At 39.0% G+C, this 72,089-nt stretch overlaps 1 pseudogene; it reads right to left on the reverse strand.

The window, feature by feature from the left end:
• Positions 1-32,313: 32,313 nt before the first annotated feature.
• On the reverse strand, positions 32,314-33,660 carry LOC132229645 (ran-binding protein 3-like; annotated as a pseudogene).
• Between the last annotated feature and the right edge of the window lie 38,429 nt (positions 33,661-72,089).

The raw sequence follows: 72,089 nt of genomic DNA on the forward strand, positions 1-72,089 counted from the left end.
CTATTATTGAAGCTAACTTTAGAAACAGTATATCTATAGATAATATTAAAAATATATCTAGATGTGCAATTCCTTGTCCTAAAAATGAGCATGTACATAAATTAAATGAAGAAATTTTGAATATTCTTGATGGAGATTTTCACACCTATTTGAGTGATGATTCCATCAATTCAACGGATGATGCCAAAAAGGAAAATTTTCCCATCAAATTTCTTAATAGTATTATACCTTTGGAAATGCCATGTCATAAATTAAAATTGAAAGTATATGCAATCATGCTACTGAGAAATCTTAATAGCAAATAGGGTCTTTGTAAAAGTACTAGATTTATTATCCAAAGATTGTGACCTAACATAATCAAAGCTGAAGTATTAACAGGATTTGCAGAAGGAGAGGTTGTTCTGATTCCAAGAATTGATTTGTCCTGTCTGACACTGGCCTCCCATTTAAATTAATCCAAAGACAGTTTCCCGTGATGTCAGCATTTGTGATGACAATAAATCACAAGGACAAACTCTAGACAGAGTAGGAATATTTCTACCTGAACCTGTTTTCAGACATGGTCAGTTATATGTTGCTTTTTCTAGAGTTCCAAGAGCATGTGATGTTAAAGTTGAAGTTGTAAACACTTCATCACAAGGGAAACTAGTTAAGCACTCTGAAAGTGTTTTTACTCTTCATGTGGTATACAGGGACATATTAGAATAATTTTAATCAATTTATCAGTCATTGTTTGTATCAATGTTATTTTTATATCTTGTTTTTATATCATGTTTTTATTGTTTTTATATCATATCTTTGTTGTTATATCATGTTGTTACTGTTTATTTATTAATAAATTTATATATTATTTTCATATATGTTTTACTACTTTTCTTTAATATCTGACACTACTATTATAGAGAAAGGGTGAATAGCGATATTAAAAAAAAATTCTTCTAATTAATTCTCTTTCAATGTGTATGAATTTGTGCACCAGTCCACTAGTCTATACTAATAAAAGGGTAATATGCAAATTGGTCAGGATGCCGTCACAGTAATGACTGGCTGGGTGGGTGGGAACTTGCTGTTGGGGATGGGGGCGGGGGCTTGCAGTGTTGGGGCAAGCCCTGGGCAAGCGGCAGTGGGGACGGGGTTGGGGGAGGTAGACCTGGTGGAGGGCGGCCTGTGCTCCCTACATGGTGGAAACAGCAGTTGTGAGTGCTCCCAATGGCAGCTGCAGCTTTCTCAGGGCCGGCCCTGGGCAAGTGGCATCAGGGATGAGGGCGGGGAAGGCAGGCCTGGACTCCCGCATGGCAGTGGCGTCTGTGAGCGCTCATGATGGCCACTGCTGCTTCCCCAGAAGGACCACTGGTTCCTTCTGCCAAGTGGCAGCAGAGCCACTCTGCCGGGAAACCTCCACATTGGCAGCAAAGGCAGGTGAGTCAGGGACAGCCCAGAAGCAAACACAGGTGAGAGAAAGTCCGAGCTCCATAGCTAACAGCTCCCGGCCCAGCCACGCCCCACCTTGGCCTCTGGCACGGTGGGTCAGGATTTCTGAGAAAGGCAGCTCTGGACAAAGCCACAACGGCTGGGGCTGCGAGGCCAGGGCTCAAGGCAGCTGCGAGGTCCTTCCTGACAAAGCGGGCCAGCCGGGGCGAAGCTGCCCCGCGGTTGTTTATTCGCCACCTGCAGTTGTTGGACGATGCACATAGGTGTTATTTTTAAATGGAATGTAGTGCTGGCTGCGTGGGAGAATGATGGGAGCTTGGAGCCGCCCCTCTAGCTGGGGGACGTGGGGGGGCCCACAATGCATCCTGAGGGTGCTGTTTGCTGGCCATCCAGGCTGTCCCCACTGCGGGCTCCCGGCTCCGTCTGGAGGCTGGGCCAGGAAGCTGGACGGTGAGTTTCATGCTGTCCAAGCCTTGGTGTAGATTACGAGTTCCCACTAGGGAACATTGTCTTCTCTACGCCCGGGCTCCACTCCTTCATTCACATTCCGGAAACAAAGCCACCTGCTTCTCTTTGACCTAGAAGCCATGCCAGGCCAGACTGCATGGCCAATGGTTCCGGAGCAGATTTCACATGCCCACACACTCACTAGCACACAACACCCTGGCCGCAGGTGGTCTCTCATCACCCTGCACGGTTTGTGCCCTCACTCCCTTGCTCTAAATGTCCCCAGTCCGTATGTGCCTGTTTTCTCTCCGGCTTACAGTTCTGTCCATGTACAAATGTGCTTCTGTTACCTCCGCTTATCTTCAAAAGTGGAACGCTGGAAAAGTGGCGTCTGACTGCTTTTTGGGGTTGCTTCCCTGTGTGAGGCTCCACTCCTCTCGTTGTAGGCCTGTCCGCTGAAAAGCCCTGAGTTTGCATTTGGTTTATAACCTGGTGGTGCGGACCCTGATGCAAAACAACTGGCAGCTTCAAGTATCCATGCGGTGGGGTGGGGGGAGGGAGAGCCGTATTACCTGGAATCTGTTGTTCAGCTCTGAGGATAATAGGGAGGCCTGGGCTTTGCACCATGATACCGCATAAAATCCAAAGAACTCTCAGTGGATTCATTTCCAATACTTTAATACACTGTAAAATAAATCCACTCTTTTTCTTCTCTAAATCTAAATCTCTTGTCATTAAAGTGAAGACGTAAAAATAATGTGTTTACACTGGCTGGGCTCTTGGCCATTAGATTTTCACTAAAAACATGTTGTGTCCATTTTCAGAATGCAAATCCCAAGGGTGTTCCAAAAAAATGAAAGAGTTCAAGGTTCAGTTCAAGGTTGACCCTCTTGGTAAGGAATGGGGGTAAGGGACATAATACAGGCATTTCTCTCCAAGAGCTTACAGTCTTAGTCGGAGGGAATAAGACATGAAGTGTTAAAAAGTTCAGTATTTCAAGAGTTAAAAACAGTACAAGACAAATACAAGAGGACATATAGTATTAGGCAAGTTTCAAATGAATGGAGGTTCAATACTTCAATGGCAGTGGCTATAAATGTTCAACCTGGTAAATGTGCGTTTTACCCAAAGAACCTTTGAAAACTCAGAGGTTGAATCTTAGTAATTGTACTCTTTTTTTTTAAATTAAATCTTCATTGTTCAGATTATTACAGTTGTTCCTCTTTTTTCCCCCCATAGCTCCCCTCCACCCCATTCCCACCTCACCCTCTGCCCTCACTCCCCACCCACTGTCATCATCCATAGGTGCACGATTTTTGTCCAGTCTCTTCCCCCATCCCCCACACCCTTCCCCCCCCAAGAATAGTCAGTCCACTCCCTTTCTATCTCCCTGATTCTATTATAGTCACCAGTTTATTCTGTTCATCAGATTATTTATTCACTTGATTTTTAGATTCACTTGTTGATAGATGTGTATTTGTTGTTCATAATATGTATCTTTACCTTTTTCTTCTTACTCTTCTTAAAGGATACCTTTCAGCATTTCATATAATACTGGTTTGGTGGTGATGAACTCCTTTAGCTTTTTCTTATCTGTGAAGCTCTTTATCTGACCTTCAATTCTGAATGATAGCTTTGCTGGATAAAGTAGTCTTGGTTGTAGGTTCTTGGCATTCATCACTTTGAATATTTCTTGCCACTCCCTTCTGGCCTGCAAAATTTCTGTTGAGAAATCAGCTGACAGTCATATGGGTACTCCCTTGTAGGTAACTGAGTTTCTTTCTCTTGCTGCTTTTAAGATTCTCTCTTTGTATTTTGCTCTTGGCATTTTAATTATGATGTGTCTTGGTGTGGTCCTCTTTGGATTCCTTTTGTTTGGGGTTCTTTGCACTTCCTGGACTTGTAAGTCTATTTCTTTCACCAGGTAGGGGAAGTTTTCTGTCATTATTTCTTCTAATAGGTTTTCAATATCTTGCTCTCTCTCTTCTTCTGACACCCCTATATTTCAGATGTTGGTACACTTGAAGCTGTCCCAGAGGCTCCTTACGCTATCTTCATATTTTTGGATTCTTTTTTCATTTTGCTTTTCTGGTTGGGTATTTTTTGCTTCTTCGTATTTCAAATCTTTGACTTGATTCTTGCGGTCATCTAGTCTGCTGTTGGAACTCTGCATAATATCCTTTATTTCTGTCAGTGTATGCTTAATTTCTAGTTGGTCCTTTTTCATAACCTTGAGGGTCTCACTAGATTTCTTGAGGGTCTCACTACATTTATTGGCGGTCTCAACAGACTTTTTGAGGGTCTTACTAAATTTATCTGTGGTTTCTAGAAAGTTCTTGAAACACCTTATAACCGTGGTTTTTAACTCTATATCCAGTCATTTGCTTTCCTCCATTTCTGTCATTTGTGTCCTGTTTCTTTGTCTCCACATTTTTTATGCTTCCCTGTGTTGGTAGAGTGGCTTTGTGTGCTAGGTGTCCTATAGGGCCCAGTGGCTCAGCCTCCCCAATTTCCTGAGGTAGACACTCTTGGTGCACCCCTTTGTGAGCTTTGTGCACAGTCTTGTCATAGTTAAGCCTTGATTGTTGTAGGTATCACTGGGAGGAATTGACCTCCAGGCCAATTGGCTGTGAGAATCAGCTGTGTCTGCAGTGGGAGAACTTCTGTGCTGAAGACACCCTTCTGGGGCAAGACTTGCTTCAGTGGGGCTTTGGTGCTCACTGAGTCTGCCCCCTGAGTGTGTCCCTTATGGATCTGAGGAGTTGTAATCTGGCTTTTGGATCTAAGGAGGAGCTAATTTAGCCTCTGCCTGAGGCTACCCAACAGGAGCTACGAAGAGATCTGCAGATTCCCCTTCCTTTTTTGGGGTTTGGAGGTGCCCAGATGAGGCCAGCTGTGAAGCAATGCAAACTGCTGTGGGGCCTTGGGCCTTCTCTTGGAGGTTCTGGTTCTGTCTGGCCCAGCTGCAGTTTGTTAGGTAATTTTCAGATTGCAAAGGGCCAGGGCATTCATATGTAAAAGCCTCTGCTCCAGCTTGGGTGGGGTGGGGTCTCAGGGGATCAACAGGGCGGAGCAAGTAGCTATGGCTGATCCTCAGCCCTGCCCTAAGAGGCCCTGTGTCTCAGTGTCCCGCAGTAATCGCTGCAAACACCTCTGAGAGGAAGCCGCCCTCGAGTTCTGAGTTCTGCCCCCTGCCAGACAGTCCAGTTTCTCCCCATATGAGTCTGGGTCCCCAGAGACTTCCTAGAACTGGAGTTCAGAACAGTTGGGGGTTTGAAACTCCCTCCCAATTGAAAAAGACAACCGTGTCCTCAGTTGCCAGCCCTTTTCATGTGTGCCTCCGTACCTCTGCACTTTACTTCCGCACCTCCTCTGAGTCTCAGTGTGCTTTTCTCTTTCCTTCTAGTTGCAGTATTTCCACTCAGCCTGCCTTCCTGTGGTTCTGGATGATGTCCGTTTTGTCTTTTAGTTGTATTTTTGAAGTTGGTGTGGGAGGCAGCAATTTCCGGTGTTTACCTATGCTGCCATCTTGGTTTCTCGGCCTAATTGTTCTCTTTTATCCTAAAATTGCTTTGATTTTAAAGGCCTCCTTGGTCCTTTTCCAAACCCCTAAACATTTACCATTCCCCAGTCCCCTCCCCCCAAATTTTTAGTATATGAAAGCTGAGTAAGTTAAGGTTGTTGGTCAAGAAGTGATGCCATCATGACCTTTGAGGTAGAATTTTTGGTCAAACTCCCCCCACTTTCTTTTTATACCCTGTTTATTTCTACAAATTAAGGTGGTAATTGTCCACTCTGTTTTATAAATTCAGTTACTGGAGGAACACAATTTTTTTTAATATTTCACCTAAACGAGCCGAGTAGATTCCAGAGCCCAAATACTAGGGACTGAGCATGCTGCTTGTCAGCAAAGTGTTCATTTAACCTCTTGGGTTGGCTTTTATGTCTGTCTCAGCAATGAAGACAGGAAACGCAAATGCTATATACACCTCCAGACAAATATAGTGTCGGACAAAAGTAGACATACAGTTGTTTATATGTAAAGTAATACAGTAATTAATCTATATATGTAAAAAAGGCTAAAATGCAAAGTGTCCCCTCAGGAATTCGACCAGGAAACTGGGAAGTTTGGTCGCTCGCTATGACGTGAGCTGACCACCCGGGGGTGGCACGGAACAAAGGAAGGCTCCAGCTCTCAGCCAGAAGGCCCAAATCAGCCCTGATCACTGGCCAGGCCTAGGGACCCTACCTGTGCACGAATTTTGTGCACTAGGCCTCTAGTATATATATAATACCCTAAGCGACCTTTATGGTGGAATAACCTGAATGACCAGTTGCTATCATGCGCACTGACCACCAGGGGGGAGACGCTCAGTGCAGGAACTGCCCCCTGGTGGTCAGTGTGCTCCCATGGAGGGAGCACTGCTCAGCCAGAAGCCAGGCTCATGGCTGGTGAGCACAGCTGCAGCGGTGGGAGCCTCTCCTGACTCCATGGCAGCACTACTGAGTGACAGCAGCAGGCACAGTGGGCTGGGATGAGTATGAGCGGTGTGGCACTCGGCCCCAGTTTGGGTTCCTCCCTGGCTGCCTGCCACTTGGTGCACTGCTACACCCCCCGAGAGATCCTGCATTGCAAGATGGTGCAGGCTAGGCTGAGGGACCCTCCCCCAGTGTGCAAATTTCATGCACGGGGCCTCTAGTTATATTATATACTTTAATCTATATATCTCTATTTTTACTCAGCAACAACTGCTGTAATCATTTAGTTCAACTGTGATTGTTACTCTTTTTGATGAATTCATAATATTACATGTCTGAAGTGCACTATTATTTACTTAGTCATTATCTTACTGAAAGACATTTACTTTTTAATTTTTATTACTATGAAAAATGCTATCATATACCTTTATACATATATCCTAAGTACCACTGTTTTTATATGTATAAGATATAGTCTCTGGATTGCATTGTCATTAAAGTTTTGGTAAACAGTGTACTTATATATTGCTTATGTTTTTATTACTCATATCTTCAGCAAATCAAGTGTCAGTTTGACATGATTAGTGTCAGCATATATTTAATTTTTTTAATTTTTGATGAAATGAAGCTACTGATACATTGCCTACAATTATAATACTCAAATTTTTGTGATTAACTGCGTGGGGCAGTCAAAATTCTCCCTTAATAATAACAATTCTGAGTAACATAAAACCACTTCTAAATGGTTTGAAGAGAAAATTAATTTATTGTAGTATCATGGCAATTCAGTACATAGTATCTCAAGTATAGTTTAGAGCTTTTCAGATTGAAAATTGCACACATCTCATCGACAAACTGCTGACAGGTATAAGTTCAGTACAGCTAAGAACAGATGCAGAAGAAAAAGAACAATATTCTGATGACACTGAATAAAAGAACTTACTATTGGGACTTCATCCACTTTAGACTGAATCTATAATATCTCTCCCATCCTCCCCCAGAGCAGAATAGCCTCCTCTTTGCAATCAAACCCTCCTACAGGTGGAAGCAAGAAAGGCTGGTAAGTTCTGCTTCCTAAGTGGAGATTTGAGAGATGTAATGTATTGTTATATTAATTTTTCTACTGAAATTTGAATCATTGCCTAGATGAACATGTTAAACTTTAGAAACCAGTGTAATCAATTAATTACATTATACCTTCCTATTGAATAGTGAAATTGGAGTTACGTACATAGAATATAAAAAACAAATAATGGAACCAGTTTGTGTGGAGAGTTTGAACAGGCTCAAGCCTCAGACTGATGAGAGGGCATGGTCCTCTTGTGGCAAAGCCAAATACAAGTCCCAGCTTAGAGGGAAAAGCCCTCCCAGCACAATTATAGCCAAAGGCTATGGTTGTATGTAAGCTTGACTTTATAGTCCAACCTTGTTGTCCTAGGCAGCTGATGAATGTGGGCTGTGGGAGGTGCAGCAAGTGCTGCCAAAACAAAGCCAGATAGAGTTCAAGAAAATTGCAACAACAGGAAAGAAGTAGATTTGAAACTCGCAAGAACATTGTAAACATCTTGACCACTCCTTTGTTTTGCTTTGTGTGATCTGACTATAAAATAAAGATTCGGCTTACAGGCTGTGTCACTGTGTCCTAATCCAGGTGCAGTGATCCACCTGGCCCCAACTATATTCTCTTGTCTGTTTTCTTTAGTCCTTCACCACCCCTCCTCAGGTTCACCACTGGCCATGCTGGATGCAGTTCAGTTTGTGAGGAAGAAGAGGAAGAATAAGGAAGAAGAGTAGAAGGGGTGGGAAAAGAAATAAGACAAATCAGAAGGTCATGGTGAAATTCACCAACAGATTGTATGCCAAGTTATTTAACTGATAATACTTACTTTCAACTCATGATATCAGCATTGTGTCAAGAAAGCCAAAATCAGTTTCTATTAAATCATCTGCATTGCTTCTTAGCCAATCTTAGTAATTACTTATATATTTTTAAATATATTATTTGTTCATTTGTAATTCAATACAAAATGTTGAAAAATCTCATTCCTCAGATATTAATACATAGCAAGTTCAATGAATTAACAATTGGTATAGAAACATATAGCTCTCAGTGATAAAATGCATATATTGGAATATATTTTTCAAAGGTCTGTCCTTTGAAATTGTACTTTTCTAAACATTCATGATCTGAGTGTAATCATGATCATATACCACATTTTTATATACTTTAACTTGTGCAGGACTAATAATACTAAACTTGGTCATAATATAGAGTTTAAAAAATCTTAACATGAATTAAGTTAGTTATAACAAAAATATATTTCAACCTACATAAGACTAACTCTATTAACTTTAAGGAAAACTAGAAGAATATTAACTTGAGTTAATATAGGTTCCTACATTTAAAATATTAAAACTTTATATTATTCCAAGTGACTATAAAATAATAACTACAATAAAATGCACTAGCACAACAAAACTCACAGAAGGAAAGTTATACACTAACAGTTTCCTTATGAGCATCCTGCAGGACTTGGCAGTTCCAGTTCCCATATGAACATGAAATGGCCTAACTGCAGGAATTTGACCAACACTAACCAGTTCCAGAATGCTGACAGTAAAGTTCTATATTGTCACTACCAAGAAGGTGGCCTGCATGTCTGCAGTTTCTCTGCATATCCACAATGTGTCCTTCCCATTCCTTGTACCCTGTAAGAATCACTGGCTTGATGAAGATATTAAGATGTTTTTGTTTTTTTTTTAGGATGGGAGTCTGCCATCTCCTCACGTAGCTGGCACTTGAATAAACCACTTTTCTTCACATCAGCACCTATCTCATAAGTTTGGCTTTCTCTGCAGCAGGCACCCAAACACACATTTGGTTTCATGAGGAGTGGATCTATATTAAGTACTTAACATATGATAGATCTTACATACTTAACAACTTATTTTTCTATTTAATACCTAAGAATGAATTCAGTTGTTTGTGCATTTCCTTAGGTTACTAGGTATTTGAAACTTCATTGCAATGATGTGAAAATATATCCAATTAAAATAATAAGTGAACATATGTAAACCCATAGAACAATGATTGACAGATAGAGTTGTGATTTGTCCAAATGCCTTATGCTGTTTCTTGTGAATCTTAGAGATTCTCTATCAAACATAGAAATAACATCAGAAACTCAGCATTCACTGATTAAATGACTTTTTAAAAAATTTATATTCAAATATTTATCTTGTTTTCTTGTCCTATTGCAACTTTTTTATAAAAATATGTTTTTCTTGATTTCAGAGAAATGGAGGAAGAGGGAGAGAGCCAGAAACATCAATGATGAGAGAAAATCATTGACCGGCTGCTTTCTGCACACCCCACACTGGGGATCGAGCCACCAACACAGGCATTTGCCTTGACCAGGAATTGAACTATGACCTCCTGGTTCATAGGTCAATGCTCAACCACTGAGTCACACCAGCCCAGCCTATTGCAACTATTGTATCAATGTAATGAAGTTATTAATCGTGTGGTAGTCTAAATGGTGGCCTCCAAAGATGTCAAATTGGGGTTCTTTGAATATGTAAAAACATATGGCAAAAGGAACTTTGCAAATGTAATTAAGTTAAAGATAATGTGGAGATTGTTCTGGATTATTTGGGTGGGTTCAATATGATCATAAGGATAGTTATAAGAAGAAAATAGAAGTACAAAAGACAGAATAAAGGAAAATGATGTTTAAATCAGAGATTGGTGTGATGCACTTTCAGGATATAGGGAGGGGTCATAAGCCAAGGGATTCAGGTAACCTTTAGAAGCTGGAAGACGCAAAGAAATGGATTCTCTCCTGAATGCTCTAGAGCAGGGGTGGGGAACCTTTTTTTCTGCCAAGGGCTGTTTGGATATTTGTAACATCATTATCCAACCATACAAGATTATCAACTTAAAAATTAGCTTGCTATATTTGGTCAAACATTTAATCAACTCTCCCCTAATGTCTTGGCAGGGCCAAACCAAATGATTTTTCAGGCCGGACATTCCCCACCCTTCCTCTAGAGCAGTGGTTCTCAACCTTCCTAATGCTGTGACCCTTTAATACAGTTCCTCATGTTGTGGTGACCCCCAACCATAAAATTATTGTCGTTGCTACTTCATAACTGTAATTTTACTACTGTTATGAATTGTAATATATCTGATATGCAGGATGTATTTTCATTGTTACAAATTGAACATAATTAAAGCATAGTGATTAATCACAAAAACAATATGTAATTATATATGTGTTTTCCGATGGTCTTAGGCGAACCCTGTGAAAGGGTCATTCGACTCCCAAAGGGGTCGCGACCCACAGGTTGAAAACCCACTGCTCTAGAGGGAATGTAGCACTAATGATACCTTAAGTTTAATCTTCTGATCTCCAAAATTGTAACGCCAAATGTCTATCTTGTTTTTAGTCACCAACTTTGTGTTTTTTGTCATTTCAGCAATAGAAAACTAATACAATAGCCTCTGAAATATGTGTGGGAACCCTAATCTAGTATGCTGGATGTTCAAGGCCAATCTGAGAAGGACACAGCAATCTTACTGTATGCATAGGCATTCCTTTCTATAACCCAAATATTGATGTCACTATCTGGCAAGAGGCCTCTTTTGTCTAAGTTGGTATAAAGATGTGTTACTGACCAGTCAGTGAGAAGCTGCTTTTATGAAAGGCTGGCTCCTATGTTTGTATGGCTTCTATGGCTCCTGTGTTTGCAACTGTATTAGCTAGGGCTGCTTTGCGTGGCTACTTTATGAGGCTACTTTGAAGAACTGTTTGTCTGATGGTTCCTTGGTAGCAATGGCTACATGGTCTGTAATAAAGACTCCCCTATATGCCTATGACTTTTCCTGTCTTCTTTGTCTACTACCTGGCATCCTTGGAGGTCCAGCTCCTGGCAGAGGACCTGCACACCCCACAGTATGTTTCCTTTACGTCTCTATTTTTTTCTCTAGGTCTTTTGTATTCAGTGTCACATGAAAGCCAGTATAGCTATAATTAAGCACAGTATTGGTATTTGATATTATTAAACAAAATAAAAATTAATTAAAATTCCACAATACAATTAACAGGCTGCTTTTCTCAAATAATATATCATCTGAAATATTATGCAACTATTAAATAAAATGATTTAGATTTTTCTCTATTGATGTGATTAGACTTAAAGTTACAGTTTATCTAACTATTATTCTGTATCTTTTTTTAATTACTGAAAGCATTGCGATAAAGCTATTTGTAAAACAATACATTGATCTTATTTTAAAATATTTAATCGCTTTTATACTATCTTTTATTGCATGCTAATGATTTCTATTACTTGGTCAATTTTAATAATTTGCACATTATATGTAAATAATTCATGTCACCTGGATTTCAATTTATCATTTTTCTTGTGAATTTATGTATTAGTCTCTCATAATATTATATTAGTAATTGTAAAAACCTATACTTCATTATCCTTTTTTTCCCCATTTCATTACTTTAGGCATTAATCTTTTTATTGTTTTTACTTTTCTCCACATATGCCCTTTTTCTTTGTTGATTAAGGTATTACATATGTGTCCTTATTCCCCCATTGCCCCCCCCCACCTCCCCACTCCTGCCCTCACCCCCCTAGTGTCTGAGTCCATTGGTTATGCTTATATGCATGCATAAAAGTCCTTTGGTTTATCTCTCTCCCTCTCCCCCACCCTTCTCTGCCTTCCCTCTGAGGTTTGACAGTCTGATCAATGCATTTTCTCTTCCTACTTTTGGTTTAACTTCTCTTTCTTTTTCATTTATCTTATTGTATTGTCTCAAGGACTTCTAGTCATTAAATTCATGTTCCAAGCATAAATGAGGGGGAAGAGAGAAGGCAAAATAGGCATACATTTCAACATGATTAGCAACCATTTGGTATCCATCCAGCATCATGCCAAAATCTCCACATATATCGATTGCCTAACACGTGGTCACTTGGCTTTTCCACATGCAAGGCATGGCAGAAAATGTCATGTTCTATTTGGATAAGTTGTTGCTATGAATAAAATTAAATTTTCAGTATTAGGAAGAAAAATAAAATGGATACTAGGTAATTACTAACACTTTCTGTTGCATATTGTTCTAGATTGACAATTAGAATGTTTTCTTTTGTTTTGTTTTTTTTTTAATTTTTTTTAAATTAAATTAAATCTTTATTGTTCAGATTATTACATTTGTTCCTCTTTTTCCCCCCCCATAACTCCCCTCCTCCCAGTTCCCGCCCCACCCTCCGCCCTCACTCCCCACCCACTGTCCTCATCCATAGGTGCACGATTTTTGTCCAGTCTCTTCCCACATCTCCCACACCCCTTTTCCCCCCAAGAATAGTCAGTCCATTCCCTTTCTATGTCCCTGATTCTATTATAATCACCAGTTCATTCTGTTCATCAGATTATTTATTCACTTGATTCTTAGATTCACTTGTTGATAGATGCATATTTGTTGTTCATAATTTGTATCTTTACCTTTTTCTTCCTCTTCCTCTTCTTAAAGGATACCTTTCAGCATTTCATATAATCCTGGTTTGGTGGTGATGAACTCCTTTAGCTTTTCCTTATCTGTGAAGCTCTTTATCTGACCTTCAATTCTGAATAATAGCTTTGCTGGATAAAGTAATCTTGGTTGTAGGTTCTTGGTATTCATCACTTTGAATATTTCTTGCCACTCCCTTCTGGCCTGCAAAGTTTCTGTTGAGAAATCAGCTGACAGTCATATGGGTACTCCCTTGTAGGTAACTGAGTTTCTTTCTCTTGCTGCTTTTAAGATTCTCTCTTTGTATTTTGCTCTTGGCATTTTAATTATGATGTGTCTTGGTGTGGTCCTCTTTGGATTCCTTTTGTTTGGGGTTCTCCGCGCTTCTTGGACCTGTAAGTCCATTTCTTTCACCAGGTGGGGGAAGTTTTCTGTCATTATTTCTTCAAATAGGTTTTCAATATCTTGCTCTCTCTCATCTTCTGGCACCCCTATAATTCTGATGTTGGTACGCTTGAAGCTGTCCCCGAGGCTCCTTACACTATCCTCGCATTTTTGGATTCTTTTTTCATTTTGCTTTTCCGGTTGGGTGTTTTTTGCTTCCTCGCATTTCAAATCATTGACTTGATTCTTGCGCTCCTCTGGTCTGCTGTCGGGAGTCTGTATAATATTCTTTATTTCAGTCCGTGTATACTTAATTTCTAGTTGGTTCCCCAATATAACATCGAGGGTCTCATTAGTTTTCTTGTAGATCTCATTAAGTTTATCGGCGGCTTCTAAACAGTTCTTGAGAGACCTTAAAAGTGTGGTTCTGAACTCTATATCTTCCATTGATAATTTTGTCCTGTTTCTTTGTCTCCGCATTTTGTTATGCTTCCTTGGTGCACCCCCTAGTGGTCTTTGTTCGCAGTCTTATAGTTAAGCCTTGATTGTTGTAGCTAATACCAGGGAGGGTTTGACCTCCAGGCCAAGTGGCTATGAGAATCAGCTGTGTCAGCAGTGAGAGAACTTCTGTCCTCTAGGGAGGTGCTAATCTAGCCTTTGCCTGAGGCTATCCGGCAAATGCCTCTGTGCAGGGCTTGGGCAGGGCCGGTCGCACAGGATCAACAGGGTGGGCCAGAGAGAGCAGTTATGGCGGCTCTCAGTCCTGTCCCCAGGGGCTCTGCCTCTCTGAGTCCCAGCACCCGCTGCAAAGCTCGGAGAGAAAGCTGCACTCGCTCTGACCGAAGCCAGACAGTCCCACTTCTCCCGTTTGAGTCTGGGTCCCTAAAGACTCGCCCGGATCTGGAGCTCAGAGTCTGCGACTCCCTCCCGATTGAAAATGCCAACCTCGCCCTCCGTCGCCAGCCCGCTCCGCGCACTCCGCACCTCAGAATTTGACTTCAGCACTGCGCCTCCTCTGAGTGTCCGTATGCGTTTCTCTTTCCTCCTAGTTGTAGGACTTCCACTCAGCCAGCGTTCCTGTGGTTCTGGGTGATGTCCATTCCGTGTTTTAGTTTCACTTTTGAAGTAGTTGTTCAAAGCAGCAAACTCCGGCGTTAACCTATGCCGCCATCTTGGTTCTCCCCTAAGGCGAAAAAAATCGACAATTAGAATGTTTTCATTCCTTTTCCATTTCTTATAGCTTCAGGGTCCTGGATTTTGTTGAAATCAAGTTTTAGGGTTTACCACACAATTTATCTCATTTCTTTTATGATCCCTTACTTCACTGCAGTATTATAATTCCTCAATCATAATGACATTTTCCATTTAGAGTAATTATGCAAATTGCAAGTCATTACTTACCACTCTTTCTCCAATATAATCCTCATTTTTTACAATATCTTAGTTCTCATTTAATTGTCATTTGGTTATTGTATTTTCATAATTATTTTCCTCAGAATACATGGGTGATATATACTCAGAATCCATTTATATCTGAAAATGTCATTCCTTTTCACTGACAGGTGAATAGTATCTTGAATCTAACTCCTTTGGTCTCAGGAGATCATATTTCTTTGACTGATAAGTTTTAATATTATAAATGTGTCAGATGTAAGTCAGATTCTCTTTCCTTTAAAAGTTACTTGCTCTTATAAAAGTTTATAATATTTTATATTTACTGTTGAAATTCAACATTTTCACTGGGATATACCTAGTAAATGATCTTTTTTATTAATCTTCCCTAAGATCTAGAGAGACTTTTCAATCTTCAGGCACAAATCTTTCTTCAAATAAAAGTAAATTTCTTGATTTATTTAAATAATACCTCTCCTGTATAACTTCCTCTTTTTTTAAATTGCAGGACTCCTGTTATACACATGAAAATTCTCTTATCTATGTCCTCACTAACTCATTTTTCACTAGTCATATTGATTATTTATGCTCTTTCTACATATTTTATATTTCTCTCATAGATCTTTTTAGTTGATTTAACTTCCTACCATAACTATTTTAAGTGAAAGGCTAAAAAGCTTAAATATTGAAAAATTTAAATTGAAAATCTATTTTTATTGTTTTTTCACAAATTGTTTCATATGTGATGTCCTTGACAGATCTTATTGTATTTGTCTCATCTAACATTTTGATTAGTTCCAATCCATGAGAAATGCTCTTCTTTTTATTTTCTTGCTGTTTTCTTCGCTTGCTCATGTTTTCAAATACAGTGACATCACAGGCAATAGTCATCCCTGCCAGCATACATCGACCACCACAGGACTTGGGAACAAGGCAGCTCTCCAGCGCAGTTATATTCATGATCCTCCCAATCTTTAAGCACCTCATTCAGGATAGTTGCAGAGCAGAGGCAACCTTTCCCTTAAGACACAGAATACTGGTGCCTGATCTAGATCTCACGGTCAAACTAAACTGCTCTGTGTTGTTTGAGGGTTATCTTGACCTCTATTTCTAGTAAGAAACTGTATTTCTTATTTGATTATTTGTTTGTTTTTTATAAAAAGAAAATAACTCTTCAATCTAAGTAGTTTGGAAGAGAGAGGCTCCACACCAACCTTCAGGGGAGGGAGGGTGTGTGACTGAAACCATAGTCATCAGTACTTCCTATTCCTGGTAGCTCTATTGATTGGCTCAACGAATGGTCACACAGCTGAGTACAGTCTGTTTAGGCATAAGGCATTTATTAAATGAGAAATATTTTCTCCATTGGGTTTATATTTGAAAGGAAAGATCTAGAATGGCTGGCAGTTTTCTTAACACCATACATAGCCTTATAAGTAAATACAGATGAAAAAATGTTGAGAAATGGGCACACTTGTTTGTGTACCTGAGAAATAGATTGCCGAAAGCCTGTGTTACATCTGAAGTTCTCAATTATGTGAGACTATAGATATTTCTTTGTTGGAGGAGGTCATGGAAAAACCTGTGGTTGACCTGCAAGCTGGATCTGGGCAGTCAGGGGCTGCTCGCTCCTCTGCTGCCCTCGCAATGCTCAATCTGCCCTCCATTCCCACCACCAGAGCCATTTTGAAGGCAGCAGCCCTGACGGAGTAAAGTGTTGTGGAGACCATCTGGATGGTATACATTACAGAACTCAGGTAAGGCCTTCAATAAGCTTTTAAGATTCTTGAGGGCAGTGCAGAGATCTACTTGTCTTGCAGATGCCCAAGACAAGCCTCATATGTTACGTTCCTTTGCTCATGGAAATTGCCATTTACCAATCTAACGTGATCTGCCCTTTTCTTTGGTTTCTCCTTGCTCTCCATGTACTGGATCCAGTTTGTGAATCAACACTCTTCGGCTAAGGAGTTTAAAAAATAATCTTTGAAAAGTCATAAATTATGAATTTTTACAATCTTAAATTTCTGTGACTCAAACCAAAGTCAAGAAATAAAACATTACCATTATCCTAGAAGCTCCTCTTATACTTCTTTTTAGTCAATCAGTAACACCGAAGGATAACTACTGTTCTACAGTCTAATAGTATAAATGAACTTTGCCATTTTAAAATTTTATATGAATGAAATATGCATGATTTTTTTATTTGGATTTTTTGGCTCGGTATCTTATTTGTGAAATATATTAATATTTTCATGTGTACTTATAGTTTGTTTATTTGTATTGATATTCTGGGTTCTATTGTGTGAATACACCACAACTTATTTACTTCTTTTTCTGCTGATAAGCATTTGGGTAGTTTCTGTTGGAAGCTATTACTTATAGTAATTCTCTGAGCATATTGGAACTTGTTTTTCAGTGAACATGTGCATGCATTTCTGTTGGGTGCAAACCTAGGCATGTAATTACCAAGTCAAAGAAGAGACTTGCTTTAGTAGATGCTGACAATTTTTCATAATGGTTATAACAATTCACACTCCTATCAGGAATACATGAGAGTTCTATTTCTTTCAGTTTTGCTAACACTGGTGTTTTCATTAAAGGCTTTTTATTTTTATTTTTTTTAATTTAGTTTAAATATAATTTTATTGATTTCAGAGAGGAAGGGAGAGGGAGAAAGTGATAGAAACATCAATGATGAGAGAGAGAATCATTGATTGGATGCCTTCTGCACATCCTACACTGTGGATTGAGCCCACAACCAAGGCATGTGCCCTGACTGGGAATCGAACTGTGATCTTCTGGTTCATAAGTTGCTGCTCAACCACTGAGCCATGCTAGCAGGGCTCCTTAAGTACTTTTTAAATGTTGAATTTTCTCTTGCATATATATGTGTGTGTGTGTGCATGTGCATGTGTGTGTAGTTATTAAAACTCTTCTTGTTTCATTAGTTTTCTTATTCTGACTATTGTTTTTATGTTACAGGGGAAATTGTGAGGAAAGATTGTTTTAATTCATGTCAGTTTCAAAAGCCTCCATCTTCCTGGGAAATTTCAAGTATTCCATTCCTTTCAATATAATAATAAATATTATGTTTTATATATCCTCCTGTCACTTCTAAGTATCAATAATATCTATGTGTAAAGTCAACATTCCTAATTTTGCTTTAATTCTTTCTTAACCCAAAAGAATTAATCTAGATTTGGAAACACATGTCAGTTGATTAAAGAAGGTTGTTTCATAAGTCAAATATTGGCCCTGTTTTAGGGATAAATTGAGACCATGCATTAATTCTATTTTAGCAAATAAACAAAAAGAAAAATAATTGTATTATAGTTGCCTCTTCCAGAAAATTGTGATAATAAAAATATTTTTTTTCTTTGAGTGTGGATATTTAAAAGAAAATTAAAAACATTTTTCTAGAATAATTTTTATTCTTTGAATTTAAATGACATTATAGATGTTGCAACTGTTATAAATGTGTAGTTTCATTATTGTTGAATATGTAAATTCACAAGTAGATTTTAAATGTGTGGCCTATAATTGAGTGTAGTCTCACTTTCCTTTTTTTCTCAACTTTTGCACTGTTCTCACCTTTTCACTTAAAGGAAGCACTTTACAGTCTCTCTTTGGCATATTTTATTGCCAGAATTGCTACTTTTGCATTTTGGGGCCATTATTAAGTAAAATAAAGTTTCCTTGAAAACAAACACTATGATACTGGGACAGTCAATCTGATAGCTGAGATAGTTACTAAGAAGCTAATGGACCATGGGGCCATGTGTCATAGTAATGGTATATAACGGTAGTTGGTAGTTGGCTAGAAAATGGATTGTTTGCCCCAATCATACTTGTATAAATTACATTACATTTGTGAAAATTAAAAATATTTTTTGAGGGAAAATGTGCAGAATAATGCATTGGAACATGTTATAATTTTAAACATTCTATCTTTTAGTGATGCTATGAGTGAATTCAGAATAAAAACATAGTTAGGCTTCTAAGATTGAAGAGTCAGAACCTGGTTGAAAATTTTCAGGATTACAGCAAATATTGACCAGTAGCAAATTTTCCCAACCTGAAAATTTCATTGAGTATTCAAGACATTTTTATAATGTTTTATAGTTATTAGAGCAGTACTGCAAATAAAAATGTTCTAAGGAATAAAAGTCTCTCACTGATATATTGATAAGTCCTTCCATGTGCTTCTATTGCTCAGAGTTCTTTGTTGAGAACTAAGAAAACCAATTCTGCATGAATTAAACAACAAAAAAATTTATTGAAGTGATATTAAGTAGCTCAAAGAATCAATAAAGAGGTAAAAATAATTAGGCTCAGAAAATTACTAGGATCTGGAATCTAGTTTGAACAAAATAGCCAAAGAATACTTTGGATGCCTGGCTAGGCGATCAATATTGTTGAACTCTCAACTCCACTCTAGCCAGATTCCTTCCATGGCCACCAAATTATGTTATTCTTCAACTATTACCTTTATCTTGTACATTATTTATTCAATATGTAAATTCCTAGGAGATTTATCTAAGTGGCCTAGTCATGTTTGGCTCTCACAAAGTGGGAATACTGAATATGTTGCTAAATAAATTTATAGAGCTTTCAGATCTTTTCAACACAGAGGCTGAGATAAAGGCAAGTGACAGATTTCAGATATATCAGACAAGAGAATTTTACCACCCAAATAATTCCAAATAGTTGGCATTATGTTCGGAATGATACCTGATTATATACATCTGGAATTGTCTTCTTGATGTTAAATGCCATTTGTATTGGTGGTACACAGCAGCTGGTTATCCTCACGAGATCTGACATTGTGAATAGATCACTTATCTGAATGTTGAGACAAAAAATGACAATGTGTTATATGAAAGTTTAGATGAATATAATTTACTAGAGGCCTGTTGCACGAAGAGATTCGTGCAATAGGCCTTCCCTTCTCCTGGCTGTGGGCACCGGTTTTCCTCCAGCACCCGGGACCCAGGCCTTTGCTCTGGCCAGAGCTGCCTTCCGTCCTCCGTCTTTGCTGCTCTGGCTTGCCTTCAGTCTTCGCTCCACTGCTTGGACCCTATGTATGCAAATTAACCACCATCTTTGTTGGTGGTTAATTTGCATATCACACTGATTAGCCAATGGGAGGCATAGCGAAGTTACTGTCAATTACCCTGTTTGTCTATTATTATATAGGATAAGTGAACATACCTGGTTGATATCACTACTTTATTATATTTCTGTTTTGTAGACTTAATTGATTTTGCCTTAATAACTAATAATACTATTGTGGGGCTCAGATTAATCTTGAGTTAATATTAAATTATAAATAGTTACTCATATAATTCTTCTGATAAGAGGACTATTGTAGTAATGATATACAGCTATGTAAATATTACTGAAATTTTTATAAAGATATTAACTTACACAAAAGTTGCCATTATATTTGAAGCTTGTCTATTTAGAAATATATAACATGTATTCTGTAACCTAATTAATAAGGATAAGTATTCCACAACCCTGTGCCATAATGGGCCCAGATCGAACACACAGAGCAATAATCCCATCGGCACAGGTGGGACACAAAGCTGCTGTTCAGGCCCTCGGCTATCGCATATGGTTGTGTAATTTGTGAAGAGCTCAAAGGTGCCTGGCTGAGGGAACTAACAAAGGCTGACAACCTATTGTTTGCCACACCATGTCCCTCTGTTGAATGTTAATCTGCTCAAAGGCAGGAGGTATTGAAGTCATTCAGGATGCTATATGTACCGGTGGTGAATTCATAACTTAGGTCCCTTCCTAAGATGTGCAATAATTTCATGTGAGTTGTGGTTCAACAAATCGAAGTTGGCATTTCTTCCCTCTTTGCCAAGCTTTGAGTTTGATAGAAAATCCAAGATAAAAATGTTGTCCTAAGTGAATCTTTGACATTTAGCAAAAGAGTTCTCCTCAAATTGATCCTTTCCAAATGAGACATTGATAGAATATTGATTTATGTAAATGAAAACATTTATGTGATCCAGAGAGTTTTTTAAAAATCTTTATTGTTCAAAATATTACATAAGCCTCCTGTTTTCCTTATTTGACCTCCTCCCCCTGAACCCATCCTCCCTGCTGGCCTAGTGCACTATTGTCTGTACCTATGGGTTATGCGTATATGCATATAAGTTATTTTGTTAATCTTTTCCTGTATCCCCCTCCTCCCTTTTCTCTGAAACTTGTCAGTTTGTTCCATGGTTCCATGTCTCAGGATCAATTTTATTTGTCAGTTTATTTTGTTCATTATATTACACACTAGAGGCCCTATGCATGAAATTCATGCAAAGGGCTCGGCCCTCACAGCCCCAGCTACCTCAGCTTCCCTCACATCCCCGGCTTCTCCAGAAGGTAGTCTGGATGGTCGTTATGCTGTTTGGTCTAATTAACATATTAGCTCTTTATTATAGAGGATACTAGAGGCCCAATGCATGAAATTCGTGCATGGGGGGAGGGTCCCTCATCCCAGCCTGCACTCTCTCCAATCCGGGACCCCTCCAGGGATGTCCGACTGCAGATTTAGGCCTGATAGGAATTGGGCCTAAACTGGCACTCAGACATCCCACTTGCAATTTGGGACCACTGGATCCTAACTGCTCACCTGCCTGCCTGCCTGATCACCCCTAACCATCTCTGCCTGCTGTCCTGATTGTCCCTAACCACTCTCCCCTGCCAGCTTGATCACCCCTAACCACTCTCCCCTGCTGGCCTGATCGCCCCTAACCATTCTCCCCTGCCAGCCTGATTGCCCCTAACCACTCTCCCCTGCCAGCTTCATCACCCCTAACCACTCTCCCCTGCTGGCCTGATCGCCCTAACCATTCTCCCCTGCCTGCCTGATTGCCCCTAACCACCTTTGCCTTGGCCCACCACTGTGGCTTTGTCTGGAAGAATGTCCGGAAGATGTCCAGTCTATCCAGTCTAATTAGCATATTACCCTTTTATTAGTATAGATAAGTGAGATCATGTGATACTTGTCTTTCTCTGATTGGCTTATTTTGCTTAGCATAATAACCTCCAGGTCCATTCATGCTGTCTCAAAAGGTAAAAGATCCTTCTTTTATACAGCTGCATAATATTCCATTGTGTAAATAAACCACAGCTTTTTTATTCATTCATCTACTGATGGGCAATTGGACTGTTTCCATATCTTAGCTATTGTAAATGATGCTGCTATGAAAATAGTGGTACATGTATTTCTTTCTGATTGCTGTTTTGGGATTTTTAGGCTATGTTCCTATAAGTGGGATCACTGGGTCAAATGACACTTCCATTTTGAGGTTTTTCATTTATCTTCTCTTCTCTGCTCCAGAACATTGGGACTGATTTTCCCCCTTTCATGGATTTTCTTAAAAGCAATGTAACAATTCAAAAGCTGTCAAACAATAGAAAAATGTTGTTTTTTAATGAAAAGAATTTTGAGCAGGAATAACTTTACATATTAGTAAATATATAGCCTCAGTTTTTGTTGGCCTTTGAGGACCTGAAGTATAGAGTTTTTTCTTCTTTTAGGATTGCTTTACAGCTTTCTGTGATCTGATATCTGGCCTCTATAGTAGAATCAAGATATGAATGGTTCTCTAATTGTAAATTGAAACCCTAATCTATAATCTCAAATCTTGGTGGTTCCAATTCTCTTTTTGAAAACAGAAAAGCTTCCACTCAGATGATTTTCTAAATGAGTTATATTTCCTCCTATTGTTAGTAGGCAAGGAGGGGAGCAGTGGTGAAATCATCTGTTGCCTGACTTTTGTGAAGGGAAAATATTGATATGACACACAATTTTGGGAGATGAGTAAAGATTATGAGGAAAAACTACTTAAACAATTACAAATTATATTTTCTGCTAAGACATCTGATAAATGTTAGCTTGTTATTTTTGTCACCTGTGAACTGGACATCTTTTTTTCTGTTCTTATTATGGTAATGAGCAGGGTAAATGCCAGGCAATGATGCTCTGTGTATGTTGGGGAAGACTTTCAAGCATTTGGAAGATTATTTAGAACACTTCAACAAGAAACCAACTTGTGAAAAAAAACTTTCTCCTTGTATGTTGGACCAGCAATTATGCTAATAAATTTCTCTTAATTTTAGCAGTAACATGAGGTAAAGAAGTAAATTTGGAATTCAAAATGTCTAACTCAGAGTGAAGCATTCATGGAGGTGTTACAAACAAATACAAATACTTGTATTTGGGGGACACAGCCTTCTCTTAGAGCAAATTGTGAAATGAATATCTCTAAGTTAAAATGTTTATCTTAGCTCATGAAACTGTCAGATTTTTAAAATTATAATGCATACATTAAACTGACTGGGAGAATTCAAATAATTCATGATCAAAGATTTTGACCTCTTAGAATTTACCATCTAAATCAGACTATTAAGATAGACAGTAGAAGCAGATGCAAGAATAATTCAAGATATAGATAAAATGTTAGCATATTTGCAGAAACATTTTCTATTTATATCATAGCTGGTGCTTCATATTGACCATTTTTACTATATATTATTAGCATCTATATGTATAAAAGGCTAATATGCAAAGTGTCCCCTCAGGAGTTTGACTGGGAGACCGGGAATTTGATAGCTCACTATGACATGTGCTGACCACCAGGGAGCGACACAGAACATGGTGGGCGACCGGTGGCGCGGTGGTGGGGTGCTGAGGGAGTGAGGGAAAGAGGAGGTAGGGAGGCGGGGAATCTAACCAGCCCTGATTGCTGGCCAGGCCTAGGGACCCTACCAGTGCATGAATTTCATGCACTGGGCCTCTAGTATTTATATAAAAGAGTAAGCACTTGATGAATGCCTACTCATTTTTTTTCCAAAAAAATCTAGAAAAGTCATTTTTCTCTATAAGTTTCCTTTATATATTTTTTTGCTATGCAAGCTTGTTTTTTTTTAATTTTTAATATCAAAAGTTTTTTAAATAAAGATTACATTTCTTTTTTCAGGAAAGGTCAAAAGCAAATGGTTAAATTGTAAAGAGTTCCTGATAAAAGATTCAGGATGTATTTCTTGACCTGACCTGTGGTTCTTCACACCCCTCATTTTCTTCTGACAAATTAATCCATACCTTTTGTCTTTATTTTCTTCTCATCTCTCTAGCAATATATCATATCCAATCTTGAAAGCAAATACCACAAATATGAGCTATTACCGAGAATATTAATGTTACAGGCATCACAGAGGAATGCAGTGTCCCTATTTATAAAGTGTGGGTCCTCGATTTTTATTCCACCTCTTTCTTCCTTCCTCATGTCATTATCACACATATTGTTACAAAAATGAAATTGGTTTAAATAAATATCAGGACAAATAGGAGTGGAAAGAGAAAGAAGCAGGATAGTGTGGCTACAGAATGAAAAATGTGAAAGGTTTCCTCTGTCTCTGAGGCAATGAAGATGAGTGAACACTTTCAAAGAGTCAATCATTATTTTAGTCATATTGTCATGTTGTCTCCTCTTTCCTTTATCAGTGGTTCTCAACCTGTGGGTCGCGACCCCTTTGGCAGTTGAACGACCCTTTCACAGGGGTAGCCTAAGACCATCCTGCATATCAGATATTTACATTATGATGCATAACAGTAGCAGCATTACAGTTATGAAGTAGCAATGAAAATAATTTTATGGTTGGGTCACAACATGAGGAACTGTATTTAAAGGACCAGAAGGTTGAGAATCACTGCTTTATATGGACTCAAACCATTGCCCCTCCTGCTTTTTGATATAATATAGCAGTTGATAGAGAAAATAAGAGGGAATAACACATATTTAGGTACTAAATTGAATAAACTGAAAATGGGGACCAGAGCACTCTTTACTTGACCTTATATTTCCCCTGTCTCTGAAATTAAAACTCGGTTGTTTAAGACTCTTACTTGAAATCAGATGAAAGAAAAAAAATTCCTGCAGATAGCAACATTTAATCAATTCCAAAAGTTCACTCTGCTCCCATTTATTATCTATAAAAAATAACCAGATGTTATTTTTTAAAAGCTTTGACTTTTACATAAATAATTACATACTTTCAGAATAAATTGGAAAAAAAATATAGAAAAATCAGATTCTGTGTTTAAATATTAAAATTCTGGTTTATATCCAACATCCAAAGGATGTTGAAAAATTAATGAAGGTAACATTGGATATTGCCAGGTTGGACTAATCTGTTCATATTTTAGCAAATTAAATCCTCTTAACTAAAGGATTTTGTATAATTTAGAAATGTTTGCAGTTAAAATGTTCATGTATATACCTACATAAAAGGGCTTATAAGCTGTTGTGTGCTGGCTCCCCAAATAGCACCAACATAATCTATCCATAAGACAAATTTGAGTTATTGCTTACCATGGTAAGGGAGAAGACCGTCTCAGCAGGAGCTTTGCAAATGTCTCATGGGGGAGGAGGAGTAGCAAGATTAAGTTTTATTCATTACTAGAGGCCCAGTGCACAAAATTTGGGCATGGGTAGAGTCCCTAGGCCTGGCCAGCAATTAGAGCCGATCAGGTTCCCTGCCTCCCTGCCTCCCTGCCTCCCTGCCTCCCCATCTCCCTGCCTCCTCCTTCCCTCGCTCCCTAAGTGCCCCACCAACGCTGCTGGTCACCTGCCATGTTCTGCGCTGCCCTCTGGTGGTCAGCGCATGTCATAGAGAGTGATCAAACTCCCGGTCTCCTGGTTGAACTCCTGAGGAGACATTTTGCATATCAGCCTTTTATATATATAGATTTGCAACTTGATTTTATGGGGGTATTTTAATTTGGAGGATTAAGGAGGATTGATTAAGCTTGGGTAATGTAAGAAATAAGGTGAGCCCCCAAATTCAGGGTCCTGGTAGAATACAAAGCATACTCGAGAGCCAGGCTGAAAGGCAAATATCTTTACTCCTGAAGGAGTGTGTGCAGCACATGCTCTGGCAGAACACAACACTGAGCAGGCGATCTGCTTGGCTTTTTAATCCTGATGCAAAGGACCTGTCCCTCACTCTTGATTGGAGCTCAGGTACATAGTCTTTCTTGATTGACTAATTTGAAGGGAGGGGTTGGCCTTTGCCATTTTAAGATGGCAGCCCCCAGGGAAGCTGCAAGTCCTGTTGCTAAAATGGTGGCTGCCAAGTCACGCAGTCCAAAATGGTAGCCTAAGCTGCTCTTTGATGGAAAAGTTGACTTGTTTATTCTCACAATTTCCCCATTTTCTTTTCCTTTTTTAAAAAAATACATTTTATTGATTTTTTATAGAGAAGAAGGGAGAGGGATAGAGAGTTAGAAACATTTGGATGTGCCCACAACCAAGGAATGTGCCCTTGACTGGAATTGAACCTGGGACCCTTTGTTCCACAGGCCGACGCTCTATCCACTGAGCCAAACCAGTTAGGGCCCCATTTTCTTTATTTAAACTCCTTTCTTCAAACTCGGCTAACATTCACCAGCTTTCATGCTCTGCAGTGTCTAGGACCTAGGAGAAGACTATTTTTCTGTTTGGTCAATGCGGTTTCAATTAACCTTTGGATGATACATGTAACATCCCCTCACTGTAACTTCTAATCAAAGTGGTGAATATGGACACTATCACTTCCTTCCACTTTCAAACCATTGTTTTAGTGAATGGGAGAAAGGAGCCTCAGTTCCTGTGTTCTCACTCACTCACCAGCCAGAGTTGTTAGTCCCTGTGGGGCCTCAGTGATGGTCCATGTGGCTGTGTTGTCAGGGATGAACGTACAGCACTGACCCCCAACATTACACAAACTCCTCCTTTTTCTGCCAGAATCGTATCCAAGGCCAACTTGTTCTCCCAGGTCATCCTGCTGCTGGTATCTAGCTGTTCAGCTATCCCTTTAGCTGTGTCTTGAATATAGTTAACAAGCCTATTCTGGTTATAGTAAATGTAATTAATCCAAATACATTCTTGTTACATCTATTTATTGTATCTTAACAACTTTGAGATTTTAAAGCCAATTATTACTTAAAGCATTTTCTTGATCGATTTTGTAAAAGGGATAACTCAATGTGAGAGTACTATTTTATTTTTCTTTATAAAAACAGGAGTGCCCCTGCTTCACTGCTAGAGGGTACTTCTACATGTCTGTTCCTCCCGGTGTTATGGGGTAAAACAGAGCATTTGAGACTAGTTATGGTTATGGGAAATATTAATTATGCTGTTAACCATGATTGCCCTTTCTGTTCAAACAAAGGACATTCCACTCTGGCTGGGATCGTATGCCTCCGGGACCTGGGAGTCACCCTTGGAATGCGGTCCATCCTCATTCACCAACTGCTCATTATCATGGAAGCATTAACCTGTTGCCTAAACCGGCCTGTATAGCTTACTTCCTAATACTCATAAACCAGGGAAGAGCAAACTAAAGTCCCTAAAAGATAGAAATCCAACATTAAATTACAGATACAGAGACAGAAATCTCAGTAGCTAAGAGTTTCTACTGGCTAACACCCTGAGAAGGAGAGCAGGGAGAGTCCCCAATATTAAAAATTCTTGGCAACTGCTGGGACTTTCCTGCAGACTCTGTCATGTGTTCAACCTCACCACACATAACTGGGCTTTCCCAAAATGGGACTTGCCCCATCTTTAAACTAATTAAACAAGCAACAAAGAAACATAAAATATCAACAGAAACACTCAGGCATGCACAACACACTAAAAATTGCCCTGCCTTAAAAAACACACCAGAGCAATGTCTTCTGTCCCTGGTTTGGGAACTGCCTCTCCTGAGGATGTCAGCATTCTCCCAATGGACTATTTCAGGAGAATGTATTCTCTAGGCCTAGAATTTCTGTTTCCCATTCTCAGCAGGTCCTTTTTGACCATAGTGGAGGTTTCTTGTACTCCCAGAGATCTGCTTCATCCCTCTCTAGCCACTTCCCTCACAGGAGAACAGAACCACAGATCAGAACTCCGCACTCACTTTATGTCCAAAACACATCCCAGTCACATATGCCCGACTTCTGAGGATACCCAATCACCAAAGTAGTACTCAGTTCATTTCCCACCTTAGCTCATGGATGAGGTTACCTGATTGCCGCAGGTCTTGCTTGGGATCTTCCTGCATTGCTTGCTGACTCTCCATCCTGAGCTCGTAGTTGGCCCAGAGGTGATGGCTGTCCCTCTTCACTGAGGCCGCCGCAACTTGGCAGCAGGGCACACCTCCTCAGGAGAGGGGTCCAATTTCCCCCTGTGATGACAAACAGTATCCTGGATGAGCCCCCAAATTGTAAGAAATAAGGCGAACCCCCAAATTCAGGGGTCCTGGTAGAACACAAAGCATACTCAGGAGCCAGGCAGCAAGGCAAATATCTTTACTCCTGCAGGAGGGTGAGCAAGCACATGGTCTGGGAGCACAAGACACTGAGCAGGTGGTTGGCTCAGCTTTTTAATCCTGAAGCACGTGACCTGTCCCTCACTCTTGATTGGAGTCAGGTGCACATTCTTTCTTGATTGGCTAATTCAAAGGGAGGGGTTGGCCTTTGCCATTTCAAGATGGCAGCCCCCAGTGGAGCTGCAAGTCATGTGGCCAAAATGTTGGCTGCCTAAACTGCTCTTTGACAGAAAAGATGACTTGTTTATTCTCACAGGTAAGAATCAGGACTTAACACTCTAAGATTGGTAGAAATAGTAGAGCAAGGATTTGGGGGCTAAGAATTCAAAGACTCATAGGATATGACCTGTTAATTCTTTATATTGAAAAGTTGATGAGTTTTTCATGAAGTTCCTCTAATAAGCAATACATTTATATACTTGGGTAAGAGTCTTCTGGAATAGTAAAGTTATGCTAATGGAAGGAATAGAATACTAACATCATGTTAATTTAGAAAATAAGCTTTGGGAGAGAGTAGGTAGTTTCATCCTCAAGCTATTATTGTACCCATCATTTCTTCACTGTTTCACTATTTTCCTAATATGCCTGAATTATTCTTATTGCTATAGTTGAAACTGACATGAACTCACATTTTACAGGGCCTGAGGCCTATATAATTTTGCCAGCTCTCTTTTGGAAAAAGAATACAAAATTATGGAAAATAAAAAATTCACATGGCTTTGAAAGTTGCCTTTACCAGTAATATTTATACTGTGAAACCAAAATGTGGGGTATTGAGTCCAAGTTCGTTTTCTCACCAAATCAAAGAACAAAGTCATGGACAAAATGCATTAGTAGAACTGGTTTATTGAGAGCATCCATGCTATTCAGTCTATTAGTCCATGTGTAGAGTACCACATGGTCAGAAGCCCTGTGAGCGCAGGCATGTGCTCCCCTGCACAGGAATGTCAGGAGCCCATTGTGTGTGGGGAGAAGGGGGAGGGTGAGAGGATGTGTGCATCTTTTAATTTAGGGGGTGGATACAGCCTTGCTAGCTCCTAATTGGTCTTTTAAAAAAATTCTGCCTTAATAACATTTTTGGGATTGGTTATATGCCTCAGTGTCTTGTGATTGGTTATCTGAAAGCTGCCGGTCTTGGAAACATTCATACACTTTAAAGTTTGTCTCCTGCATGTTCCCTTACTTCCCCACCCAGTTGGGGTGCCTTAGTAACTCCACCTAGTTGGGTTCCCCAGTTTTATTCCCCCTCCCATGGTCCCAGTCCCTGTCTACCTAGCTTCCCTCTGTCTCCTCACTTGGAGTGATACTTTTACTCCATTATTGTCAGGGTAAACCCATTTCTGTGTAGAATTATATTACAAAACAGTTATATGTCGCACTGGGTTGCAACTTTAGAGACATAGGGTGAAAAATTCTACCGGGGAGAATGAAGTATTTAGAAACAGGACCTGTAGTAGCCTTGGTGAAAATTAATTCAAGATAGTACAAAGATGCAGAAAAATTATGGTAAAGCTTGACTATTAGTGCTATAGTCAGAACTCAAAAAGGATGGGAACCAGTTGACAACCAAGTGGCCAGACTTATAGGTCAGGCTGGGCCAGCCACTCAAGATAAGAAAACCTCAAAAAAGGTGAAGAAAATAAGTTTATTATTTGGGCAAGCACTGTGAGCTGCAGAGATTGAGCAAAGGGAATTAGAAATTCCTTCTAAGACAACCTAATCTCTTTGTGTTCTTCATACACCATTGAGAAGATCTTGATCCCAATGTTAGGCCAACCTCTCGTCTTGATGCCATTATGCTTCATGACAAATAACGAACCAAGTTTATACCCTTCGACTTTAGTTGGTATTTTCAAAATGTTAGTCTTTTTCATATCACCTTTACAATTTAACTATGTACAAGTATTTCATGTCAGACTGTTTAGTTTTGACTACATCAACTATTTTAGACACAAATAGATTTTTTTAAATTTTGTATTATTATTTTTAAAAACATTATCATCTATTATAATTATGCAAAATAAATTTAAATCAAAAAAAGGTTCTAATAATAACAAAGCTTGCTTTGTCTTCTATAAAAGTATAAGTAAGGTGTACAAGACATAATAGGCATATTGACACCTTTGATTTGATCAGAAGATTGATAGATGCTTGAATAATGTTTGTCTTTGTGTTTCAGTTTTTTATTAAATGCATTGCAATATTAGGCAAATGTCCTTCTTTGAAGAAAACACTTAACTCTCGTTATCAAGAAATATTGATATGATAAAATTTTAATCTCTCCACAAAATGGTGTATTTCCTTTCATGTTTGTAGCCCGTATGGCAACTAGAGACATTATAATTATATACAGACTAATAAAATAAGCAGCATCAAATTAAAGACATTAATTCTGACATTACTCTTCATTAATGCATTTCTCTGAATATATATCTTTGTCAGGTAGAGGGTAAGAAAAATATGATAAAATAGTCCTAATCCTGCTGTTACATAACTGACAGTCAAGAAATACTTATGGTACATCTATTATGTTGCAAGTATTATTCTGGCATTAGAAATATAGCAAAGAATAAAATTTCTGCCCTCTATATAACATTGGAAAAATTACACTCACTACATAAGTTGACCACAAAATATATTAATCAAATACATAATATAATATAATGCATATAAATATACATATAAATATAATTATATAACTATATACATAATAAATAAAAATGTTAATATAAATGCAGTGATGGATGCCATCCCTGATACTATGTAATATTATCACCATATATTGCTATTGTGAAGATCAATATCTACCCCAGACATTTTTGTAGAATCAACAATATTTTGAACACTGTCTCCTATTAACCCAACATCTAATAATATGATGTGCCAATTGACACCATTTGCAAAATTTTTTTGCTTGTGTGGGGCTAGGAATATTTGCCAACCTTTACTATGATTACTCATCTGGAAAGACAAGAAGTGATTGAATCCATATTTTATTTTTTTTTTAGTTAAAAGTTTTAATATAGTTTCCAAATACATTTCATTAGACAATCTTACACAAACACTCCAAAACAAACAGGCATTATCTGGTTTTACTTGCCACTAGTTGGCTAAAATGTAAAGCAGAGAAGTGTGACTAGATCTGCTGGGGGTGAGGTGGGTTGTGTTCCAATGGCTCAAGCATGGGCTGCATATGGTCCACCCAAGGTGTGGGGTGTACAGCTTTGGAGACCAGGCTATCTCCCTGCCTATGAGGGTAGGTAGGGCTGGGGAATTTCTTCTGAAATATGAGAGCCCTGTGCTCAGGGACCTTCTTTACAGGCATGTAGTGCCCAGCTAGGCTCTTGGCCATACTCTGGGGTGGGGTGGGCATGACGCCTGCTCCAGTGAATGTTGCCAGTGTTGGTGTGGTGGCCTATTGTCTGAAACCAGTTTTCTGCCCTCTTCAAAGGCCGTGCTAGGGACCCCCTCTGTCTATTGTGGAGGCCCCTGACCCTGGATTGTCTTGGGGGTGAGTGACATCCAGGGCTGAGCAAAAAATGGCCAACAGCAGGAAGCATGTGTGTGCCCAGGTGCCTGATAATGTGTGACCTACGTGAAAGGGACAAGGAGGAGGGTTAGGGGAATGGGAACCTTCATAGATCCAGTGGCCCTTTTCTAGATAAGTCTCTTCAGGCATCAGGCCTACCTCTCAACACCCCTTGATAGCCTGAAGATAACAAGTGGGGGCTGCCCTCCAGCAGTCCTCAGAGCACCCTAGCTCACCATTAAGATCTCAGCACACAAGCTGTGACCATAGGAAGAATGAGAGCACAGGGGCGCCTTAATCTAAAGAACCAAAACCAAACTTTTTTTGGGGGGGAGGGCAATTGAAAAATATATAGCCTGAATCAGACTGTGGGAAATGGGAGATAAAGGTAGTAACAGGACATCCAGCAGGCCCAGTGTTTAAGCTCAAGGGGACAGACCTGGTAGCCTGGGTAGATGGAGGAACCCATGGGCTGGCAGCAGCATGAGAGGGGTGAAGAAACGGGGCGTGCCAGTCCCAGTGAGAAGCTGTGACATCTTAATGTGCCATTTCAATTCAAAGATCCCCAGTCGGCTTCTGAATGGACAGTGCGTATTCAGACTGGCCAACCCAACGGGGCGTGTAGTTCCCCAAGCTCTCGCCTCCACACTGCCAGTGAGGGGCGGGCAGATGGGTGGACAGATGACAAAGCAGCAGGCTCCTGGGCAGCCAGCTCCCAGCGCTATGTGCTCCTGGCCTTCTGTCTGCCTGTCCCCTTCATAGTCAGTCAGTGCAGCCTCCTATGGCCCCCTTCGGAGCCAACGTCATCGTGGTCACTGTCATCCCCGTTGAATGGGGCTGTACCAGGCTTGGGGCAGGTGTTCTGGCTGCACTGGGCCACATACATAGCCGGCCTGCGTCCATAGAGCTGGCTGAAATCAGAAAGTCCACACCCTGGTCCTCCCTAGGCATGGCCATGAAGCAAATGCTCTTCTCACTGGCCTTGTCAATCTGCATCTGGGCCCATAGCTTGGTGTTGATGGCCAGCCGCAGGCTCGCCTCACTAAGGCGGATGAGTGTAATGTCCAGTCATCCGTTGATGCCACGTCGTTGGGGCTGAGCAGTCCTTGGCCAAAGACAAACAGCTTACATTGGATTTGTAATGTGTTGCTCTCTGTCTCCTCCTGGTGATCATTTCCACTTTTTCCAGCAACACTTGTTTTACGTTGCCCTGGTGTAGGCAGCTGCTGATTCGTCCAGGACTCTTTCTCGGGGCGGGGGGGGGGGGGGGTGGGGGGGGGGGAGGCTCCTGGGAGTGGCACTGAGTCCCTGACTCGCACCCGAGTTTTCTCTGGTGGTATCCGAAGTGACCTCATTTAATTTAGTGGGGCCAACATGCTCGCTCACCTTCTGGCCAAATACAAATGCGTTGCAGGTGGCCTCAGCTCTATTGGTTTAGTTTTCTAAAGTGGAGCTGATAGGAGACAGCTGGTCGCGGTTCGATTTCTGAACTGGGGTGTTCGGCATTTCCCCTGTGGGCTGCTTCAGGGTTGTTATTTATTAACTTCGTCCTTCAAGTTCTGCCTGAACACAGACTCTTGCTGTGAAACTTGCTCTTTTTCTCCCAGTTGTCCTCCTCAGAAGTATTGCTAGACTCGTTTCTGGGGATCTCCCTCTTCAGGTGCTGGCACCTTGTCTCTTGGTCTCCGTTTGGGGGCACTGGGAGCCCGGGAGGGGTGGTCCCTGCAGCGGCCGGACGCCGAGCCCGCCGGTGCTGCTGCTGGGAGGCCCTGAGAGGGCCTCTTCTGTGGGGCTGTAGCCCTGCCCTGGAAGCCGGCTCCGCTGTGGCTCCTTGGCTTCTGGCTTGCAGACCTGCGCTGGGTGCCTGGCCATGGATCAGTGTTGGCGGCCTTAAGGGGAACCCACTAATCCTTTCCCCTGGTTCTGAGTCAAAATTGCCTGCAGATGGCTGCAGGAGGTTGATTGGATAAAAACGTTGTTTTTTGATTCTGACTGTGAAGGTGGGAATTGGGTTAAAGAGGACCTCCTTTCTTGCTTGACAGGAGGGCAGTGTTTCCACCTTCCCTGCTGGAGCTGCCAGTGGGCCTCTTCGTTTGCCAGGTGCAGCATTGTGCTTCCTCAGGCCTCCACAAGGCCCCCCACCCCCGCCCCCTGACCTCCATAAGGCTCCCCGCCCCACCTCCCACAAGCCCCCCCTCCTCGCCTCCCATAAGCCCCCCCCCTCCTAGCCCCCCTCCTCGCCTCCCATAAGCCCCCCCCCTCCTAGCTTCCCACAAGTCACCCATGCCCCCCCCCCCCCCCCGCCTGCTTTCTGGGAGGAACTCCTGTGCATGTGTGCACTTTCCAAGCCAATTTTGAGCCCTGAAGTTCACATTTTAATATACTCAAAGCTGATCTTGATATTTTCTACTTCCATCTTCCTTTATCACTCAAGAGTCCCTGGAATGTAAGCCCTTAAAGGTAGGAACTCTTACTTATATTTTTACTAGAGACCCAGTGCATGAAATGTGTGCATGGGTGGGGTTCCTGGGGGTGGCCTGTGGAGATCGGGCCCTAGCTCACGCCCCAGTCTCGCAGCCACGAAGCCCCGCCTAGCACCCCACCTTGGCCTGGCACTGCCCGATCACCCTGTCCCCCTGCTGCCATTGCTGGTCACTGTCTGCGTCTGCAGGGTGATGGGGGGAGGGGGCGAGCCATGCTCACACCTGCCTTGGCCTGGTGCTGCCCGTTCACCTGCTCCACCATCCAGCTGTGGTCCTGCTGTCGGGGCCCATCGGGGCTGGCAGCGCCTCCACTGCCACCCACTGCCACCCGTCGCCGACACCCACCATGTTCTGCACCACCCCCTGGTGGTCAGCACATGTCATAGTGAGCGGTCAAACTCCCAGTTGGTTGAACTCCCAGTCAATGACCACCCGAAGGGACAATTGCATATTAGACTTTTATTATATAGGATTACCAATATATAGAAAATAAACTCTTATTAATAATTGTCTTTGAATAGTGGAGTGAAGGAAGGATAAAGGGCCATATCATGTGAGTGAAATGAAAACTTCACTATGGACAAATAAACTATTTCAGCCTTATTAAACTCCTAATATCCAGGAATGTTAGGAACCAATGGTTTTTCAGATTCAATGTCCACTTCAGAACCCCCTAATTCATGGAGGCACTGTTTTTAAAAATCAGATACTTCACCACTCAAGGCCAGAGTGTTTCCAGAGCACTTAGTAATCAAGCATACTTTTATTTATAGGTTATATTTTATAACATGAAGAGAAAGAAAGATCAAGAGTATGAATCTTAGGTCTCTACAAGAGAACTGATAAGGAAAAATCTATGCTCTGCGACTTCTAACACTATCTCAGTCTTGTTGCTTAATATTCACTGTTTGGTCAGAAGATTTGCTTATGTATCTCATGATTACATTAGCTGAGAATTCTTCATTCCAGTGAGTCACTTGGTTCTAAACTTTGCTTGTGCCCCTGTCACTGTGTTACTGAGATATATAACTCCTCAGTGTGATCTTAGCTTGAAAGTGATGCAGTTGCTTATTCTTGCCTCTTATGTCATTCCCAGTTTCTTCTTTGCCAACTCCATATCCTAATGCCTGTCTTTGCTAATCTTTAACACTTTCATGTGGATACTCCTCACCCATACACAGTGAGGCAATGTCTCCTAAGGGTTTGAAGTTGAAGATTGCTGCACAGCAGAGGATAAGTTCTTCTGGACATGCTAGGAGGCCTAATTACTTCTTGTGGCAAACCTTTGTTGCTAAGTATCAATTAGTGTGGTTTTTACCTTGATTCTAATATCCTTGATGTTTTGCTGGAGATGGAATAGAATGATATTTGAGGTTAACAGTTGACTTCAGGATGTGTTTGCTGTCTCATCCCATCCTCAGAGACACCCTTTGTAGATTTTCTGACATTTACAACAACCTTTGAACGCTGGTAATGTCAGTTAAAGAGTTTAACCTTAGCTCCTGACTACTGAGAATTTTCCTTTAAATCATACCCACAAATTTTTACTATCTGCCTCAAAACAAACAAAAATTTTCTTGTTTTATAGAAAAAAAAATAAAAAGCACGTAGAAGATGTGTAATTTGGGTGAATGATGTCTCATCTCTCTTCTATTAAAACTTTTTTTTGCTAAATTTTTTTCAGCTTTTGTAAATTCTCAGCATATACATAACATTATATATGTTTAAATATAAAACATGTTTATATTTAATATATATGGCATATATCAGATATAAATATTTACATATTTATATATGTATCTCTACAAATCTGAATGTAATGTGTATTTCATTTTCTTCAGCTATTTATTCTTTTCTTCATGAATGGAAAATGGATAGAAGAAATGTACATAATTGTGGTTGTATATAAAGTGAACCTAATATTTATATACAATTTGGGGAATTCCTTAGTATTTAGAAGAGAGAACCCAAGCAGCAGAACATGAAGTGATTAGAAAGGTAAGGAAGGATTCTGAATTAAAGGAATAGGTGTGAAGTCTATGGACCAAAAGTGCAATATGGTATAATGGGATTATGTATTGTGCCAGATTCAGTAATTAGTGGATGATGACAAAAATAATGGATATGAACTGACAGACTCATCGACAACAGTTTTATGGAGATAAGTCAGAAGCACTGTGTGGCTAATATTTATTGGGAGACTAATGAGCTCAAGGTTTCAATAGGATGCTGCTCTCTATAAAGTTATTTGTTCTGTACTGAGCTCTCTTACTGATGGCAGCATCTGATATAGAGGCTAAGAAGTAGTAGGAACCCCAGAATGTGTATAAGATCAGATTATGTGTCCATATGATTGAGGCAAGTAATGCACTGGTCTTGAATCTGTATTTATATGATAACCATGCTATTTTTACTTATATTCTACATTTGTTTTTGTACTGGTATGTGTACTGGATATTCTTTTGAGGCCAATGGCAAAAGCTAAGTATTCTGTAAGTTAGCCTTCTTTTATTTAAGAATTTTAAATTTTATTTTTCAATTACAGTTTACATTTCGTATTGTTTTGTATTAGTTTCAGGTGTACAGCATAGTGGGTCTACAGCCATACTTTACAAAGTGTTCTCCTCAATATTTCCAGTACCTACTTGGTACCATAGATAGTTTTTACAATATTATTGACTATATTCCCTATGTTGTACTTTACATCCCATGACAATTTTGTAACTACCAATTTGTACTTCTTATTCCCCTCACAATTTTTACACAATCCTCCAACCCCCACCCCTCTTGCCTGGCAACCATCAGTCTGTTGTCTGTGTCTATGAGTCTGTTCCAATTTCGTTCATTTATTTGTAAGTTAGCCTTTTGTTGTTAACCCTGCTGAGTCACCTGTCAGTCAATGAGGGAATCTTCCTGCCAACTACATTTACCAACCAGCCTAGTTCTGGTTGCAGTAAATACAAACAGTCCTCGCTTTGTAAATAATAAATGCACATCATGACAGTGACCGATCATGTCACTTCTTTCAAGGTCTCATTGTCACTGTGTATTTATTATTCAGTCACACATGGAAAGCAAAGCTATAGTAATGTTGCTTCTTTGTTTCCCCTGATAAATGCAGGTGACATTTTGTAAAGATGGATAATTAAAACAGGGAATTGGCCCTAACCGGTTTGGCTTAGTGAATAGAGCGTCGGCCTACAGACTGAAGGGTCCCAGGTTCGATTCCGGTCAAGGGCATGTGCCTTGGTTGCGGGCACATCCCCAGTAGGGGGTGTGCAGGAGGCAGCTGATCGATGTTTCTCTCTCATCGATGTTTCTGACTTTCTATCCCTTTCCCTTCCTCTCTGTAAAAAATCAATAAAATATATTTAAAAAAATAAAACAGAGAATTGGCCAACAGAGTTAAAAGTGTAGCAAGGAAACAAAAAGTGATAATGCTGGAAATAAAATTGGAATCTGAGGTAAATAGAATTCTAGAATAACAAGAGATTCTAGAAGAACTTAATACAGGCCAATTTATCCATGTACATGAGAAAAGTGGTTGTGATAAAATGGAGGAAGGTATCTCAGAGGCAGTGACACTGGCAACAATCTTCACATTAAAGAAACTTTGGATATATTTCATGACTTTTTAAAAATTTATATATATATGCATTTTAATATATAGTATATATCAGCTATAAATATTTATATATTTATCTTTACAAATATGAATATAATATATATTTCATTTTCTTAAGTTATTTGTTGTTTTCTTTATGGATGGAAATGGATAGAAGAAGTGCACATAATTGTGGTTGTATATAAGGTGAACCTAATATTTACATACTATATATATATATATATATATATATATATATATATATATATATACTCATATATTGTTGATAGTTTTATAGATATCTTCCATTTCTGCCCTTTATCCCCTCCCTCCCAGTCTTCCCCAACTTATTGTCTGTGTCCATGGACTATGCATATGACATGGAAAGGATAAAATGAAAGCTGGTCAAAACTTGGAAGGGGTGTTGAAGCAGGAAAGCAAGCATAGGGAACAGAGGCCCTGGGCTCTCCCCTTCCCTCCCTATCTAGGCTAGAACACTACTAGTACAGACAGCCAGAACTTGTGGCTAGAGCCAGCTGTGGGCAAACTACGGCCCGCGGGCCGGATCCAGCCCGTTGGGCTGTTCTATCCGGCCCGCGGAGCCGAAAGAGCAGAGAGTTCTCTTGCTCTCCCCTCCGCTCCTTCACCAGCAGCAGTGTTAACATGTATTAGTTCACACAAACACTCCATCCATGCTTTTGTTCCAGCCCTCCGGTCTAGTTTAAGAACCCATTGTGGCCCTTGAGTCAAAAAGTTTGCCCACCCCTGGCTAGACACTTGTCTCCCATTGCTCTCCTCCCAATTTCCTGGGGTAAAAAATAGTTGAGACAAACAAAAACCCGTCTCTGCCAGAGTTGGCAGATATGTTGCCCTACATCACAGCTTTGAATTCACTCTGCCCTCCAGATCACTATACAGTTTCAAGAAAACCAAAGAAAGAGCCACCATCCAGAGAGGAGGGAATGAAATAAGTTTCGCTACCCACCACCACACCGACCACCACAACCTAAACATCAGAGACCAGGAACCACCCCCATTCCCTCTGCCTGCCCATTGCTGATAAGAACTCCTTCCAGACCCCTTAGGGGTGACTTGCTCTCTGAGTTTGCCCTCACTTTCTTCTTGAGTGTGTACTTTCGCTTTTATAGAGCTGCTGTTTTGCTGAATCTCTCTTCCTAGAACTTGAATTTTTTCTTGTGTGGTGACAACAACCTGGACACAGACACTGGGTTGAGGCCTCCCTTGGCCTCCCCATGAGTCCTCCAGTCTCAGTATGACTAGGCATAGGAAATATTCTCATTCCATATAGCATCATAAGAAGGCAAGCACTAGTGAAACTACTCCTGACATGTTTTTTTGCAAAGAGACAAATCACTTTAATTCTTAATGTTTCTAATGTTTTAAATTATAGTGTACAAAATAAATATTGGTTTTATATTTTTTATGTCTTTATACGTTTACTAGTGGCCCAGTGCACAAAATTCATCAATCTGGGACCCCTCGGGGGATGTCCGACTGCTGGTTTAGGCCTGATCACATCCCTCTCGCAATCTGGAACTGCTGGCTCCTAACTGCTCACCTGCCTGCCTGGCTGATCACCCCTAACCACTCTGCCTGCCAGCCTGATCAACCCCAACTGCTCCCCTTTCCAGCCTGATCACCCCTAACTGCCAGCCCCTGATGGATTGATTGCTCCCAACTGTCTGTCCCCCCCACCCCCCCCCGCCCCCCCCGCCGCCACCGGCCTGCTCACCCCCAACTGCCCTCTCCCATCTCTGCCTTGACCCCACCACCATGGCTTTGTCTGGAAGGACGTCTGGAAGGTCTCCCAGAAGGTCACCCAGTCTAATTAGCACATTACCCTTATATTAGTATAGATACTTGAGAGTGAGAGAGTTTTTAATGTTTTCACAAATATTTTTAAAGGTTATGGAATTGTGTATTATAGATTTTTTCCATTTTAGTAAGATTACTTTGTACAGTTTAGCTAATACAGTCATTTTTATGGCACTGCACCATTACATACAGAGATTGCCTATATTTTAATATATATACATATTATCTAATATGAGATTTACAGTGTATTACAAATTAAGGCTTTTGCTTCCAAATAAAATGTTAATAGCATTAATGACTTGGAGATTGACAGATAAATATCTAGAAGAAAAGCTATCGGAAATACACCTATGTATTACAAGTAGTGAAAAAAATTACTATGCTTACCTTGGAGACTATATTAAACAAAACATAATTATTTTTCTCTCCCTTTTTTCTAACATAATTTTGCTAAATAATTTACTTTTATGCACAATTTTAAAACACTGATGGTTTCATAAACTAGGGCAGCAAATGCATGCACTTAATAATATTTTTCCATTTGTACTATAATACAGACTCAACTGGCAAAATATCATTGGGGGATAAATATAAAGGATAGAAACTTTTTGTTGCCCTCTAAAAATGATCCTATTCTACCACTTTTACTACTACTACTATTCTTTATGCCTTTGGTGTAGCTGTTTTCTCTCTTTATGAAGTGGTGGATAATTCTATTTTTGTTTCTGAATATCAGGGGTGGGGAACCTTTTTTCTGCCAAAGGCTATTTGGATATTTATAATATCATTAGTGGGCCACACAAAATTAGCAACTTAAAAATTAGCCTGCTATATTTAATTACCTCACCTATAATGCCTGGGAAGGGCCAGACCAAATCATTTCTCAGGCCTTATATGGCCCCAGACTGGAGGTTCCCCTCCCCTGCTGTAAATGATTCTGGTAGGAATATCAAAACAATTCACCTAAAAAATAATCAAGAACAGGGGATTGCCAAGGGCGGGAAGAAAAAAAGAAAAGAAAAAAGAAAAGGAGACATATGTAATACTCTTTGTAATATTTTAAGCAATAAAACAATTTTATAAAAAAGAACATACACCTGCTTTTGTTCATTCTTTTCCTAAATTTCAGTTTGGATAGCCAATGAAGCAAGGGCTTCCTGATTCTAAACCTTCCTTGCTATGAAACCCAGAGCCTCTTTCTGTACAGTAGAAAGGGACTGAGATGAGGATAATGATTCTCTATGCAACTAAAGCAGCCTCTCATCATTATTCCTGACCACAGCCATAGTATTACAAAGCATTTGAGCAATAGCAGGAGATCTTCAGAGAGACTCCCCATGTTTCTTGGGTCATAGTAGGCTTTGTCAGAAGCCATGTTGAAACTTTAATGTATTTATGAATGCATTAAAAGAGAAGTTGAATATCCATGCATACACTCATTAGAATTTGATTAAGTCCCATGGTTGTGCAGAATCTTTGACTCTTATTCCATGTTCTTAGGTGCTCATGAAATATCACCTTATTTTCTTAGTAACTTATTAAGAAAATCCTATTTAGTCATATGCTACTGGGATAGGGCTATCACATTAGGTACAGAACACCTTCTTAAATTTGAATTTCATATAAACAACAAAATTTAGTATAAATATGTCTTATGGATTATTTGGAGCATACTTATATTAAGGCTTCAGATTTCTTTTTATCAAGACCTAGACTATTGGAGTAAAACAGATTCATACATTTTGTTATCAACTTATTCTGATCAACTTGTTCATTTGAAAACACAAACATACAAACTGTAGTGATTTGAGATGAACTAAATATATGGTATTTCTCTCTCTGTCTCTGTCTGTCTGTACATCACATATAATGTATAAATAAAAGCAAAAAGTATAAATTTTATAACAATGAACATTTTTTGTTATTTTAATCTTATTAACATTTTAAAGCATGTTCCAATATAGTTAATTATTATTACCAAAACTCTACTTTCAAAAAGATTTGAAATAGATTTTTATCATTCCATGTCCACAGAATGAGAGTTAAGTTATTACAGGCCACCAAATCCATAGTGCAAAATTGTGTCTTTTTCTTTATCTCTAACTCTACAGTTCCTCAAGTCTTGTCCCATTTGAAGTAAAGATTCCACTTAGCTCTCAAAAAGTCTAAGTGAGAATGAGGAAAACTCAAGTTTCACTTATTTATGTCTCATCATCTTGAAGAACATTTGGGTATTTAAAAAGATGGCAGATATATTTAATAAAAGCACCCAGATCTTGGTTTTAAACAACATTCTTTAATAAAAGCAGCCAAAGATTTTTTTAAGGACTAATTGATTCCAAGACTGGAACAAGAAAAATATAATAGGAACTTGGAGTATCTTGGCCAGAAAGTATGGAAGTGCTTAACAAAAGATAGACATCTGTTCATAGAAGACAGTAACCAACCACAAGCAGCTCCTAATAATCAAAGGTAGAACAATTTGAGCAAAAAATGTTAGCATTATTCCGCAGTAAAGGAAAAGATAAGGTAGGTATATAGATAAAATATTCATATAGGAAATTGGCCTAATATATATGATATAAGCAGGGAAACAAGAAGTTATTTCAAACTCTTGAAATGTATTACCTAAAATGTAAACATATCACATTTATCTTAATCTTTTAACAATCTAGGTAGTAGGCTAAAGGATAAAATCATAAGTTCTGTATGTTAATCATATTAGAAGCTGTAAGATAAAGGGGTGTAAAGATGGGGAGATAAGATCAGGGTAGCAGTGATAAGAAGGAAGTGACATTTCTGAGTGTTATTTTGTATAGCTCTGGTTCTTAAAACCACAGCAATGTGTTTCATAACTCTCTTCCCACCCCCCAAATAAACAAACAGTTACAGCCCATCTGAATGTTGGGGAAACAAAAGCAGTATATATGTACACTAAAAATAAAGCCTAACTAAATTAAAAATTTAAAACAATATTGTAGTGGTTGGAAAGAAAATAAATAGCCTTACTAAGTTTAGAGAACAGTATTTTAATTGGAAGCATAAATATAATGTGAGCCATACATAAATGTTGTACTAAATATGTTTTTCACAAATAGATGGATATATAGGTAGGTAGCTGGAAAAAGAAATACAGATGTGTGCTATGCATGGATTAGTATATATGCATACATTTCCTGGCTGAGTCCATTGAGAAGGCATAGAAGCAATGACATTCCAATAACAATAATTTTACCTATTGTAAGGATCTTGGTTTTAAGCATCATTCTTTAATATAATGAACCACAGATTCTTAAGAACTAAATAATTTCAGGGCTTGGGTAAGAAAAAATATAATAGGAATATTATAAAATAGTATGTTGGCCAGAAAGTATGGAAGTGCTCACTAAAAGATGGGCATCTATTGACAGAACACAGTAGCCAACTACAAGGAGCTCCTAATAATCAAAGGTGGAACAGTTTGAACAATAAAATAAATAATGATGTTATTTGATTTTAACCCATGAAATACAATGAATATATGAGTATGCTTATAAAATATAATGAGTATATATTATTTATAATGATATCAATCAATAAATAAGTGGACTGGATATCTTAGCCATCCAATTAAGTTTTCTTTTTTTTCATGTAGGGGAGAATCTTTGTTGTTATATCCAATGGCCACCTCTGAATGAAATAGTGAAAGTGTCTTAGAATAACATGGTATACAGTGTGGAATTTTTTGATGTCTAATATATGACTGAAATATCTAGTTATATATTCTTTAATATAGACTATTACTTGAATATATACAAACACACATACTATATAGGCAACTCGAGAACAAAATTATATCAAAGAGACATATGACACTAGTATTTGCAGAAGTATACAGTGTAATTCTATAAATCATGCATAATGCATGATTTCAATATTGCTTTGCTAAGGGACGCTATGTAATTCAGGCCACTGCCACTATAAGGGGAGGACATATATGGGTATATAGATCAAGTATCAAGCGTTATCCAAAGTTTTTCTTAATGAAACCTAAGCTACTATCAATAGTTTTCTTTAACAAAAAGAAATTCAAGCTTATATTAAGTTTTAGGAAATATTACCATTTAAAACCAAAATTTAAGAAAATAAATACTTTTAAAAATCAATATAACTTTTAAATTTCAGTCTGTAATACAAATAGAGATTCAGAAAATAGCCATTTCTTATCAAAATGGTTTTCTTTTTGTACTCATAAAAACCCATGCCAGTTTATTTCCTTATTTTATAAAAGCAGACAACAAAATAGAAGATGAAGAAAGAAGTACTTATCTTTCTAATATTAATGATGTTTTTTGCAGGTGGTTAAAAAAAGTTATTGCTAAATCCCAATAAATATGTTTCTGCCTAAACTTTAAAACAAAAATTCAGTGTACTATTGTCACCCTAATAAAAATTTGAATAGTGAAAAAAATCAATATCACTTTTATATTCATCTGCTTTTGCCATTGGCATCACAGCCAGGTCAAAAGCATATACATTTTAAACCATTCTTCAGAGTCAAAAGAAATTGTATGCCTGTTACATTAACCATTCTGAATTTATTTTGCTGGCCTCACTTTCCAGTTTTTTAACAGCTTTGTGAGAGATTGCTTGTTTTTCATTAATATCCAGTCTTTCAATTTTTCATAGTAACAGTTATAACTGGCCTCACAGTTGACCAAATTAAACACTACGTTTTTCAGTTTCCATGCATTTGGTTGTGGACATTTTACTAAGTTCTCATCAGCAGAAATGAACAAGATTGAACTACCATCAGGTGTTTTTCTTAAAAGGAATTAGCATATGCTTCTTAATTCCCTTCTCCCTTCCCCATGATTTATAGGGGACTTATATTAAAAAAAAAAAGGAGTTGCTTATTTGGACTAGGACATGGAAGTCACATATTGAGGATTATAGTGCCATTCTCCTATGCCTAAACCACTTACTGCTTTTCTCTAAAACAAAGAAGAAATGAACTTCTATTTAATTGAATCACCTAGTATATCACCTCTGTTTAAAGCAGTCTAACTGATATCCTAATATATTTACCAAATATTTAACTATGCCTTTTTTTTTAGCACTTAGGTAGAACCTCATTTGCATAATTCCCAGAAAGACATGGGACATGAGATACATAAAGGAAATTATTTTTTGTATATGCCACATTTTCTTATCTTGCTTCTGGTCTGAATATGGTTAAGTTTACCAGTTATTAAAAACTATATTAACTGCCATTTCAAAATAACTTCGTAGAGTTTTACAATCCCCCCTTCTTTTCTTGATAAACACTCAAAGAGCTTCTGTCAGCCACATCTGTGTTAATGTGACCCAGCCCCCCAAGTTACAACAGAATTTCTGCCACACCTCCTTCATTCTCTTTCCTGGTAATTTGAATTTTTGAATAGAGTAAATGAAAGGAGATGTTGAAGCTTGGTTTGTGCAATATTTGTTTGCATTGGTGAGCTAACTCTGTCATCTCTTAATACTAGTAAATTCATTTGTTTCAATGAACTGTAACCAAATTAAATGAAGATTTTTCTATGCTTTCTGCTGCATAGGAAATCCTAGCTGTCTGCATGATGTGCGTTTTCTATCTCCAATGTACTCTCAGATTCCAACCCTAAGAGGGAAAGCTCTCTGAACAAGGGTCCATCTGTGATTACATTCTGCTGCATTTCTTCATCATAAAGAGTGTTACTGTTTTTCTCTCTTTGCCCCTTGCTTTGCTTTCAGATGTCTTTATTTTATCAATTTTACATTATTTTTTAAAGAATAGAGATTGAAGTTTTATTGAAAAAAGTATAGAAGAATAGATATTTTCAACTTTCAGAATAATAGTTTCATGCCATCAAATAAATGTTTTTCATCTTAAGCTATAGATCTTCAAGTGTAAGTGAACACATGAAGAAATAGAAATAAACCCAAATAAACGTATTTGCCTTACGTAGGCAAATTTTTTTTTAAAAGGAAATAAAATACCTGGCACTTAAATGGGACTAATTTAAATATCGTTCTTCTAAGAAAACAATAGGGGAAATATTTTGTGATTTCTTTTTGGTAAAAACATCTTTTGTAATTCATACATAATTTTTTTTTTCCAATTATGGGACCAGTTAAGGTCAGTCAGTATATATGAAAAGGAGTGTGATGTGGAAAGATTTCAAAGCCTTATTCCAAAGCCTTATTCCAAGATTCCAAAACACTAATTAGCTACCTCATGCCATCTTTGATAAAAACAGGACTTCCTTTTTCAGTGTCTAATGTTTCACATATAAAATATATCAATATTTCAATTAGCCACTAATTGGCATAAATGATGAGAATAATCACTATATTTATTTGAGTTGGTCATTGTATGTCTGCGTTCTTAGTTTGTATAAATTATTTAAAAAACATAAATTATTAAAAACATAATAGTATTGTAGTTTACATATATTATTTCATCTAATTCTTATAATCCTTAAATGGTATTATTGTAACTATTTAAAAGTAAAAGAAACTTCTCTAAAGGAAAAGGGGACAAGAGTTTAGAAAGTTTAAGTAACTTAACCTGAACCACACAATTAGGAAATGACTGAATAAGGATTTGAATTAAGTTTTTCCTGCTCCAATGACTGTAGACTAGTATGGATGTCACCCAAAGAATTTTAACCAGATTGCTATGTTTCTTTGCATTCTATAATGAGTTTAGAAGAACAATTATTGTCTATTATTAAACTTTTTTTTTCAGGGCACAGTAAAATACCTGGTACTTTGTTCAGCAAATATGTGTTAAATGAAATAATCATATAAGCTTGAATGTACAAATTGAATGGATGAATATATTTATGCTAAAACCAGAATAGGTCATTCTTCTCAGATTATGAAAATATTTCTCGCCCTAACCAGTTTGGCTCAGTGGATAGAGCGTCGGCCTGCGGACTCAAGGGTCCTGGGTTCGATTCTGGTCAAGGGCATGTACCTTGGTGCAGGCAAATCCCCAGTAGGGAGTTTGCAGGAGGCAGCTGATCAATGTTTCTCTCTCACCAATGTTTCTAACTCTCTATCCCTCTCCCTTCCTCTCTGTAAAAATCCAATAAAATATATTTTTTTAAAAAGAAAACATTTATTATATTGTTAAGTATTTTGTAATATTTTAAGAATACTATCTGTTAAACCCACTTATGTTATATTTAGGATATTCCTACTACAGAAACCATAATAAGATTTGCCAAACTCACTATAAAACTAACATTTGTGATCTAGATCCTGAGAGCAAATAAAACTGCAAGATATTCAAAATTTCTATGCAAATTCTATTGGGTATGAAATGTAAACATGGGTTATGATTGTTAAATTTCTTTCAATGTTATATTGGAATTCAGTGAGTCAAACAGAAGACGCCACAGTCAGAGGGCTGAACTTGGAGTCTGTATTGTAACGACGGTGGCCGTGAGAGGACTAATGTCTCTCCAAAACCTTGTGGCCATGAATGAACTTAGGGGTTAGCTTATAAAGGAAAAAAAAAACACCCAAAAACAAACAAACAAAAAGCCTATGTGCTGGGATGGGGGCAGTGTGCTGAGCAGATATCCTGCAGAAAGCTTGCAGCCTTGAGCACAGCTCGGATAACCAGAAGACACCTGGCATGGGAGGAACCAAGGACGGACCAGACCCCCACGCCGGCAGAGCAGCTTGCAGGACGAGATAATTAAGAGGGGGCAGTGACTAGACTATAGGCTGATAAGAATGTACATTAGGTTACTGTCACAGATTCAGATTGCTAGCTCCTCCCCCAAAATGTCTTATTTCCCCCATTAATCGAGCAAGAGCAAGCATGCTTACAGAAGCTAGAAAAAGCAGTTACTTCTATCAGGGAAGCTATCTGGTTTAGCTACTTCCTGGAGTTAACAGAACAAAGGACCATCAGTGTTTATTTTTTTTTAAATATATTTCATTGATTTTTTACAGAGAGGAAGGGAGAGGGATAGAAAGTTAGAAACATCGATCAGCTGCCTCCTGCACACCCTGCACTGAGGATATGCCCACAGCTAAAGTACATGCCCTTGACTGGAATCGAACTTGGGACCCTTCAGTCCGCAGGCCGATGCCCTATCCACTGAGCCAAACCGGTTAGGGTGGACCATCTGTGTTTAATGGAAAATTTTAAATGGCGGTTCTTACAAAGTAGAGGTTATGAGACCAAGATGGAGTGCCTAGGGTTCAGATGGAAGGCGAGGGACGGGATGGAGTCAGTCCTTTCAGGCCCATTGTTCACAATTGCACAGAATTAAAAACATAAAACCAATACAGGGATCAGTCCATAATTATTTCATAGTGTTGCTACAGATGCAGTGCTTGTTCTCATAAAATAAAATAATATACATTCTCAGTTACTGTAACAAGCGCAGGTAAAGAAGTATTGGGAAGAATATTTTATATTTAGGAAAACCATACTCTCTCGCAAAGTGTTCAGATGATTCAGATGATATGAAGTTGTCTATGTTCTTAATGAGTAAAAGCATTTCTTAGAAAAACTGTCTTTCTCAAATTGATCTTACTAGTACTGTCTGCCAAGCTTCTCAACTGCCTAAGGTTATAAAAATTGTATTTATAAATTGCACTAGGTAAATATTTATGGCTTTGTATTTTAGCTATGGGAGTTTCATAAAATGTCACTAAAATGCCCCTTACTGGAATATTTTGATAAATACTTAGCAGATGCTTCCACAGCCACCAGCCCTAGAGAATTATTCTAGAGGTGGTTACAGGTATGTTCTGCTCTCTATCTTTCAGGTTGGTGCTATCAACATTGGTGCTTTCGTTGTGGTGAAACTCATACCACAGTGCTCCAAGATGAAAAGTCTCACTCCTTCTCATTGTCAATTATTCTGTAGGCAACTTGTTTTCCTTTCATGATAAGTGTAAAATGGGTATTGTAACTATTCATCTCCTTTTCCCCAGTTACAAGCTCTCTTGGGTCAGTCCAGGATTGCAACCACTTCTATTTTTCCTGTGAATAAATTGAAATTCCCAGGGATGTCTTCATTCCAATCACAGTTATTTCTTACTTCTCTTCTCTTTATGTCTTCATCAATCAGGGATACAGTTCAATCTGTATCCATGTTGAGATTACTATAGTCTTGCTCTGCAATAAAACCTTTGCAGATTAAAAAAAGTTTTCTTCTTACTATATATAGAATTTGTGGACAATGACATAGAGTTGAGTAGTGCTTTAACTGAAGATGTATACTATCTCTTAATATGAAGAGAGATAGAAAGATAGAGAGAGAGAGAGAAAATGTGTATATACCCAGAAATATTTGGGGCATTATAAGTGAGTTGAGATGTAAGATGGTTTTTTCGTATCTTTCCTCTGTTTGCTCCCCTTCACTCTCATGTGAGTTGACCCTTTGTGAAGAGACTTCAGGGAAAAAGGAGAATTTTTAATTATGTCCTAATCTCTGATCTTTAAAGAAAGTATGAGTAAAATCTCAGTCTCTTGAACTTTTGGGAGTTCTAGGGACCTTTCTGGAAACAAAGGAATGATTGAAGCCATTTGTGCATGGAAGGGTTGATTTCTGGCACTTTCCCTCATGTTCTTAATTAGCTCTCACCTTGGATTCATTTTCTAAGTGATCAGAAATATGTTCTTCTTCCTGTCTTAGAATGCCTCTAGGTCCTTGTTTGATATCTACCAAGTGGACTGAAGGGTGGAGGGACAGACTTTTTCCAATAATTGTATGAACAGAAAAATATTTTTGAGAATCAATTATCTGCTTAGGTCATCACTATATTTCAAGTACATACAACAGTGCCAGGTTATAATAGGCACTGAATGATGAATTAACTGAATCAGACCTAAGAGAAAGAATGACATGATTCAACTATTCATTGGTATCTTGTGGTGGTAACTTAGTATTATACTCCATTAAAGAGACATAAAGCAGGTAGAGTCCAAAAGCCATGAGAGCTACACTACTGTGAAATTTTAAGCACTAGTTATAAAATATTATCTCTGGCACCTCCTTAGCTCCCGTCTTCTACTTACCAATCTCCCCTCTGCTGATAAATGTTACGTTGAGGTCTGTTATCACTCTACACTAGAGTAGTTTCATATTCATCTTCTTGAGCAGTTTTTTCTCTCTCTCTCATCCATTTCACTTACTTCTCTAGTTTGTTTATTTTTCAATAATCTATCTGTCCTCTACTTATAGCTAGAAGTGCACCATATAATAGGAGTGCAAAGCAGATATTCTGGAGCCTAATTGCCACTGGTTCAATTCCTAGCTCTGCCATTTATTAGCTGTTTGGAGTTTGGTAATACCTTTGTGCCACAGTTTTCTGAATAAAATGAAGATAAGAATAGTATGTATGTCATGTAATAATTAAATAGGCAAAATTTCTTTAGAATAGGGTTTAAAATTGTAAGTCATAATGCTGGATACATCTATTTTCAGTTACCTGATAGCATTCATTGTAAATTAAATTTCTAATTTAATTTCAGAGATTTGGTAATATTGCTGGAAACTACATACTGCTTTAATGTTTCTCAGAAATGCTAATGGTAGCCATAATAACCTATATCATAAAAGGCCTGTGGTTGTCACACAGTAATGTGGAACGACCAAGACTGGACTCGCCAGGAGGTGTGCACATGTGGGCGGGGCACGTGTGGGGGGCCAGAGCAAACCAGCCCCAGTTCGTAGTGCCAGAGGGAATCTGGTGCCAGCAGTCGGGGAAGGAAGGCCTACTCTTGCACAAATCTTCGTGCATTGGGCCTCTAGTATTAAATGAAAGTATTAGACCTTGTGTAAAGTTTTTTACATGGTATAATTTTCCATTTTATCCTCAAAAAGACCTTATGTATTTGATACTATTATTTGTATTTTTGTAAAGACACTGATGCTCATATAACTAAGTTCAGGATGTATCTGAAATTTAAGCTCAGATCTGTCTTACTAAAACAAATATACACAAGCATGCTACTATATGCCTAATGTAATATATCTTTATGATAAACTAGAAGCCCAGTGCACGAATTCGTGAACGGGTGAGGTCCGGCCGGCCCGGTCCCAATCAGGGTGGATCAGGGCCGGGTTTGTTGGGAGGAGGAGACAGCAGGAGGTTGGCTGGCTGGCCCGCCCTGATGGGGGCCCAATCAGGCCAAGCCTGGCTGGGGGGAGGGGCTGCAGGTGATTGGCTGGTGGGCCCCACCCCCGATTTGGATGTGGGGACCAATTGGGGGTCAGCGGCCTGGGAGGGGCCGTGGAAGGTTGGCCGGCCAGCCCTACCCCTGACTGGTGTGTGGGGGGCCAATCAGGGGTGGAGCCAGCTGAGGGTGGGACTGCAGGCTGATTGGGGTGGGAGTGGCTGATTGTGGGTGGGGCCAGCTGTGGGGAGGGGCTGTGGGCAGTGGGCCAGCTGGCCCCGCCCCCTATTGGGGCAGGGGGGTTGATCGGGGCAGGGCGGGCTGATCAGGGGGCAGGGCAGCCAGGGGGGGACGCTGTGGTAGGTTGGCCAGCCAGCCCCACGCCCTGATCAGGCCTGTTCACTGGCCACAGTGGGTGTCATAGCGACCGGTTGTTCTGGTCATTATGGCTTTCTAGTCTCTGGCTTTTTATATATATAGATAATGGGTAACAATGTTAGGAATATTACAAAGATCATTTCCACATTGCAAGGTAGATTAGAAATTGTAAGTTTTTCTAACGTTAAAATTGTCATAGCTCAATTCTCATAAGAGGTTTATGTAAACTGTAGAATAATATGTTTTAAAAACATAAGCACATACAATACATTATATAGAATATGTTGGATTAAGATATGGTACTCCTTTATCATCTGATGCCATAGTTATGATCAAACTCCATTGTATTAATACTCAGTATTTCTATGTCAATATTTATATGTCTATCTCTCATCTATGTATATCTTGAATCCCTACTTACTATAGTTGAGTATTAGTATAATTTATAGATGAATATATTACAAACAACTTTGTCTCATTCATGAGATTTTTCTATTTTGCTTCAGTTTTCTGCTTGCAAAAGACAATCAGAAGTGTGCATCTAGAGAAGTTTTCTTCCCTAAAGTGTGTGCTATAAATAACATCCAGATAAATGTCAAAAACTTTTTAGATTCACAAAGAACCTTATCATATTGAAGACTTTGTGAGAAGCACTGAAAAATTATATCTATATTTTAAACACTTTTTGACCAGAAGACTGTTTGAGCATTTCATGATCTATAAACCATGGGACCCTTAGAGAATTTTTGTTCAGATATTTGTTACCAGGTGTATATTGTCATCATGAATTCACTTGAATATTACTGACCTGTTAAGTACCTGAAGTCAGTTAAAACTATAATTTTGAGCCTGGCCAGTGTGGCTCAGAGGTTGAGTGTCAACCTATGAACCAGGAGGTCATGGTTTGATCCCCAGGGTACATGCAAGGGTTGCGGGGTCAGTCCCCAGAAGGGGCTGTGTAGGAGGCAGCCGATCAATGATTCTCTCTCATCCTTGATTTTTTTTCTCTTTCTCTTTCTTCCTCTACCTTCCTCTCTGAAATCAATAAAAATATTTTTTTAAAAAATTATAATTTTGAGTTTTGATAATGAAATTAAAATTTTAGTTTTATTTTTGTTATTTGGTGTATTATTAAAGTACAGGTAGAAGTGATGCTAATATAAAAGCATAAATTATTGATGTTTTGTCTACTGTGTTTCCAAGTTATAAAGAGCATAGAAGCATTTTCAGATAAGATTGTTTTCTTGAAACTTAGATTATGAAAGATATTATGTATTAAAAGTTTTTAGAATTCTTAATTTTAGTAGATAATGCTGTTTCCCAGGTACCTATTTTCTTTTATTTCAGAGATAATTTATAATTTCACCAGAATTTGTTTTTATCACAATTTTCTGAGGATACTAAGCCTCTCTTGTTGAAGACCTTATAGTAAACTCAGCTAGGGCATTATCTTGGCAGGAAAAACACATATTTTTCTTGAATTATACCACCCTTTGTGTTCATTTGACCAATAAGTTGGGTCAGACCTCAACATGCTTCAGGATTTTGACCCAGGAGGACAAGGCTTAACCTCCAGATTGTTTCAAATATGTTCATACTTTGTTCTGTGACTTTAAATACCATCTATAAGCATATTGTTTCCAATTTTTTGTTTAATTCTGGGCATTTTTCCTCAGACCTAACTGTTTACTCATCATCTCTACTTAGATATACATCATTTTCCCCTTTCTTTACTCCATCCTTTATCCATGCCCTTTGTCATAAGATTCCGGCCCTCCCACATGAAGCAGCATATATTTTATACCTTACTAATTTGGTATAGCCATATGACTTATTTGTCCAATGGTGTGTTAGTGGACATAGTTCAAACAGGGGATTGAAAGATGAATGGACCAGTCCATAGCATGTCAAAAACTAGCAAGATAATTGGGTAGAAAAAAAGCCCGCTCCTCATTATCCCTTTATGAACTGGGAGCTTGAGCAGGAAGGGAGGGTGGTCTTTGAAAAGGGAGTCCATCATTGTCCCAGGTTGTGGCACCTGAATAAACCTTTTTCCTTTTGCACCGGCACCTATCTCATGAGTTTGGCTTGCATTGTGCAGCAGTTGAACACGCATTTTGGTTACAGTAATTCCTGTTAAATTTTTCAAGAGGTGTAAATGACTGTGGGAGAGATTATTAGAACACTGAAATTTTTCACTATTAGATTTAGAGGCAACATGAGATTTAGCTTTGGTTAGGTTATCAATGAATGCACTAGATACTTAATTGATACCAAATTTTGAAAAAAATATGTTAGTCAACTTTATCTAAAATTATGTGATGTGACAGATAGCCACTGAAATTTGTGGCTATCTGTCACATCACATAAAGAATCTTCAAGGTGGATATTTATTTAATCCCTTGGATTACAGAACATACAAAAGTAAGCCCGACTCTTTGCCTTGAGGAGACACAAACTTCCAAATGCTGATTTATGCCTAGATTGCCCCATGATATCAGCCTGAGTCTGAGACTTCAAATTTCACCCTGCTTGGTTTCTTCCACTTCCTTATCCTACTTTCTACACTGTCTTGCCAGTTTCTTCTTGATACTTGAAATCTTGACTCACAGTTTGCTCTGTGCAAACAAGATCCAAGAAACACCACTTCAATTTTTTAGAAGGGATAACCACACCAACTTTTATTTGAGCTATACCTCTAGTTGCATTTACTGAATTTATTTAGTTCCCATTATTTATATTACATTAAATCTTTTATGGGAATTGGAAAACAGTTTTAATTTTCAATCTGCTAAATTCCAGATTTGGGGGGCTTTCTATATTCTTTCTTAATTTTGTTTGCAAACTGGCCATTTCCCCCATAAGCTAATATACTTTTTCCTTTAATTTTATCAAAGGCAACTAGCAGGAGCCAGCTCATGATTTCAACATTCTTTCTGATAACCCTCCTTCCCAAGGTCACAAGATCCGTAGGTATATTTCCTTTTTCCAATTCATTTCAGCTGATAGTTGTTACAAATGTTTGGCCATTACATAACACAAGTCTCTATTTTTCCTATCTCTTTTAAACCATTATTAATCTACATTTTCAGTCTTCTATAACTATTATTCCCCCCTCCACCACCAAACACACACACACTGGCCCCAAAGACAATGCTACAAATTTAAACATTTTGATATGACAGCACTGTACCAATTTTGTCACTGTCATCTACATTCTTAACAATGCTTTGTAAGAAAGCACTCCTTAACTCAGTGGCATACAATAAAAAAAAAACACAACACTTTATTTCTTGCTCACATCCCTGTGATTTGGCTAGGGTAAGGCAGATGCAAGCTAGGCTCAGCTGGGTTGTCCCCAACCATTGGTTTCTATCTTGGTTACTCTGTTACCAGTGGACCTCTGGGGTATGATCTCAGAAGCACTAGAATGCAAGCTCAAATAGATGCACACCTTTCAATCCCCCGTTTGAACTATGTCCACTAACACACCATTGGACAAATAAGTCATATGGCTATACCAAATTAGTAAGGCATAAAATATATGCTGCTTCATGTGGGAGGGCCGGAATCTTATGACAAAGGGCATGGATAAAGGATGGAGTAAAGAAAGGGAAACATGATTTAGTCTACTGTAGCAGACTATATTGCTAAAGTATCTTCGAGGTAGATGTTTATTTAATCCCTTGGGTTACAGAAAATTTTTAATAAGAGTATTGTTAAATTGATCCAGTTCCAAGAAAGGCAGGATGGCTATGCCCGTCTCAGGTATGGACATGTAGAACAAGAGCTATTCTCACCAAAAGCAAAACTGGAAGCTGCCAGACTTACTGACCAAAGAACTCATTACACTTCCAGGGCAGAGTTTAGTTATATGTGCTCTGGCTAATGAATCCTAAATATATCCCATTCAATCCTTCTCATTTCCAAAGATGAGCCAGTAGTCATGTAATTAGTACCATAAAATAATGCAATTGTTGTAGGAAGGTAAATTTTCATTTAACCATATATCACTAGGCCATAAAGAGGTGCATGAAGGGGCCCTGACATATCCCTAAGGATTTTGGACTTAAGCATACAGACAGAGGTATTTCAAACTTTGTATTGTCCCCTTTGGGGGCAGAAAATGGACTGGTTTTATAATAGCTCAAGCATTTCTAAAGCTAATATATCTTCCTATGTATTCTGTATATCTCACGCCTTTATAGGTTTCTCAGGTATGTATAGATGCTGTGTAGACCAACATTCTACCTTACCCTAATTAATTATCTAAGTGAATGGGAGAGTTAACCTCACCTTCAATCCAGAGTTGAGTCCTTATTGGTCTAAGTCAGTTAGGCTAATACCTGTCACCTTGCCATAATGCTAAATTCAGACTAGGCATTATCACTGAGAATCTAAGGTGGATCTGCCTAAAACCTGACCTATACCTGTTTTTGTTTGTTTGTTTTGTTAGAAAAACCAGTAAACATCCATTATTTTTTAAAGTATTTAATTTATTTTCAAAACAACTAAAAGCATCTAAAAGTAATAAAATTAACTAAATACTTATGTTTTCATGAATTATAAAATAAAATTATATCTGTGAATTGTAGCAACAGTAACAAGAACAGGAAAAATTAACCTGTATTGAATAATTACACAAAATATAGAAAGAAAGTTCAACTCTGTTTTAAAATCATGGATTGGCTAAAATCTCAAGTGGAAAGTGACTGCATAGATATGATCCTTTGTGTTCTGAGAGGTATAGCCTCTGAGTGAATTCTGATGAAATATTGATATGAAATGAGGAAGTGAATAGCAAATTCAGTCAGCACAGCAGGGAACCTGGAATTGAGAGACATAAGGAAATGTCAGGGAAGGTTTGGAGAGACTTCATATTTCCATTAAACATAGGCCAGACTCCCTACTGGATCACCAATCAAGGCCAAATGGGAGTTGGCTACAGAAGTACATTGTTGAGTGTAATTTGTTATAGAAAAGGTTGTCTAAACTGGATGGGATGACTAGGAAATAGTCTTTGTGATACTGTTTGATATAAGACTAGTTATTCCATCCTTAAAGCAGTATATTATTTTCTTCACTATTAGTTGGTAGTGTTTCAAGTCTGAAAAGTCAACTCTTTAAATGTTTATCATGCACTATATATTCTCTAGAAGACATTTCTGCTTCAAACTTCTCTATTGATAATACATTTTCTAGTTCACAATCATTAATACAGAAATGAAATGTAATACTTATAAGTTATACAATATCCTTAGAAAAAATAGATAATTGAAAGCATTATTTATTTAAAAGGTTTATATACTATCTAGATTTTTTTCACTTTATTAGATTTTTCTAGTTATTGAGTGATTTATTTACATGAAGGGAAAAATGAAATAATTTAAATAAATTAAGTCTAACCACAGATCTCTTTAAGTTAACTAATTTTAGCATATCAGAAGCTGTGGCTATTTTGTGGTATAAGCCTTCTTAGGTTTGTAAGACTGTGATCTAAAGTGCAATTTTTCAGTCTTGTCACTTAATCTATGGGTGTATGTTACTCCAGGGACCAATCAGTATTCTGTTGCTTAATCATAGTGCTAAATGTGATGTTAAATTGTTTTCATGCTACACAATCCTGTAAACTGATTTTAAATAGTCTTCTATCATGCCAGAATTCATAGGAAGCTGACAGACTAATGAGATTACTAATTTTTCAATGTGAAGGAAAATATCTTAGTAATATTACTAAGATATAATAATAAATATTTTATATTTATCTAAATAAGATCATTCTACAAATCTGTGCTTTTCCCCCTTTAAGAAAAGCTTTGTTGAATTTCTGACATGATAATTAATAAGAATAATAGCTATTATTTAATGTCCTAGATTCAAAATCACAGGCCACAGATTTCAGGTATGTAACAATGTGACAATACTTTTATGGAAAATATCTACTTTGGTCATTTCCAGTAAAATTTGGTCACTCATTTCAGATTTATACTGTGTCCGATCAATATATTTTCCTTTGGTAGCTTCTATAGTTTTTCCTGGCTATCTTAGCTAAAGGTTTATCAATTTTATTTGTCTTTTCAAAGAATTAGCTTTGTTTTGTCTTTATTTTTCTTCTTGGTTTCAATTTCATTGATTTCTGCTCTTAATTGTTTTTATTTTATTTTTGTTGTTGTGTGATTCCTTTAGGTTTACGTTGCTTTCCTTTCTCTAGTTTCCTAAGGCAGAAATTATGGTTATTTATTTTATATTTTCCTTCATTTATAATATATGCATTTAATGCTATAAATTTCCCTATAAGCTCTACTCTCTCCACATTCTATGAATTATATTTTTTTTATTTTCAACTTATTAAAATATATTTTAAATTTCTCATGAGATTTCTTTAATCAATGTTATTTAGCATTGCTTTGTTTATCTCCAAATATTTGGGGGAATTTTAGCTATCTTTCTGTTATTGATTTCTACTTTAATTCCACTGTAGCCTGAAAAGCACACTTTGTATGATTTCATCTTTTTTAGTTTGTGAGAAAAGGCCCCAAATGCGCTCTATAGGAGTGAATGTTCTATATGAACTTGAGAGTAACATTTAATCACTGTTTTTGAATGAAACAGTCTACAGAAGTTAGTTTGTCAGTGGTTGGCAAACTGCGGCTCACGAGCCACATGCGGCTCTTTGGCCCCTTGAGTGCGGCTCTTCCTTTGGCAGTCGAACGACCCTTTCACAGGGTCGCCTAAGACCATCCTGCATATCAGATATTTACATTATGATTCATAACAGTAGCAACATTACAGTTATGAAGTAGCAACGAAAATAATTTTATGGTCACAACATGAGGAACTGTATTTAAAGGGCCAGAAGGTTGAGAACCACTATCTTCGTGGGTCCGTATCTCTGGTTGTGATCTCACAAGTGTTTCTCCGCTTTTTCCTTTTCTCCCTTAGGTGAGACAGAAAAGTAGAGCAGCTGTGGTTGGATAATTTCTCTTCCCCCATGTGATATCAATCTCTGGTAAAGCTTTTCTCTTGCTAGGTAAAAGTTTTTCTTTTAAAGTTAGAAAGAATACTCTGGGCATATATCAAAAACGGTTTTCTTTCCCCATCCTTGCCAGAAACATGAGTATGTTTTGTTTTTTTTTTTTGTCTCTTCATCATGAGAACCTGGTTGGCTACCTGGGCATTAAAACTATGAGAAGGTTGGGGAATCATCAGACTATGAAACCCAGAAATTTCTCATTCTCACACTAGTCTACACTTTGCCTGTAGCACTTAGTCAATATTAACTAAGTGTTTCTACCAATTTATAACTCTAGTGGCTTCTGACCCTGGTAAACTGAAGCAGATATGAGTCTGTATTTGCCTTTCTTTACAGACTTTGGATTGGGCTTTATCTTGTGACCTCAACAGTCAGATAAGTTTAATTAAAGACACTGATTTTCAGCTTTTGCTTGCTGTAAGAGAGGAGTGACAAATTCCAAGGTCTTTACTTGTCAAAGCCAAAACCAGAAGTCAGAGCTATTGATTTTTTTGGGGGAAAAAAGAGCAAAAACAAAAATATTCTGCTGAGACATGTAGCCTGATATTATAATTTAATATTACTCTAAAATAGAATTCTTCCGTCAAAGGGACCAAAGAACAAAAGTGCAGCTGGGTCTGTGTAAACCTAATGTCTAGTCTGCAGAAACATTTGGACATAGGTGTTTCAAAAGCAATTATGAAAAAAATACCTATAGAGTGCATCATCCAAAGTTTACATATACTTTTAGATTGAATTTAAAATGATGTTTAGTATTTTTTTTAAAAATTGTAACAATGCCTACATGGAACTGAATCATTCATTGATCAAGTTATATTATTGTTTTTGTTAATAAACATATCAAAATGCCAAACTCATTCATATATGTATATATTTAAAATATATTTTTATTGATTTCAGAGAGGGAGAAACATCAATGATGAGAGAGAATTATCAATCGGCTTCTTCCTGCACGCTCCAAACTGGGATTAAGCCCACAACCCGGGCATGTGACCTGACCGGGGATGGAACCGCAACCTCCTGGTTCATAGGTCGACACTCAGCCACTAAGCCACACTGGCCAGGACATTTTTATATTTTAAATAAAAATAGTGATTAAGCCCTAGCCGGTTTTGCTCATTGGATAGAGCATTGGCCTACAGACTAAAAGGTCCCAGGTTCAATTCCGGGCAAGGGCACATGCCTGGGTTGCGGCTCAGTCCCCTGTGTGGTGCATGCAGGTGGCAGCCAGTCAGTGATTCTCTCTCATCATTGATGTTTCCATCTCTCTCTCCCTCTCCCTTCCTGAGATCAATAAAAATATATTTATTAAAAAAAGAAAATAGTGATTAAGACATAATGTAAACTTAATTTAAAATTCAACATTGAATTATTCATAGTATAAAATAATTTTGTTATTAATATTATACAGATGCCTACGTAAAATCATATTGTTATGCTTATTCATTCAATTAGTTAAAATCCTTTAACAAAGCATCTTTTCAGAGTTTATTTTTTCTTTTAATTATAAAATCAACAATTTATTAATTTTCACATTGTTATCTTTGAAAATCATTATGCTTTATATTTCATAGCATATAGGGTATTTTTAACATGAGATATCTGAAAAATTAGACTTGGTAAAGTTGGTAGAAAAGTAGTTAAAATAAATTGAATTTAAATTACTTAGTAAGTCATTTGAAACTATACCTCTTAAAGATTTGATGTTTCAGATCTACCATTAGATAACACTTCCAAATTATAAAATAGATCATTGTTTATCAGAGGAAGAATTCAGCTGATGTATTTTCGTTGCATAACTGATATGTCCAAGTTACCTGGTTGCCCAAAGTTAATTACTGGTGTAAGATAGATGGGTCCACATAGTGTTTTTCTGTCCTAAATTGCCCAGTATTTGTTTTTATGCTTATGATTGACTATACAGTAGATTGAAATTCTCATAGTGCTTTTATGTAAGCCCTCTTGAAACAGAGTTTCTTTTATTGTTGCACAAATATAGTCAATGATATTCACTGCAGTGTTGCTATATTAAGGTCTTGAAAGTTTCTTTTTTAAAATATTTTTATTGATTTCAGAGAGGAAGGGAGAGGGGGAGAGAGAAATAGAAACACCAATGATGAGAGATAATCATTGATTGGCTACCTCCTGTATACCCCACACTGGGGATTGAACCTGAAACCCAGGCATGTGCCCTGATAGGAATCAAAATGTGACCTCCTGGTTCATAGGTCAATGCTCAACCACTGAGCCATGCTGGCCGGGTGAAAGTTTCTTTTCAAAGTTAAGATAGGTCTACGGCCATACCACCCTGAACGCGCCCGATCTCGTCTGATCTCGCAAAGTTAAGATAGATCATAATAGTGAGCATAACATAAAGGTATATTTTGCTTATAATATTCATTGAATGAAATCTAAACTAAGAGAATGGCTATTGTAACAATTTTTTTAAAAATAAGGCATAGATGTCTACTTTATTATAACATGAAAGGAATCTAGTTTGATTGAAGAAAAAAAGCCTTCACAGGAGATTTGCTATACTTCTCTGTTTTAGTATAAAGCTAAAGGAGACAGAGATAAAACAAGAGAAAGTTATATCTAACACGTATATGATGTATATTTATAGTCATTTTGCAATATAATATGACTATGAATATCACACAAAGTAAGCTAGTATATAACTGTGATATCAAGAGTTTGGCAGTAGTCTATGGATCATAGTATTCTAGTAGGCTTACAGCTTCAGTATCAGTTCAAGAAAGCACAAATGAAAGAATGCTCATATAGTCCAACATCATAGACCATGTTAGAGGCTGAATAATGAGGGTATCTTTTACACACACACACACACACACACACACACACACACAGACACACACACACACACAGACACGGTTATTTATATAAGTACTAGAGGCCTGTTGCACAAAAAGATTCGTGCAATAGGCCTTCCCTTCCCCTGGCTGCTGGCACTGGTTTTCCTCCGGCACCTGGGACCCAGGCCTTCGCTCTAGCAGGAGCCGCCTTCAGTCTTCGCTGCTCTGGCTGGAGCCACCTTCAAACCTTCACTGCTCCGGCCGGAGCTGCCTTCAGTCTTCACTCTGCCGCTTCGCGCCTACCTATGCAAATTAACCACCATCTTTGTTGGTGGTTAATTTGCATATTTCACTGATTAGCCAATGGGAGGTGTAGTGAAGGTATGGTCAATTACCATGTTTGTCTATTATTAGATAGGATGTATAAGGAACTCTATAAACTTACCATTAAATTCATGTTATACTTATTAGTTGAATTATAGAGTTTATTCAACAAGTATTTATTGAATGTTAACTATATTCTAGGTCAGTGATGAAGAACCTTTTGAGCTCGGCGTGCCAGCATTTTGAAAAACCCTAACTTAACTCTGGTGCCGTGTCACATATAGAAATTGTTTTTGTATTTGCAACCATAGTAAAACAAAGACTTATATTTTTGATATTTATTTTATATATTTAAATGCCATTTAACAAAGAAAAATCAACCAAAAAAATGAGTTCGCATGTCACCTCTGACGCGCATGTCATAGGTTTGCCATCACTGTCATAGGCTATCCTCATTGTGCTTATATTTTAGTGGGAGATGAGTGACTATTTGAGGAAACAAACGTACAAAGGTTTATTTCAATGCTTTAAGGCAGGAGTGGGGAAGTCTGGCCCAGAGGCTTCATAAGGCCTAAGAAGTCATTTGGTCTGGCCCAGCCAAGGCATGAGGGGTGAATTAATTAAATGTTTGACCCAATATAGCAGGCTATTTTTAATTTGATAATTTTGTTTGGCCCGCGAATGATGTTATAAATATCCAAATGGCCATTGGCAAAAAAAAAGGTTCCCCACCCCTCCTTTAAGGGAAATAGAAAAGATAATGTATTGAAGAGTTGAGTTTCTGCTAATTTCTTATTTTCTCCCTGTTAAAGAAAAAGGAAACATGATATACACGAGCTAAAGGCTGGATATTTTTGCATCAGTTCATGATCTCCCTCTCTTTGTTTGTATTTCCTCTAATTTGGTGTGCTTTCATCTTTGTGCAACAGAATAGTGTAAGTAATGATGACTTGTTTCAGCTCACAGGATTCGCCCAATGTAGAAAGAAGTAGTTGTGCAAATGTAGCTACTTATGGTCTAAGTTTGAGAGGGATTTTTTCTTTTTTTTCTCTCTCATGTGCTTTCCTTTTCCTTACACTGTTTTTACTTTCACTTACATAACTTTGCCATTTATGTAGTAAGGGGTGTGGGCCTGGAAGGAAAGGACAGGTAATATTGGTCATATCTAAACTTTGCAAATGATGTTCCACACATATTCTAAAAAAGAGTGGCAGTGACTTGGGGAAAAGAATATTACCACTAGGCAATGATATGTTTCTATATCATATCCCCTTGGAAATTTCTAAGTGATGAAGGACAGAGGTGTCATTTGGACCTCACCTAATAATTGGGCTTGTTGCCAGGGAACCAACCATGGGACTATGTGTTGGAACTTTTAGTTTCCACTCCCTGATTTTCAGGAAGGGAAGAGGCGCTGGAGGTGGAATCAACCACCAATAGCCACTAATTTAATTAGCCATGCCAATGTAATGAAGCCTCCATAAAAACCCAAAAGGAGAAGGTTTGGAGACCTTCCAGTTGGTGAACATATGGAAGTGCTAGGAGAGTGGCTCACTAGGAGAGATCATGAGAGCTCTGAGCCCCTTTTCCATACTTTGCACTATGCATATTTTACATCTAGCTGTTCTTTTGACAAACTGGTAATCCAGCAAGTAAAATGTTTCTCTGAGTTCTGGGAGCTGCTCTAGCAAATTAATTGAACCTCCAGTCTAGAGTTGGTAGGTAACAAGCACAGGTGGTAACGTGAACTTACGATGGACATCTGAAGTGTGTGTGTTTGTGTGGGGGGGTAGTGGTGGGAGCAGTCCTGCAGGATTAAACCCTTAACCTGTGGGATTTGATGTTATCTCCAGGTAGTTACTGAATTTGTGTTGAATTGTGGGATACTCAGCTGGTGTCTGAGAACCTCTAGACATTGGAATTGAGTGCAGCACCTTAATACCCTAAGTATATTTAGTTCTCAGAATATTCTAGGAAGAGAAAACATGTACACACACACACACACACACACACACACAGACCACTATAATTGGAACACAGAATCTATAATTTTTTAAAAAAGGACAGTACTTTAAAGTTTATTTGTATAGCTCCTCTCACTCTAATTTTAAAATTATTACAAGTGAGGCTTAAAGGGATTAACATGAAAGGATTACCCAGGGCTGGCTGCCTGACCCTCAGCCTATTGCTCTTTCCACCAGAACAGGTGCTTATTGCATTTGATGTTTTTTCCTTCTCAATCTCTATATGTGTGTGGCTTGTACCTTGTTTACTCCACTTCCACATTACTTTGTTTTTTTATCCACAATTTATTATTACATTCTTCAGAAAGAAAATTCAGGATAGTCCAGCAATTCTTGGACAACTGCACTCAGACTAATTAGATATAAGGGAAAAGAAAGTCATTTCTGTAATCATCTCTAGAGAGTAGACATGATGGTTAAAACTGAATGACAGCTATAATTATACTACATCTTTTCCATGTCTTACTGCTATAAAAGTGTGTATTGACATGTTAGTAAGTCTTCCTCTTTTAAGTAAGAATATATAAATGCAAGAGCCTGGCTCTAGGTAACAGATTTACATCTAAAAAATCTTATAAGTGAAAAAATATCACAGAATTCTGTTGTTATTTTCTACTTCATTCATAATTCTATTCATAATGCTAAAAATTCATTACATTACAATGACTTATCATAAATCATTAGATATTCCCTTTCCTACTATTTTCATAACTATGTTTTTTCTTTTTCTTGCTTCATTTATCTACACGACTATACCAATATTTAAAGTTAGTTCTCAAAACTAATAGCATTGTTTCACTGCAAGCACTCTTTCACTCCAGGGTAATTTTAAACAATACTACACTCTATAGCTCAGTTCATCTAAATGAGATATGTTGCTATGATGGAGATAGTCAATTATCTTTCCAGAAATTTAAACACATTTCTCAAAGATTATATAAAAGCCTCCTGAATCTATTATGAAGACCTGAGCATTTCTTTTATGCTTATGCAACTTCAGAATGAATGATTTAGTCATATTTATATACTTCTATGTGACAGTAAAACAGCTATGCCCAGAATTTGAATACATTTAAAGCAACATAAAGCCTATGGCTATGTAAGTTTTATGTTGTTACTATTGTGCAAAAACTGAAGTACATTTTTGTAGAAACATTCAAACTGATAAAAAGACTGAATAATCATCTGGTTTAATGGCTTCCAATCATTTCCTGACTTAGACACCTACTAAGAAAGTGGATATCCAATTTGTTTATGACCTCTTGTAACCTGTAGACAGCTAAAGATTGAATGTACTTTAGGGGTTACCTAATGCAAGAATATTCTTTATATATCTTAGAAAGAACCATTTACCTGCTGTTTTAAAAAAGGTTCAGGGACAGAGAACTCTTTTTTGGTGTGGTCTATTCCTTTATTCTAGTTGGTTAAAAGTTCTTCATATCTTATTTCTCTGTAAGTTCAAGCTAAGCTTAGGCAAGAGGAATAATGGTAATATTCAGTTGGTTGAAAGAGAGAATGTTTCATTTCTTTTAAAAAAAGTTAGACCGAGTGAAAGCTATTGTTTTCAGATTTAGTTAAAGCTGAAATAAATAAATATCAAAAGGGTTATAAAGGCCTATTATTTCATAACTTCTTAAACTTTTGAAATATTGGCATGTTTATGCATATCTATACCCAGTTAGAAGTAAGCTTTGTTAAGCTAAAATTCATATTTTAATAAAAATAAGGTTTCCATTATCAAATAAGTTTGAAAAACAAATACTTTTGCTAATGCACCTTATACCCAAAATTTATAAGACACATCCTATCTAATAAAAGAGAAACATGGTAATTGGCGTACGACCGCTACCCTTCCCACTGGCTAATCAGGGCGATATGCAAATTAACTGCCAGCCAAGATGGCGGCTGGCAGCCAGGCAGCTTGAAACTAACATGAGGCTTGCTTGCTTCAGTGACAGAGGACTCCAATGTTCCCCGCCTGCCTTGCTGGCCTCTGAGCTTGCAGTTTAAGAAACATTGTAATGAATATAGAAGCTAAACAAAACCCCAGAAACCTGCTTTCAGCGAGCTGGGATCTCAGAGCTGGAGTTGATACAGAGTTTCAATTATAGAACCGAAACAAACCAGATACCTGCTTTCAGTAGCGGAGGCCTAAGAGCTGGAGCCTCAGAGCTAAAGCTGGCCAAGAATTTAAAAAAAAAGAAAAAAAGGGGCAGGTGGGAGCTTCCGTCACCCACCAGCCTGAAAACAGCCCTCAGCCCCTCACCCAGACTGGCCAGGCACCCCAGTGGGGACCCCCACCCTGAAGGGTGTGTGACCAGCTGCAAACAGCCATCATCCCCTCACCCAGGCTGGCCAGGCACCCCAGTGGGGACCCCCACCCTGATCCAGGACACCCTTCAGGGAAAACCAACTGGCCTCCACATGGGCACCAGGCCTCTATCCTATATAGTAAAAGGGTAATATGCCTCCCAGCACCAGGATCAGCGGAGCCGCAAGGCCTCCCAGCACCGGGATCAGTGTGACAGGGGGCAGCGCCCAAACCCCCTGATCACCCTGCGGCTCTGTGTGTGACAGGGGGTGGGGCCACAGCCTCCCTATCGGCCTTGCTCTGTTCGTGACAGGGGAAGGCGCCCCAACCCCCTGATCGGCCCTGCTCTGTGCCTGATAGGGGGGAGCTCCCCAACCCCCTGATCGCCCTGCGGCTCTGTGTGTGACAGGGTGCGGCACCCCAACCCCCTGATCGGCCCTGCTCTGTGTGTGACAGGGTGCGGCGCCCCAACCTCTCCCCCCCCACAGGCCCTGCTCTGTGTGTGACGGGGTAGAGCCATAACCTCCCCATAGGCCCTGCCCTGAGTGTGACAGTGGCGGCGCCCCAACCCCCTGATCGGCCCTGCTCTGTGGGTGATAGAGGGTGGCGCCCTAACCCGCCCCCACCCGCCATGGGCCCTGCTCTGTGTGTGATGGGGTAGAGCCATAACCTCCCCTGATCGGCCCTGCTCTGTGGGTGATAGAGGGCAGCACCCCAACCCCCTGATCCGCCCTGCTCTGTGTGTGACAGGGGGCAGTGCCCCAACTCCCCTATCGGCCCTACTCTGTAAGTGACAGGGGGGAGCTCCCCAACCCCCTGATCGGCCCTGCTCTGTGTGTGACAGGGGGGAGCTCCCCAACCCGGTGATCGACCCTGCTCTGTGCGTGACAGGGTATGGAACCCCAACCCCCTGATGGGCCCTGCTCTGTGCGTGACAGGGGGTGGCGCCGCAACCTCCCCATGGACCCTGCCTTGAGTGTGACAGGGGGCGGTGCCCCAACCCCCCAATCAGCCCTACCCTGAGCATGACTGAGGGTGGCATCACAACCTCCTGATCCTCCCTGCTCTGTGCATGACAGGGGCGGCGCCCCAACTCCCCAATCGGCCCTGCTCTGAGCCCGACCAGGGCCTGCACCTAGGGATTGGGCCTGCCCTCTGCCACCTGGGAGCAGGCCTAAGCCAGCAGGTCATTATCTCCCAAGGGGTCCCAGACTGCGAGAGGGCACAGGCTGGGCTGAGGGACCCCCCCTTCCCCCGGAGTGCACAAATTTTTGTGCACCAGGCCTCTAGTCCTAAATAATAAAAGCCTAATATACTAAGTGTCTGGTCGTCCAGTCATCCGTTCAACCAAGCAAAGCAAAATATGCTAATGAATGCTAAGGTCGCTCAAACGCTAGCTATGACATGCACTGACCACCAGGGGGCAGACGCTCTGACCAGTACATTAGCTTGCTGCTGGAGTGTGGACAATTGGGACTGAGGGAGACAGGCCAAACATACCCTGCAGCCCTTCCGTGGACCCTCCTTGGCTGGTTAAACTCCTGAGCTCCTCCTCAGCCCCAACCATGCACCCGTGGGGTCCCTCAGCCTGGCCTGCACCCTCTCGCAACCTAGTACCCCTTCGGGGATGTTGGATAGCCAGTTTCAGCCTGATCTTGCAAGCCAGGCTGAGGGACCCCACTGGTGCACAAATTCGTGCACTGGGCCTATAGTTAGCATATAAAAGACTTTGAGAATTTATATGGACATGAAGCCTATCTAAATTAATTTAAACCAAGTTTCATAAATGTATGTGACCAAAAACCTTTTCAAAATATGAATAATTATTAGCACCTGGAGTAGCACTCAGTACTATTTGAAAAATGCTGCTTTAAGCATAAACACTAACTTGGTTCCTTGGTCTGATCACTCTAGACACCAGTTCTAATTGATTAGTTAAGATCTCTTCTAAATAGAATATAAAGAGAGCTTGCTTAAATTAAAAATTTGTAATGATTTCTTTGTAAAACTTAGTTGAGCCCTAGCCAGTTTTGCTCAGTGGGTAGTGTCAGCCTGTGGACTGAAGGGACCCAGGTTCAATTCTGGTCAAGGGCACATACCTTGGTTGCAAGGTATGTGGCCTAGGTTCATGTGGGAGAAAACCAGTTGATGTGTCTTTCTCACATCAACGGATGTTTCTCTCTCTGTCTCTACCCCCACCCCTTCCAATCTCAAAAAAATCAATAGAAAAATATCCTCAGGTGAGGATTAACAACCACAAAAAAATTAGTTGAGAATGATTGGTTCTGCATAGTAGATGGAGAAGGGTATATAAATATATATATATTTGTCTGTTTTGAATAGGAATGTAAAGAACAGCATAGGGAATATAGTCAATAATATTGTAATAATGATGTATGGTGGCAGGTGGGTACTAGACTTAGGTTCCATTCAGTTTATTTTAAATTTTTCATAGTATCTATATTATTTGGCCAGTAATGTATACACCAGGGTCCAAAGCAGGGTTTTGCTGTCACTTCTGATTTTCTTAATCCATCCAGTTAGATAAAAATAGCCCTCAATTTGAAAGTGTAATAATCTGTATTCTATTTATCAAATATTCTTTTTCTCTTTACTTTTGTGAATTCCCTCATTCTCCTGTCCTCTTTGGCTTATAAACTCCTTTATTGTTTTAAATTACACAATGATAGGGTTTTGTTTTCCACACAATTTATAATTTGGTAGCAAACATCTGCTTTTTGACAATTGTGCCTCCTCATACTAAAGTTTTTATTCTTTTAGTTTATATTAAATGCATGGTAATTACTTTTTAAATTAAAGTATAGATTATTTATAATCCAGAAAATATGCTCATTATTTTTCTCAATAATACAATTTTCAAACCTGTTTTAGCCCCTTGTTATTCTTTCTTAACACATCTCCTTTTTTCCTACCTAGAGAATGCTAAGATCACAGATTTGGTGTTTGTAATTCATATGGATCTCTTTGTACTTACCTATATATGTTTGGATCCCTAAGCAATCTGCAAAATTGATTATTTTTATATAAATAAGATTTAATGAGTGCATTTTTCTCCAACCTGCTGTTAGCATATTATGTGAAATTTATTCATGTTAGTAAATATAACTCCAATTAATTTTCTTTTATATGATACTAGGGGCCCGGTGCACGAAATTCGTGCACTGGGTGTGTGTGGGGAGGGGAGTGTCCCTCAGTCCAGCCTGCCCCCTCTCACATACTGGGAGCCCTCAGGCGTTGACCCCCATCACCCTCCAATCGCAGGATCGGCCCCTTGCCCAGGCCTGATGCCTCGGCCAGAGGCGTAGACCCCCATCACCCTCCGATCGCCTGATCGGCCCCTTGCCCAGGCCTGACGCCTCCGCCAGAGGTGTCAGGCTTGGACAGGGGACCCCCATCTCCCCCCGATCACTGGCTCTGGCCCCCGCCCAGGCCTGAGGCCTCTGGCCCAGGAATCATGCCTGGGCAGGGGACCCCCATCTCCCTCTGATCGCTGGCTCCACCCCCCGCCCAAGCCTGACGCCTCTGACCCAGGCTTCAGGCCTGGGCAAGGGGACCATCATATCCCCCCAATCCCCGGCTCCGCCCCCCACCCAGGCCTGATGCCTCGGCCAGAGGAGTTGACCCTCATCACCCTCCGATCACCAATCACGGGATCGGCCCCTTGACCAGGCCTGAGGCCTCCGGCAGAGGTGTCCGGCCCGGGCAGCGGGGACCCACAGCTGCAGCGGCCCCGCGATCGTGGGCTCCGCTTTAGGCCCAGGCAAGGGACCCCTAGCTCCCGGGACTGCCAGCTTCGACCGTGTCCAGCTCCCATCGCTGGCTCCACCCCTACTTCCTGCTATCACTGGCCAGGGCGGAAAAGGCGCCTGATTCTCTGATCATGGCTGGGGGGCAGGGCAAAGGCGGCCCCAGGGTCGCCTTTGCCCTGCCCCCCAGCTCTTAGCTCCCCCCTGGGTTTCCGATCACTGTCAGTGGCAGGGGGCTGCTTCCTGCTTTCCCTTTTGCCTCCCTGCATTGTGCCTACATATGCAAATTAACCGCCATCTTGTTGGCAGTTAACTGCCAATCATAGTTGGCAGTTAACTGCCAATCATAGTTGGCAGTTAATTTGCATATAGCCCTGATTAGCCAATGAAAAGGGTATTGTTGTACGCCAATTACCATTTTTCTCTTTTATTAGATAGGATAGTATTAAATTGTCTGTATGTGTCAAAATGTATTTAACTGTATTCCTCTTGATAAACAGTAATTTTTATTGTCTTTTATTTTTTATTCATTTATATATCGTTTTGCTATTTAGAAACAATGTGGATCTAATACTCTTGTGCATTATCTCCTTGTGTGCACATGTTTATAGAGTGAAATTTAGGGATTATAAGGTATGTATTTAAATTTACAACATATGGTAAAACTGGCAACATTATTGTTAAATTATTCTCTATGTGATTGTATTTTATATAACAAATCTATATTTGCCTCAGAAAGGGTTCATTGTAGTCCTCTAAGTCACTCCTTCTCCACTTGGGCATATCTAGGAAAATGAATGGTCTCAACCAGACTACAAAAACTGAAATAATTCATCATGATCAGATCTGCCCTTCAAGAAAAGTTAAGGGAAGTCCTTCAGACAAGAAGGAAAATGACACAGGTGGAAAAAAATAGATTTTAATCTAAGGGATATAGGGATACTGACTAAAATGAAGCATGAGATGAGTTCCTGTGGTTGTTCTGGGATGCACCAACCCCCTAAAGGATTTTTAAAAGATATTTGGTTTATTCTTCGTGCTATGAAACCCTGTGGGTTCTGACAAATGCATAATGTCATGTATCCACAATTTCAGTATCATACAGAGTACTTCCACCAAACTAAGAACTATCCTTTCACCACTACCCCCTTGTACCCCTCACTGTGATCATTTTATCCTCTCCATAATTTTTTTCCAGAATATCATATAAATGGAATCTAACAGTTTGTAGCCTTTGAAGATTGGTACCTTTCTGTAGCAATATGAATTTAAGAATCATTAATGATGTTGTAGGAATTGATAATTCCTTTCTACTGATGAATAGTAGTCTGCTGTATGAATATACCAATTTTTTTGAAGGGACATCTGGTGGCTTACAGATTTCGGTGACTATAAGTAAAGCTGCATTCACATACAGGTTTTATTGTGTACCTACGCTTTCAATCTGTTATGTAATTACCTAGGAGTGCAATTGTGGGATCATCTGATAAGATTATGTCTCGGTTTATAACTCTGCCAAACTGTCTTCCACAGTGGCTGAGGACCACCTGCATTTCACCAACAATGAACGACACTCTGTTGTTTCCAGTTCTCACCAGCAATTGTTTTTACCTGTTTTGGGGTTTTAGCCATTCTGATGGGTTTAGAGTGGTATGTGATTTTAACTTCCCTAATGAAAAATTATGTTGAGTATCTTTTCATATACTTTGAATTAAGTCCATTTTAGCTTCAGGCTGAAGAGAAATTTCTCTTTACCTAGAAGAACTTGAATCACTTGCAATAAGAGTTTATCAGTGATAACTTCTTTTGATTATAGGGCAGGGCACACTTCTATTTACTAAATGTCTATTCTGCTTATTATTCCGCAATGACCGATTGATGCTCCCAAGGTGCACTACCTCGTCCCTAGCTCCAGATATCTCATATACTGATGTTCCCTTTTGTCTCTGAATCTCTCCTGCATGTGGGGTCTCTGACTGTCTTGTGTGGGTAGTGTTCCCATACATATGTATGTATTAAATCTGGTTGTTTTCTCTTGCTAATCTGCCTCATGTCTGTTTGATTATTAGGCCAGCCAGGAGAATCTTGACAGTAGAAGGAAGTTTGTTTTTCCCCCACAAAAGCATATGATAGGTTAAAATATATATGATGATTCTTGTGGCCTAAACACTATTGTTTCATCCCATATTTCATTAGTCAAAGGAAGTCAAATGGTCAGATCCATAGCCAAGGAATGGAGGGTATGTACTGCCTAAGATGAGGCCATAGCCAGTGTGTTCACGAAGAAGAGGTGATAATCAGGGCAAGAAAGTGCCATATACTTTTACACCTCTTCCTTTGCATATGCTGTTCTCTCTGCCTTAATAATCTTCTGCCACTACCTTTGTAATCTGGAAAACATTTGATCATTATTCAACATGGAGTTAAATACCATCATTTGTAAAGTTTTTCTCTTTTTAAACAGGCAGATTAAATTTCCCCTTTTTCTTTGCTGACATAATTCTTTTTACATGTTTCCTTCTATAGTTGTTTCATTAAATCATTAAAGTGCAGAAAGGCTTGTGTTCCATTTATCTGAATCCTCCACTGAGCTCAAGCAGAGGATTCTTTAGATTACTGGAAGGATGTATTTCCTTTGCTGGACCCATGGTATGTATCCCCCCAAACTGTTGAAAGATTAGATAAATTTAACTATAAATGGCTGGACAATACCTATGGTCATATCTCTGATGTGTTAAAAATTATTATGGATAAGAAGAAGATTACAGGAAAAATAGAGGGGAGCTATTTTGTGTTCTTTCTATAAGACCCAAATT

This window comes from Myotis daubentonii, chromosome 3 (assembly GCF_963259705.1).
Source record: "Myotis daubentonii chromosome 3, mMyoDau2.1, whole genome shotgun sequence".
Taxonomy (NCBI): domain Eukaryota; kingdom Metazoa; phylum Chordata; class Mammalia; order Chiroptera; family Vespertilionidae; genus Myotis; species Myotis daubentonii.